This window comes from Pleurodeles waltl, chromosome 6, assembly GCF_031143425.1.
Source record: "Pleurodeles waltl isolate 20211129_DDA chromosome 6, aPleWal1.hap1.20221129, whole genome shotgun sequence".
Taxonomy (NCBI): Eukaryota; Metazoa; Chordata; class Amphibia; order Caudata; family Salamandridae; genus Pleurodeles; species Pleurodeles waltl.
Window position 1 is genome coordinate 1,394,568,691 of NC_090445.1, and position 72,089 is coordinate 1,394,640,779.

Here is a 72,089-nt window from a genome sequence, read left to right on the forward strand (position 1 = left end):
CCTGCTGGTGATGGCCCATTCAGGCAAACCTACACTTCCTGTTTTGTGTGGTTATCAGGGAGGAATACACAAAGTCCAACTGTCAGGTACACCCAGTCATGTGACAAGAGACAGACTACATGCACTAAATGGGTAAGGCAGGAAAATGCCAACTTTCTATAAGTGGCATTTTCAAAATTGGAATTTAAAATCCAACTTCACCATAAGTTAGGACATTAAATTAGGATTCCGGAGACACCAAACAGAAACTGGTTACCTATACCTGAAAATTACACTTATAAAATGTAGCACGTTTATTGCAATGTTATACTATGGGAGAGGTAGGCTGTGCAGTAGTGAACAACGAATTTAGAGTTTAGCACTACCACGACATGTAAAACTTAAAAGCAAATGTCCTACTTTTTAACTATTTTGCACTCTGCCCTCTTGGTTCTCCAGGGCCTTCCATAGGAGTGACATATATTTGTTAGAAATAGGGCCTCTAGTTGGCAGTCAGTTTAAACCCTGTCCAAGTAGGGACTCTCACTCTAGTCAGAGGAAGGGAGTCACACACTAAGATAAACCCTGCTCACCCCCATGGTAGCTTGGCACAGATTTGAGGTAGGTTGAAGGACAAAAATAAGCAAAAGTGATTGGATATGGAGCTGTTTCTCCTAAAGTCAATATTTATCTAAATCAAACAAGACCAAAATGACAACAAAATACAACATACACTAAAAGAGATATCAATTTTTAAAGTAAAAAGAGTCTTTGTGCATAGAAATCTATTGATGCGTTGTTTTTATGTGTCGAAAATAGTGTAGCAGGGGCGAGGGTGCATCAGAAAAGCAAGCAAAGCGTTGATTCCTTACTTTCAAATGAGGCTGTGCATCCATTATTTCCCCGCCCGGCAAGTGATGCATCAATTCTTTCTTTGCAGGGAAGAGATGTGTTGATTTGCAGACAGGCAGCCTCAGGTCCATGCAATGATGTTGAAGTTTTGGTGCCCAGGGACGATTCATAGCAAATCCGGACGCATTATAACGATGAATTCACACTAAACTGGCAATGTGCTGATTTCTGCGACCGCGAGGAAGGTGCTGCATTGATTATATAGCCATGAGGCAGGTGTTGCATTGATTTTTCTACCGCTTGGCTCTAGTGTGTGGATGTTCACTCAGGTTTTACCAGCTTCTCCTTTCAAGGGCCCAGGGCCTGGAGTGGCACCACTGTGTAAAATCAGGGAGGCCCCAGCAAGAGAGCCTAGGTGCTGAAATCTTTGATGTCCCTGAGACTTCTTAACAGGAGGCAAGCTCAGTCCAAGCCCTTGGGGAATCTTAACAAGCAGGATACACAGCAAAGTCCAGCCTTTGTCCTGTCTAAGGCAGGAGCAACAACTGCAGGTCAAACCAGCAAAGCACACACAGCAAAGGGGCAGTACTCCTCCTCGAGGTTCTTTGGCTCGTCTCCTTTACAGAGGTTCTTCTTCTTGTTCCAGAAGTGTTCTAAAGCTGTGGGGTCAGCAATCCAATACTTATACTAATTTCTGCCTTTGAAATAGGCAAACTTCAAAGTAAAGTATTTGTAGTACCCAATCCCCTGCCTCTTCCTTTCCCTGTCCCAGCCACACTCTAGGGGGTTGGAGACTGTATTGTGTGAAGTCTCTAGCCCAGGAAGACCCATCAGGATATTCAGGGCACACCTCAGCTCCCTCTGTGTTACTGTCTAGAGTGAATTCACAAACAGCCCAACTGCCAGTCTGACCCAGATGTGGATACTAGTATGTATTTTGAAATTGTGAGTTGAGAGACTCCAACCTCCTTATCTCTATTGCTCCTCCTGGGAAATTACACTTAAAAGGCATTTAAAGGAAACCCCCATGTTAACCAATGGGAGAGAGAGGCCTTACAATAGTGGAAAACAAATTTAGCAGTGTTTCTTAACCAGGACATGTAAAACACACCATTACATGTCCTACCTTTTCAATAAACTACACCCTGCCCATGGGGCTGCCTTGGGCTACCTTAGGGGTGACATCTGTAGTAAAAGGGAAAGTTTAGGCCTGGCAAGTGGGTGCACTTGCCAGGTCGAACTGGCTGTTCCAAACAGCCCACACAAACACTGCAGTGGCAGGTCTGAGGCATCTTTACAGGGCTACTCATGTGGGTGACCCAATCAGTGCTGCAGGCCCACTAGTAGCGTTTGATTTACAGGCCCTGGGTTCCTCTAGTGCACTTTACTAGGGACTTACTAGTAAATCAAAGAAAGTGGGAAAAGTGGGAGCGCGTTGCTGCACCACAATTGGCAGTGCTGCATCACTTTAGAAATGCAGGGATGCACCGTATTTAAGGGAATGCAGCGAACCCCTGCGTTTCTCCCTGTGCTGGTGCTAAATTTAGCTGCCCGCACCAACGCAGGCATCTTTGCACCATCGTGCAAGGATGTCTGTGTTGAGGGGTGTGATTATTTATTTGCGGGAAGGTGTCCCTTCCTGCACATAAACAATCACTAATAGCACTTTGGCACTTCTGTGTGTGCTGCACTATGCTTAGCGCCACAAGAGGGTCACAAAAAGTGACTCCCCAGTGGCTCTAGGGGGCCTATAAATACGGGCCCCAGAGTCTTGAAGCCAACAAAAACAGATCAGAAAAAATAGGAGAAACGCAAACAGTTTGCAGATGACCCTGCCAAAAGGGCAAGGTCCAACAATATTAAAAAGGCAGGTTTGGACATGGAAAAGGGTTTATTCTGTCAGGTCGCTATGGCAGTTTAAACTGCACACACAGGCTGCAAGGGCAGGCCTGAGCATGTGTCAAGGGTTACTTAAGTGGCTGACTCAGTCAGTGCTGCAGACTACGTAGCAGCATTTAATTTACATCTCTTTGGTACATGTAATACCTCTTTACTTGGGACTATAAATAAATTAAGTATGACAATCGGGTTGCCATTTATAAGAGAGAGCACAAGCACTTTAGCTTTAATTAGCCGTGGCAACATGCACAGAGACCTAAGGCCATCAGAAATGAGATAAGCAAAAATGGAGGAGGAAGGCAAAAAGCTGGGGGGAAGACCACACTAAGGCTGTCAGGTCTAACAACTGGGCTTTACAGAGTGGCTCTGAACTTGTGGTAAAATGTTATCACTATTTGGATGAAGCTGTAATTTGTACCATACTAGTTGTGGCTACTATAAACAAACAAGCAACACCTGACATTTAGAATATCTAATGAGTCAGCTTTGTTGGGTGATGCCTGGTTGTTCTCATGCTGCACATCAATATTCTAACCAATTTGCTTTTATGTTAACTTTATGATCAGTTTCTTTTATCCTACAAAAGCCATTAAATTTTGAAGGTTAGAATCCTTATTCAGATTTGAGTGATGGATTGTAACTTTTGTGTAGCTTCTCAGCCACATAGCCTCAAACCCACAAAATGGTCTACTTTTCTCACTAATCTCATGTAATCAAAAGTACTTAGAAAATAATAAAATTATATATATATATATATATATATATATAGCTCCTTGCCGAGCTGTAAAATGACAAAAGCTGTAATACTGTGCCTGGAGTGGTAAATGGCTTTTGTCATTTTACAGCTCGGCAAGGATGACACTATGTCAATCCTATGCTTAAAGATTTTGCTGTACAAATGGCAAAAGACTTTGTCACTATCTAGCTCGGCGAGGATAGCACTGTGCTAATCCTATGCTTAAAGACTTTGCTAGATAAGCAGACATTTGAGGTGAGCAAATCTAGAGTGTCGCTGGTGTTGCAGGGTGCTCCTTACTAGAGCAGCTCTCCACCTAAAATTGGGAACTTCCCAGAGTTCTCCTTTGTTTTTTTGCATAATTTATGCGTCACTCTATCCCTGAAAGGGTTTTGGTTTGATATATATATATATATATATATATATATATATATACATATATATATATATATATATATATACACACACACACACACAAAACACAAAGGTTACAAGGATGTTATAGTTAGGCTGACCCATGCAAAACCATAGAAATTCAGCAGTTATAGTTATACTTATAGTTATATTTATGTTAAGAAACTATAACCCATTGCCCAAAGTTACTTTCATGCACAAGTTATAGTTCCTTAAGTGTAACTATAAGTATCACTATAACTGCTGAATTTCTATGGTTTTGAATGGGTGACATGTCAACCTTTGGTTTCTTCAGTGAATTTCCATGTTTTTTTTTGGGTCAGGTTGCGGCAAACCAATCAAGGCCTTGCTTTTCCCCTGGATCAGAGGGGTATCTGAGGAGAGGCCTCAAATCTGTGCATCGGGCAAAAAAAAAGGGCAATTTTTCTGCCCATGAGGCGTTTTTTCCCACCCCCTAGGCAGTGCGAGAAAAAAAATGATGGCCACAACTTTTATGTCAGGTTGCGGCCAGCCAATCAGGGCTTTGCTTTTCAACCAACTCCTTGGAGGATCTGAGGAGGATCTGCATTGTGTCACTCAATCTATATATATATATATATATATATAAATATATATATATATATATATATATACTATGTCTACACATATCTATATATATCCACACTCTCTTCCTTCTTAACAGAAGAAAGGCACTCAAGCGAAAGAACCTGTTTGATGCAATATTTTGTTTTCTTTTCATACCATCACATGGTCACTTTAGCAAAATGGCACACATGGAAAAAAAACTCCTATTTTCAAATGCAAAATGCAACATTGTATTGTATACCATATCCTACATAATTTGAATAAATATCTAATATTATTTGCAATCTTTACTTCATTTGTGGAAAATTATTGTTTGAGAAAATACCCAAAAACATAATAATGTCGATAGTTACATAATTAACCCTATTGTTTCAGATTTCTACTGCATTCCAATAATTCTCAATCATGAACCACATTCATGGACATAATGGAATCGAATTTTTTATTTAAAAATGTCATATATTCTCCAACTAATCAGTTGAATTTGATTATTTAGCTAAACACAAATACAGAGCAGACATTGACTAAATCTATACTTAGCCCAAATGGGCTTAGTCCATGAAAATATCCAAAAACATAATGATACTGATAGTTACACAAATGTCCCAGTTTTGTATTCATACATACGCTAACTAATCTGTAAAATTTATATTTGTGCTTCATTACCCAAATACAAAAGACAATCACCATCAGAACAATGTATGCTCAATAATAAATCAGATTTTCGCTTCATTTCAAGAATTCTCTATCATGGGGCCCATCCGCAGACGTAATAACATACATTTTCATATACTCTGCAACTCATTAGTTATGTTAAATTATTCTACTACTCGAAAGCATTGAGCAGACATTAGCTAAGTCTATACTAAGCCTATGAGTTTCAACCATTACGGCCTTGTTCACGGTGTCAAGTCTGTTAACAATTGCACTGTTGATTGCTCTTCCTTTTAACCCCGATGGGAATGCTGGTACTTGCAGTATCATGGTATTTCAACTGAAAATAAAAGACGCAGACGTAATAACATACATTTTCATATACTCTGCAACTCATTAGTTATGTTAAATTATTCTACTACTCGAAAGCATTGAGCAGACATTAGCTAAGTCTATACTAAGCCTATGAGTTTCAACCATGACGGCCTTGTTCACTGTGTCAAGTCTGTTAACAATTGCACTGTTGATTGCTCTTCCTTTTATCCCCGATGGGAATGCTGGTACTTTGAGTATCATGGTGTTTCAAACTGAAAATAAAAATGAGTTCTATTATTATTTTAAAGGCACAGTTCACACCTGATTTACAGTCTTTTATGCACGTCACTTTTATTACAATGAGAATTTTTCTTACGATGCCAGTGTCACTAATTAGGCTGACCACAATTGCTACTTTGTCAGATATGATTGCTCCTCGGTCCACGAACACTTCAAATTTCCAGGGTTGCATCGGCATTAAGGAAATCTTTACCAGGGACATATACCCACCATCATCTGTGAGACTGTCCCCAGAATTAATTCTACTGCAGGGAAACACTAGGCGAAATTAAAGTCAATACCAATCCAGGCTATAATCATCTTCAAGTTTAATAACAACGCAGGAGACTTGTGGCCCTTGTTCCACCACTACATAGTTTTCGGATTTCACCATTCATATATATATATATCTATATATATATATATATATATATATATATATAGATATATAGATATATATGCACAAATTTGTTTTTTATTTATAAGTAGAAAACTACTGGACAGATGTAAACCACATGACAAAAAGGCCTCTTTCTGGACCAAGAGCTACCCTTCTGCTAAATATGGTGTAATTCTGTCCTGTGGTTTCAGCGCTATCGCTGTTCAAAATCCTTATAGAAAAAGTGACTGCCACTAGTCTTATTAAAAAAAAAAATATATATATATATATATATATATATATATATATATATATATATACAGTAAAGTATTGAAGAACTCAGGCCCATTGTTATACTTTTTTGTGCCGCATTTATGTCATTTTTTGACGCAAAACCGGCACAAACTTACAAATTAGCATTGTATTTTGTAAGTTTGCGCTGCTTTTGTGTCAAAAAATGACATAAATGACACGCAAAAAAGTATAAATACATGCCTCAGTGCCTTGATTTGTAGGCCAGTACTTTGAAATGTCCATGCTTTTTTATTTTCATAATTTATCCTCTTTCATGTTTGTTCAGTCATCCTTGTGTGGTTAAACTAGGTCCTCAGGTCCCATAATTCAAAGCCAATATTACCCTATTCTTTTTATCAATATGAATATGTTTTTCCTATGTGTAAAAAAAAATAGAAAGGGTTGCTATATCTGTTCTGAGTTCACATGCTTGCTGGGAAGCACCCATACTGCTCTACTAAACTGAAGTGTGATTAGTAAATAAAAAATTATATATTGCAAGTAAGTAGCCACTGTATTTGGACAATAGCATGTTTTCCTTTGTTCTTCTTTTCTATTTTTGTGGCATATGCTTGAAATAAGTAAATGGTTCTGTGGTGTGTTTAATTTTAACTGCTCAGTTTTGCCTATCTGTCAATAAAGATTCATTCTCAAATGGAAGGGTCATTAGAGTTCCTGTAATTCATTTCCCTAGCTTTAATTTTAGTTGTTAGTTAGTCTAGGATTTAAATTATTGTTTTGGTTTTAAGAGCCATACGGCTTATAAAAGGTCTTCTGAAGAGGCATTTCAGAGAATCCCAAAGTGCTATTGGGGATGACACTGAGCCCTTATTTATTTGGATGAATTGGGATATTTCTTTTTGAATTTCCTCAGTTGTGCTTGGGTCCTCTAGAATTTCTTAGTTCATGCACCAAGATTTTGATGTCACAGGAGTTGGTGAGATTTGATGGGTAATGGAAATTGCCGCATGATCTGATTTTGATGGGTTCTATGGAGATGGAGCAGGTGTGCTGGAGGAGAGATGGTTCAGGTAGAATATAGTCCCTCATTACAACCCTGGCGGTAGGTGATAAAGTGGCAGTAATACCACCAACAGGATGACAGTAAGTATTGCCAAATTATGACCATGGCAGTGATATCTCAGATAGATAGCCAATGTTACCACACCAACCGCCAGGGCGGAAAAAACAGCCACCACGGGGGTATCCACCAACAGTCAGGCGGAAGTCAAAGTTCCGCCAACATATTAAGATCTTGCAAACCGCCACCTTTTCCGGGGCAGTACCAACGCCAACAAAAACTGGCAGAAACAGAGTACAAAAGTGAAAGGACTCACCTTTGGAGACACAGGGCCATTCCGCCATTGAACCCGAACTGCAAGTTTTCCAGATGATCTTCTACGTTATGCTTCACCTGGAACACCAATGCCGACAAAGAGGATGACGGTGTGTTCTGCCACCTAGCACAAAAGGGAGGGTGGGAGGAAAACGAAAGTGACACACACACGTACCACACAACTGCCTGCACACGAAAAACAATTTGACCCCGAAAATTGGCAGAATAATGCAAGGACAACAGGAATTGACAAAAGTGATTGTAATCAGTTTAAAATCAAAATTAATAATAAGATTTGGCTATGAAACAGATATTTACACTGCCCAGTCCAAAAGTCAAAGGGCCCAGATGGCCTAGGGCACAGTCGAAGGCCCAACTCGAATCCTGAGCACATCCAGATAGAACCCTGCAGGGCAGGGGCATCAGTTTGCAAATAAGCAGGCACCCCACAGGGAGGGGGGTCCTCAGCCGGATGCAGGAACAAGCTCACTGGTTCTCGAGGGGGCAACATGCCCATTGCTCTTTGTCCAGGGGAGTGCAAGGCCACAGTCACTCAAGCTGGTGTTTTGCCCAGTGGTTCTGGAGGGGGCAACATGCCCATTGCTTTGTCCTGTGGAGTGCAAGGCAACAGTCTCTCAAGTGGGTGCCTTGCCCACTGGTTCTGAAGGGGGCAACTTGCCCATTACCCTTTGTCCTGGGAGTGCAAGGTCACAGTCTCTCAAGTGGGTGAATACCAGACTGGTTCTGGAGGGGGAAACATGCCCATTGCTCTTTGTCCTGGGGAGTGCAAGGCCACAACCTCTCAAGTGGGTGACTTGCCCACTGGTTCTGGAGGGGGCAGCCCACCCAGTAGCCCCTAGAAGGTGGACTACATGGAGTCCGCCGGCAGTGATGGCTGCATGCTGGTGGTGGTTGGGGAGGCTCCTGGGCAGCCCCTGCAATTACTGATGGCTGCATGTTGGTGGTGGTTGGGCGAGGCTCCTGGGCAGCCCCTGCACTCACTGATGGCTGCATGCTGGTGGTGGTTAGAGGAGGCTCCTGGGCAGCCTCTGCACTTTCTAATGGCAACACATTCATGGCTGGCGATGAGGGCCTCGTGACAGCTGCTGGTGGTGGCGGTGTTTGCCTGACAGCTTCCGCTGGCGTAGAGTGCCTTTTGTCCTCCTGGTCATGGCTTGGGGATCCCCTACACTTTCTGGCAGGGATAGACGGGCTCTTCCCCTCTTTGCCTGGTGGTGCAGACTCCTTCCCCTTCCTCACAGCTTGTGCAGGTTCCTTCCCCTTCTTCACAGCTGGGGCAGGCTCCTTCCCGTTCCTCACAGCTGGTGCCGGACTCTTCCCTTTCATCCCAGGTGGTGCAGGCTCCTTCCCCTTCCTCACAGCTGGTGCCGGACTCTTCCCTTTCATCCCAGGTTGTGCTGCCTCTTTCCCCTTCAGTGTTGTTGGTCTTGTATCCCTACCACCATGAATAGGTGGTGCTACCACTGTCCCCGTGGACTGTTTGGCTGAGGTGCTGGGCTCTGACCTTGTTACCCTGCCCATACGTGCAGTACGGGGGAGGAGGGGTAGGGAAGAGGTCAATCTAGGAAAGGAAAAGATTTTTAGGGATGTTGGGACGGGAGGAGTAATGGGAGTGGAGGGTGAGGGAGTGGCTGTCGGAGGTGTTGTCTGCTGGATTTGGGTGCAGGTACATTGGCTGTATGCTGTTGTAAGGTGGATGGCTGTTGGGTGTCTGAGTGCTTGCTTTTGTGTCCTTTAGTAGGGGGGACAGACACGCTGGGAGAGGACACAGGGGGCGCATGCATGGATGTTGTGGAGGTGTCTACCAATGAGGTGTGTGTCCTGCTTGGATGATGCTGCTAGTGGATATTGATGTAGTGCATGCAGGTGCGAGTGCGGACGTAACTGTGTGGGAGGTGGAGGAGAAGGGGGAGACAGTGGAGACAGTGGATGTTGTCGTGTCTGCAACTTATTGGTGTCAGTGTGAGTGCCTGTGGCATGAAGTGTGGTGCTTGTGTTTGCCTGTGCCACTCTTGTGTATTGTCTTGTGTGCATGCTCATCTGCCTGTGTGCTTGGGATGGGTTGGGGTTGAGGAGAATGGGACTGGGAAGTGGAAGTTGAAGGGGAGACAGTTGAAACAGGGACAACGGCTGCCATCAGAGAGAAGGCCAGAGCCTGAATCGATCTCTGTTGAGTCACCAATCCACTGTGTATGTCCTCCAGGAATGCATTGCATTACTGCATCTGGGATGCCAGCCCCTGGATGGCATTCACAATGGTTGATTTCCCTACAGAGATGGATCTTAGGAGGTCAATAGCCTCCTCACTCAGGACAGCAGGGCTCATTGGGGCAGGGCCTGAGGTGCCTGGGGTGAAGGAGATGCCTACCCTCCTGGGTGAGCGGGCACGGGCAACTCCCTGAGGAGCTACTGGGAGGGTGGTGCTGGTACGGCGAATGGCAGCTGTACCTGTAGCTGGGATGGTCACAGAGGTGTCCGGCACCACCAGGGACCTCCCATTGGAAGAGGTATCAGACTCTGCGTTGTCCCCTGCAGTCTCCGCTGAGGTGCTCTCCTCGCCCTCTGTCTCACTGGTTCCCTTGGCGTCATAGGACTCTGCCTCCACGGTCCTGTGGGATGCAGCTCCCTCCGCCATATGATGTTAATGCACATAAGTACAGGATGACAAAACAAGAAAGGGAAGAGAGAGACAAAGGATACACTTGGTCAATGACTGCACCAACACCACCATTGGCATACACAGCACCCTTACACACAGGGAGCAGGCCAACACACTATGCTTTGCACTACCAGTGAAATGGCTAGTCACCAAGACATGAGGAGGGGCACACACCGCTTACTGCAGCACACCTGGGACCCACGCAGCCCTGCCTAGAAGTGAATACTAACAAGCTAGGTTACCAGTATTTTCCATTCAACCATTGGCCTCCAGAGGACCTATGCTGCTATGTCTGGCCTAGCCTAGGGGCACCCACTAACACACAACCACCACCCGGATACCACCCCACCAGCCATAAGTTGTAATGATAACCACTGTACTCACCCCTTTGTGGCTGCTGTGATGCCCTCATACGCCCATCCAGCTCAGGGTAGGCCACAGCCAGTATGCGGGCCATCAGGGGGGGTCAGGGTCCCATGGGTACCCCTTCCCCGTTGTGAGCTCACCCCCAGCTGGGCCTCCGCGGTCTTCCATGACCAGCTTCTCAGGTGCTCCCACAGTTTCCGACAGTGGGTGCTCCACCTGCCTAGACCCCCAGGGTCCACACGTCCTTGGCGATGGCACTCCATATTCCCTTCATTTGATGGGCGCTAACTTGCAGAGGCAATACAGACAGAGAACACCATTAGACAAACAGCCCAGCCTGTCACACAAATGGCCCACCATACCCATTTGCATCACCATTGGCACACACATAGCCCATTGCACAACATGTGCACTGCCAAGTGGACATCCACCCCCTTACACGATGCCTTCACACACAACTCCATGCATTCATGTCACATGCATCGTGCCCACAGTGTACTCACCTGTTGGTCTGGAGGCCCTTACAGCAGTCTGTACTGGGGTAGGACCCCATCCACCAGTCGCTCCAACTCCTGCAAAGTGAAGCCTGGGGCCCTTTCCCCGGTTACACGGGCCATGGTAGGTTCCAGACACATGTCTCAGCAGCACATGCACTGTAGGTCCTCTCGTATGGAAGGTCAGGAAACAAGTGAGGAATGTGAAATAAAATGGCGGTCACATCCGCGGCAGTGCATACCTTCACCGTCAGGTAGATCCCCATTGGCCACTGTACCCAATAGGTCCCAATTTAAACCAATGAGGAATTGGAGTATATTTCACGACTGCCCACCGTCACTGCGAACAACGTCGGCGGCATTACCACACTTCCACCTGTCCCTCCACAATGGACAGGCTGTCGCCATTTCCCGAGGTGAACATTCCTATTGATAATTCATGCGTCACAGGATATATAGGCACATACTTTTAAATGACACTGTCCCAAAACATGATTGCACGATGTGGACTGCTGTTGTGGTATATCAGGAATCGTAAGAGTTTCCACTCCAAGAATGTGCAGATGGTGTGCCTGGCGGATCAGTAGATCTCCCATGTCAATGCTAAGTATCCTGGGTCAGTGCATGATGCCTTTCTCCTAAGGTATAGCAGCATCCCAACTGTGATGTCCCAACTACAGCGGCACACCCAGTCCCCACCCAGTATATGTTGGTGTATGCCTATGCTGTTGGCCATATAGGAAAGTGTGTGGCTAATTGTTGTCCCTCAATATTTGCAGGTGACTCTGGTTACCCAAACCTATTATGGCTGCTGACCCATGTGAGGAATGCCAGGACAAGGGCAGAAGAACATTATAATGAGGCACATGGGCGAACAAGAAGGATAATTGAGAGGACCTTCGGCCTCCTGAAGGCCAGGTTCAGGTGCCTCCACCTGACAGGTGGATCCCTGTGCTACTCACCCAAGAAGGTCTGCCAGATAGTAGTGGCATGCTACATGTTGCACAACCTGGCCCTCAAAGGCCATGTACCTTTTCTGCAGGAGGAGGAGACTGGAGATGACCCTGTGGCAGCAGTGGACCCTGAGGACAGTGAGGATGAGGAGGCAGAGGATGAGGATGTGGACACCAGAACATTGGTGATATGTCAGTACTTGCAATGACACACAGGTGAGACAGTGCAACTTCACATTTCTATGACTATTGGAGTATTCTGTGTGGCACTGGCATGCTGGCATTACCCACTTATTTCCCCTTCTTACTGTTATCTATGGATATTCATTTTACAGATGTTGGTGATATGACAAAAATGTCCTGATGTGATCACAACAACAAGCAACAGGTCATTCATTCTATGCTCATAGTATGTACAGTTCATTTGCAATGGTTGCAGCTGTTTTAATCAATACAAATTTGCACTACATGAAATACTAGTAGTCGAGTTTTATCCAAGGGTGTTTATTTTTGTGCTAAAATAGAAAGGGGAAAGTGCAATGGAAGCGGGTGATGATGGAGGAAAGTCCAGGGTATTGTTCCAGTCTGTTTGTAGCACAGATGCAGTGTCCAGGGGGACATAGGAATGGGAGCAATGGCAGTTCAAGGTGGACAAGGTGACTGACTGGGACACAAGGGGAACAATTAGGAGAGTCTCATTACCTGGTGGTGGTCTTGGCAAGTGTATCTGGCTTCTGTCTGGTTCGCAGGGAATGTTTGCGGGTGGTTCACCTTCTGCAGGGGGAGGGATGCTGGTGGCCTGTGGATCCTGTTGCAGGGCCTACTGGCCACTAGCGGCAGCAGATGTGGAGTGCTGTTCAGATGACTCTGGCTAGTGGTAGGGGCACGCTGGTGTGTTCTTGCCTCCCTCAGATGTTGGCCATGTCTGCCAGCACCCCTGCCATGGAGAGCAGGGTGGTGTTGATCGTCTCATTTCCTGGTGGTGGTCTTGGCAAGTGTATCTGGCTTCTGTCTGGTTCGCAGGGAATGTTTGTGGGGTGGTTCACCTTCTGCAGGGGGAGGGATGCTGGTGGCCTGTGGATTCTGTGGAAGAGCCTCCTGGCCACTAGTGGCAGCAGAATTAGATGGATGTTCAGATGACTGGCTAGTGGTAGGGGCCCGCTGGTGTGTTCTTGCCTCCCTCATGATGTTGGCCATGTCTGCCAGCACCCCTGCTATGGAGATCAGGGTGGTGTTGATGGTCTCATTTCCTGGTGGTGGTCTTGGCAAGTGTATCTGGCTTCTCTCTGGTTCACAGGGAATGTTTGCAGGGTGGTTCACCTTCTGCCGGCGGAGGGATGCTGGTTGCCTGTGGATCCTGTGGCAGGGCCTCCTGGCCACTAGTGGCATTGGAATTGGAGGGCTGTTCAGATGACTGGCTAGTGGTAGGGGCCCGCTGGTGTGCTCTTGCCTCCCTCATGATGTTGGCCATGTCTGCCAGCACCCCTGCTATGGAGATCAGGGTGGTGTTGATGGTCTCATTTCCTGGTGGTGATCTTGGCAAGTGTTTCTGGCTTCTGTCTGGTTCACAGGGAATGTTTGCAGGGTGGTTCACCTTCTGCCGGGGGAGGGATACTGGTGGCCTGTGGATCCTGTGGCAGGGCCTCCTGGCCACTAGTGGCAGCGGAAGTGGAGGGCTGTTCAGATGACTGGCTAGTGGTAGGGGCCCGCTGGTGTGCTCTTGCCTCCCTCATGATGTTGGCGATGTCTGCCAGCACCCCTGCAATGGAGAGCAGCGTGGTGTTGATGGCCTGCAAGTCCTCCCTGATCCCCTGATACTGTCCCTCCTGCAGCCGCCTGTTCTCCTGTACGTTGTCTTGGATCTGGCCATCATGTCCTGGGCATGTTGATAGGCTCCCAGGATCTCGGAGAGTGCCTCCTGGAGAGTCGGTTCCCTGGGCCTGTCCTCCCCCCTGGTGCACAGTAGTCCTCCCAGTGTCCCTGTTGGACTGTGCCTCTGTCCCCTGAACGGTATGCCCACAGCAAACGGACCCCTGGTCCCTGATTGTCTTGTGGGTGAGGTGTGGCCTGGGGTCCCTGTACAGGTGGGCACACTGCTGATTAACGTGTCCTGGTGACAGTGGCGTGGGTACGCTGGGTGGGTGCTGCGGTGTTGGTTCCTGATGGGGAGGCTCTCTGGTGGTCTGTGAGTGGGCTTGAATAACCGGCTGTCCAGTGGTTCCTGATGGGCCAGGTAAGTCGTCCAGATCCAGACATCCACAGTTACTGACATCACTGGGGGCCTCTTCTGTTGGGGGACTGGATTATGGTGGCACCTCCTCTCCACTGACATTGGCTGGGGTGCCTGTGGGGATGTAAATGATGTATTATGCTTCAAGTGTGTGACATTTGTACTTCCGTAGCTTCCCCTCTATGGTTAGTGTTACCCTGCCAGCTTTTGCTTGGGTATGTTGGTGTATTGTGGGATTGTTAGTTTCCCTATGCTGTTCATGCTTTAGTGATGAGTGCCTGCTAGACTTTTCATCCTTGGTGTGGTCTCCCTTAACTTTGTGCCTCTGTTTCCCAGGATGTTGTTGTGTGCTGGACTCTGATTTTGCAGTTTTTGTTACTCTGGGCACTTTACCACTGCTAACCAGTGCTAGAGTGCAAGTGCTCCTTAACAAAATGTGTGTGTAATTGGTTTATCCATGATTGGCATATTTGATTCATTAGTAAGTCCCTAGTACAGTGCACTAGAGGTGCCCAGGGCCTGTAAATCAAATGCTACTGGTGGGCCTGCAGCACTGGTTATGCCACCCACATAAGTAGCTCTGTAATCGTGTCTCAGACCTGCCATTGCAGTGTCTGTGTGTGCAGTTTTATCTGTACATTTGACTTGGCAAGTGTACCCACTTGCCAGGCCTAAACCCTCCCTTTTCTTACATTTCAGACACCCCTTAAGTAGGCCCTAGGTAGCCCCAACGGCAGGGTGCAGTGTATGGTTAAGGTAGGACATATGGTAAGGTGTTTTATATGTCCTAGCAGTGAAATATTGCTAAATTTGTTTTTCACTGTTGCAAGGCCTGTCCCTCTCATAGGTTAACATAGGGCTACATTTAAACCTGATTAAAGTGTAGATTCCCTTTGGGAGCAGATGGACATGTGGAGTTTGTGGTCTCTGAGCTCACAATTTAAAAATACATCTTTTAGTAAGGTTGATTTTGAAATTGTATGTTTGAAAATGCCACTTTTAGAAAGTGAGCAGTTTCTTGTTTATACCATTTCTGTGACTCTGCAGATTCCCTGTCTGAGTCAGTTTGACAGTTGGGCTGGTTGTGTCTGGGGCCTGTCCTGGGCAAGGCAGGATTTCACATTCAAGAGAGACTTTGCTTTGAAGTAGGCCTACTTCAAAGGAGACATTGGGTAGAAGAAAGGGAACCCAAAACCACAGACTTTAGAACACTTCTGGAAACCAAGAGGAGCCTCAGCCTGGAGGAGAGGTGAAGAGCTAAGGAAGAAGCGCTTCCCAGCCTGTGACTGTGCTTTGTGGAGCTATCATGCAGTTGCTGCTTCTGCCAGAGTAAGAGGGCAATAGACTGGACTTTGTGTTCCTTCCATCTTGTGAAGATCTCCAAGGGCTTGATTTAGAGCTTGCCTCCTGTTGTTTGAAGTCTCAGGGACAGCAAAGACTTATCTCTGCCAGCACCTGGAGTCTCTGGAGAGACTCCTACTCTGCCAAGTGGTGCCCATCCAGTTCCTGGGACTCTGAAAGTAGAAGCTGGCAGCCTAAGAGGAAAAAATCCACGCACAGAAGTATGTGCTGGGGACATATTGACGCAAGTTCGATCTGCGATTGGAAAATCGATGCGCTGCTGGCTTCGCAGCTGAAAATTGATGCTCTCCTGTGACACGACTGAAGAATCAATGCACAGAGCTGGAGAAACGACGCGCATTGTTGCTGGAGGAGGTTGGTGAGACCGCAACCCGCGCTGCGTGGTATTCAGATCATCTTGCGGCTGGATTTCCGACGCAAGCACCGTTGGGGATGTAAAAACAAAGCAAAGCCTGCCCGGACCGAGAGTGCTGACTGGATCGATACATCGCACTCCTGCGGAGAGAAAAAATGACGCGCCACATCCCAACGAAAGGAGAAACAACGCAATGTCTCGCTTGTGAGTGAAATCGACGCATCACAAGCCCTTTTTGACGCACACTCACCCGTGCGGGGTTATTTTTGACACACCCAAGGTACATTTTCACACTAACAGTGTTAGTGTGTGTTTAAAACTACATAAAGACTCTTTCCGTTGATGTGTTCTGGACTCTGATTTTGCTGTTTTTGTTACTCTGGGCACTTTACCACTGCTAACCAGTGCTAAAGTGCAAGTACTCCTTTACCAAATGTGTATGTAATTGGTTTACCCATGATTGGCATATTTGATTTATTAGTAAGTCCCTAGTACAGTGCACTAGAGGTGCCCAGGGCCTGTAAATCAAATGCTACTAGTGGGCCTGCAGCACTGGTTGTGCCACCCAAATAAGTAGCTCTGTAATCATGTCTCAAACCTGCCATTGCAGTGTCTGTGTGTGCAGTTTTAACTGTAAATTCGACTTGGCAAGTGTACCCACTTGTCAGGCCTAAACCTTCCCTTTTCTTACATGTCAGACACCCCTAAGGTAGGCCCTAGGTAGCCCCAAGGGCAGGGAGCTGTGTATGGTTAAGGTAGGACATATAGGGGGTCATTCTGACCCCGGCGGGAGCCGCCCGCCTGGAGGGAACCGCAGAATGACCGCACCGCGGTCAAAAGACCGCAGCGGCCATCCTGGCTTTCCCGCTGGGCCGGCGGGCGACCGCCAGAAGGCCACCCGCCGGCCCAGCGGGAAACCCCCCTCAACAATGAAGCCGGCTCCGAATGGAGCCGGCGGAGTTGTAGGGGTGCGACGGGTGCAGTGGCACCCGTCGCGATTTTCAGTGTCTGCAAAGCAGACACTGAAAATCATTATGGGGCCCTGTTAGGGGGCCCCTGCACTGCCCATGCCAGTGGCATGGGCAGTGCAGGGGCCCCCAGGGGCCCCACGACACCCGTTCCCGCCATCCTGTTCCTGGCGGAAAAAACCACCAGGAACTGGATGGCGGGAAGGGGGTCGGAATCCCCATGGCGGCGCTGCAAGCAGCGCCGCCATGGAGGATTCCCTGGGCCAGGGGTAAACCGGCGGGAAACCGCCGGTTGCCCTTTTCTGACCGCGGCTTTACCGCCGCGGTCAGAATGGCCCAGGAAGCATCGTCAGCCTGTTGGCGGTGCTTCCGCGGTCCCCGGCCCTGGCGATCATGGACCGCCAGGGTCGGAATGACCCCCATAGTAATGTGTTTTATATGTCCTAACAGTGAAATATTGCTAAATTTGTTTTTCACCGTTGCAAGACCTGTCCCTTTCATAGGTTAACATGGGGCTACCTTTAAACCTGATTAAAGTGTAGATTCCCTTTGGGAGCGGATGTACATATGGAGTTTGGGGTCTCTGAGCTCCCAATTTAAAAATATATCTTTTAGTAAGGTTGATTTTGAGATTGTGTGTTTGTGAATGACACTTTTAGAAAGTGAGCATGTTCTTGCTTCTACCATTTCTGTGACTCTGCGTGTTTGTGGATTCCATGTCTGGGTCAGTTTGACAGTTGGGCTGGTTGCACCTCACACTAGACAGTGACACAAAGGGACCTGGGGTGTAGTCTGCATTCCCTGGTGAGCCATCTGTGCTAGGACGAGGGAAGGAGTGGTCACTCACACCTGAAAGGTGCCCTTACACAATCCAGTCTCCAACCCCCTGGAGTGTCTGGGGCCGGGCCTGGGCAAGGTAGGATTTCACATTCAAGAGAGACTTTGCTTTGAAGTAGGCCTACTTCAAAGGAGAAATTGAGTAGAAGAAGGGCACGCAAAACCCCAAACTTTAGAACACTTCTTGAAACCAAGAAGAACCTCTGCCTGGAAATGAGCAGAGGACGAAGAGCTGCCCTGCCTGTGTCTGTGCTTTATGGAGCTATACTGCAGTTGCTGCTTCTGCCAGAATAAGAGGGCAAAGACTGGACTTTGTGTGCCTTTCATCTTGTGAAGATCTCCAAGGGCTTGATTTAGAGCGTGCCTCCTGTTGTTTGAAGTCTCAGGGACAGCAAAACCTTCTCTTTTTCAGCACCTGGAGTCTCTGGAGAGACTTCTACTCTGCCAAGTGGTGCCCATCCAGTTCCTGGGGTCCTGAAAGGAGAAGTTGGCAGCCTATGAGGAAGAAATACACGCACAGAACACAGTGCAGGGAAAAGATCGGTGCGGCTGTGATCTGCAGCTGGAAAATTGACGCACCGCCGTTTTCGTGGCAGAAAATCGACACTCGCCTCTAACGCGACTGAAGAATCGACCAACAGAGCTGGAGAAACACTGCGCATCATCGCCGACGGAGACTGGTGAGATCGCAACCCATGCTGTGTGGTTTTTGGATCATCATGTAGCTGGATTTCCGACGCAAGCACTGCTGGGTGTGTAAAAACAATGCAAGGCCTACCCTTTTCCGCGCACACTGACCCTTGTGGGGTTATTTTTGACGCACCCAAGGTACACTTTTACACTAACAGTTTTAGTGTGTGTTTAAAACTACATAAATCCTCTTTTTGTTTTTTAATTGATAACTTGACTTGTGTATTGTGGATTTTTGTCGTTTTGGTCTAGTTTTGTTTGGATAAATATTTCCTATTTTTCTAAACCAGTGTTGTGTCATTTTGTAGTGATTTCATTAAGTTACTGTGGCCCTCATTACGACCTTGGCGGGCGGCTGAAGCCGCCTGCCAATATCGGACCGCCAGACGGCCGCCAATGTGGCCGCACACCCGCCCCGGCCATTTGCCGATCTCCGCTGGGCCGGCGGGCGGAAACCTAGTTTCCGCCCGCCGGCCCAGCGTGGATCGCGGCCGCAACACAGGAGCCAGCGGTGTTGCGGCCGTGCGACGGGTGCAGTTGCACCCGTCGCGCTTTTCTCTGTCTGCTATGCAGACAGTGAAAAGATGCGCAGCGCCCTGTCAGGGGGCCCCTGCACTGCCCATGCCAGTGGCCCCAGGGGCCCCGTGCCTCCCCGTACTGCCAGCCTTTTCCTGGCAGTTCAAACCGCCAGGAAAAGGCTGGTGGTAGGGGGACTCGTAATCCCCTGGGCAGCTGGCGGATTACTATGACGGGGCCATTGTGGCAGGAAACCGCCGGCCCCGGTGGTGCGACCGCGGTGCCTGGGAAGCACCGCCAGCCTGTTGGCAGTGCTTCCGTCATTAAAGCGCCCCCTTTGACTGTTGGTACAAATACTTTACACCTAGCACTCTGAAGTTAAGCCTACTGCTCGTGCCAAGGGGATAAACAGGGGTTAGCTGAGGGTGATTCTCTTTTACCCGGACTAGAGTGAGGGTCCTTGCTTGGACAGGGGGTAACCAGACTGCCAACCAAAGACCCCATTTCTAACAGTGCCCATGCAGGGCTGGGAGGGGTGTCCATGCATTGGTACAGCTTGCAGACCTGGCATTGGGATTAGTGAGATGTGTTGGTGGAGTGTGTGGGATGTGGTGGAGTGATGGGAGTGAGGGTGTGTGATGGCATGCAGGTATGGGGGGTGATAATTGTTGAATGTTGACTCACCAGTGTCCAGTCCTCTGCCAACTCCAGCGAGTCCCTCATGATGCAGCATTGCCAGTACCTGCTCCTCCCATGCTGTGAACTGTGTGGGAGGAGGTGGGGGTCCACCACCAGTCCTCTGTATGGCGAGCTGGTGCGCTGTTGCAAAGAAACGTACCTTCCCCCGTAGGTCGTTCCACCTCTTCCTGATGTCATCCCTTGTTCTCGGGTGCTGTCCCACAGCGTTGACCCTGTCCACGATTCTCCGCCATTGCTCCACCCTCCTTGCTATACCTATTTGCTGTACCTGTGCTCCAAAGAGCTGTGGCTCTACCCTGATGATTTCCTCCACCATGACCCTTAACCACTCATCAGCAGTGAAATGGGGGTGCCTTTGTGGTGCCATTGATGTTGTGTGATATGTGTTTGTGAGGTCGTGAGGTGGGGTGTGTGATGTGGAGTATGGGTGTATGTGGTGTGTGTCTAGTTGTCTCTGTGCTCTTCTTCTCAGCCTCCTGGTGGCAATTGTTATACATAAGGGATTGTGGGTAATATGGGTGTGTGTTTTATAGTGGTGTGGGTGTGCGGGCGTGGTATGTGTATGTGTGTCAGGTGTGTGTATTTGGTATTGTCCAATGTAGTGTTGTTTTGTGTGTGGGTGTCCTTCTCAGCGTGGCAGTGTGTACTGCCAATGGTTTACCGCCGTTGAATGTCTGCTGTGGTGATTCGTGGGTCATAATGTGCTTGCCGTTGTTCTGTTGGCGTAAGGGTACGGGGTTTGGGACAGCCACTTTATCACTGACCTTTGGGCTAGCGGATTTGTGTACGTGGCTATAGTCTGTCGGATTGGTCTGTGTGTGTCATAATATTGTGAACGGATATTCGCCAGCGCGGAGGTAAGTTGGCAGCCGTCAGCGTGGCAGTAAGTGGGATTTACCGCTAATGTCATAATGAGGCCATACTCTATCCTGGAGAAGGAGTTGTGTGGGGAGGAGAAGAATGTAAAGTCGTTGCCAGTGGGGTTATGAAGTCTCCAGGCATCTGATAATTTGTGGGCTGTACACAGGATGTGCCTTGCTTTATGTTCTTTAAGTGTTCTGTATTTAAAGGCATATTGTTTATCAATAGGGCAATCCATTGGGAGGTTAAAGTCACTGCCTAGTATGATCCGGGCATTGGGGGGAAGGTTAGCGATTTTAGCTGATATGTTGTTCCAGGATTTAGGATCATCAATTGTGAGGGCATATATGTTCAACCCGTAGAGTTCAGATTCATTGTTTTGTAGCCGAGTTATTAGCCATCTCCCATTGTCATCTGGTTATAATGATAATCGAGAGGACAGAATTTCTGGAAATCATAGGGTTCACTCCATTTTTTTCTTGAATGCAGCAGAACAGGTAATGTCCGAACCCCATCCTGTGCGGAAGGAGAGGGCCTCTTTTCAACTAATTTTTGTTTCCTGGAGGAAGATTAAATCACTCTTGAGTGAGTGGCAGAAATTTGAAGAATTTCCTACACTTGGCCATGTGGTTGAGACCTTTTGCATTAAGGGAAACCACTTTAAGTGTTTTAGTGTTTTGGTCAGTCATTTATAAGTTGTTTATGTCTGGTGAAGGTAGTGTTGTGGGTAGTTGTTCTGTACCACATTATCACTGGGAGTTTTTGGTGGTTGCATGATCCTATGTGGGGGTGGAGCAATATCTCAGGGACGGGGCATAATTCAAGGACAGAAAGTCAGGGAGAGACAAAGGGGCATATTTATACTTTCCTGGCACTGAATTAGCGTAATTTTTTATGCTAATGCAGCGCAAACTTAACTCCATAGTTATATTTTGACGTTAGACCTGTCTAGTGTCAAAATATTGGAGTTAAAGTCATTTTTTGAATGTGTGAAACCACCTTGGGTCAGCGAGATGCAAGGTAGTCCTTCCCTTCCAAAAAATGACTCAAAGCCCCTAGTGTCATATTTATCCTCCCTTGCAAAAAAGGTGCAAAGGGGGAAGGTGGGACTAAATAATGCACTAAGCTTGCTTAGCACCATTATTTAGCACCTGGGTCAGACCAAGTGTTAGGGGAACTGTGGACCTATTTCCATGGGTAAACACCATAGAAAGAGCCCAAGGTGCCCACCCCAAGCCCCAGGTACACACCCACCCACACCACACCAGAGGATGGGTGGAGATCCCATCCCAGGTAAGTAGGGTAACTAGAGATAAGTATTTAAAATAAAAAATGTAAAGTGCCATTGGGGGCCCTGATTTGCCCCCCCTTACATGGCACTGGGTGCAATGGCCATACCCAGAGGACCTTTATCCCCTGTGCAGGTCATTGGGGTGGGGGGCATGACTCCTGTCTTTTATAAGACAGGAGACAGGAGGACGCAAAACCATCCATACCACATGCCTCCTGTTTTTTATAAATGATGCTAGGCTGGTTAAAAGCATTTTTTTGCCTCTAAAATCTAACCACTCAGTTCCCCCATACTGCCACCCCCACCCCCACCTGGCTAATGTCATTTTCCCAGATGCTAGCCCACACTTTGCGCGGGCTTGCGGGATTCCATAAATTTGGAGCCTGGCTGGCGCTCTGGAAGGACGCAAGCCAGCGATATACTTTTTGACGCAAAACTGTGTTTTGCATCAAAAAGTATAAATATGGATCAAAGACTCAAAAAGGATGTGGTATGGCGTTTAGGGCAGTGGATGTTGCTGACAAGCGACAACAAATGGGGCAGTAAAAGAGGCATGGGGGCATTACAACATTAACTATTAAGTTAATATTAGTATGAGGCCCTAAGGGCTTATGTGAAGGTGATGTGGAGCCTTGGGAGTCTCTGTGAGGACCTTAAGGTCTAGAGGTGTTATTTATGATCTGAATCTCCCAGACTCTGAGTAATGGGCCAAGTTCTGTGTAATCATATATGAGGAATGAGCTGTAGGAGGCTTATAACGTTTTGGAGTAAGTGATCAAACTATGTCACATGCTGTGTCCCGCCACCTCTCTGTAACAGATGGCAGGGTCATTGTAAAAGTCCAACCATGCTAACCATGGCGGACCCATTGGGTGGGTAACAAACCAGCAGGATATAGCAAGCACGGCCCAGCTTAAGAGCAAGATTGGGTCTTGTTGATGTGAGAGTGGTCACTAAGCATATAATTTGCACATCGGTCAATCATAATTTGCAGAGTACCTTACTGGGACTACAAAATCTTTGCAACAAACTAGAGAAACATGTTGAACATTTCAAACATATCAAAACATTGAAACAAATAACTAGCCAAGGCTACCCCCTTTCACCCCTAATATTTGTATTACCCATTGACCCTCTACTGACGATGATCAATAACTAAATTGCCATTCCTGGCATCACTTTCGGGGGTATTCCATTTACAAAACATATGCAGATGATATCTTGATATTCACAACTGATCCAACCAAAGCCATGTTGGAAATCTTAAACATCATTGACCATTTCTGCCATTTCTCAGGCTACTCCTTGAACAGACAGAAAACTGAAATACTTCCCTTAAACGTTCACTGCAGCCCTTCTATAGCGGGCTCCTCCAGCTTCAAATGGAAATCCTCTATTAAATATCTTAGAATATGGTTCTGTAACAACATGTCTGAATCTATCACCAGTAATGAAAACAAACCATTGGCAAACTGAAAGATCTATTAGCAACATGGTCACCCAAAATATGTCATGTGGGTCAGGCTTGAAACATGAAAATGATGGTGTCCCCTCTGATTAACTTTATATCAAGTATACTCTTCATGTGTCTGTCCCACGACTACTTCTTTAAATTTGATAAACTCATCTCACAATTCCTCTGGAAAAATAAAAAAAAACAGAATTAGCCTAAAAAAATTGAGAACACCTACTAAATTGGGGGCTGTAACTTCCCAAACTGGTCCATTTACCAAACCTCATGCCTAGCAGCCCAGGATGCACGATGGTTTGAACCTGATACACAAATAAACCTATCTGGCATGTAATCGAGTCCTCAATTTGACACCCTTTCTCACTCCTATTGTCTCTAACAATGTAATCTCATCCTTATAATCATTCCCAGAAGATTTTTAAAGACACTAGCGCGGCCTTGATGAAAATAGACTCAATTTTGTCTACCAATATCCACAATCCACCTCTGCATCTCTATGGTACAATAAAAAACTACAAATACCTAACTCCACGACCATTGCTGCCACATGGTCCTCAATAGGGATCTGAAACATAGAGGACTTTTCTGCAAACTCAAAACCACTCTCATTTACGCAGCTGATATACACAACCATCCTCTCAAATACTGACTTCTATGAATTCCTTCAAATCAAAGCTAAAATCTCCAAGCTATGGTCCTTAAAAGACTTGTCACTAACTAAATACTTACAAATGTTTATCGTAACAAGGCATGCGACCTATAGAGTATACAAACTCCTTTATTCCACTATGACCCCATGTCGCCCTCCCGTACCTCACAAATGGTTCTCTTTTTTGTCCTCTAACTAATGAACCCCCCTAGTGAGGAGGCATGGTCAAAAACATGCTTATACCTAACTCAGAACAAATGAATTCTCTCATTAACCCAAACCAGATTTTTTCGCTGCTCACTAACTATACTAGACCCCTGCTAAACTGCTTAGATTAAAACTTAACTAATCAGATGCCTGCTGGTCCTGGAACCTATCCCCTGGAAATGAGGAGCACACATTTTTCTCCTGCCCAAATCTTTACGATTATTGGTGTGATATCTCCAACACACTACACAAAATCTTTAAGACACCTATCCCATTAAAGTATCTGATTATCACCCTGGGGCCACATATTACAAATCCTCCTCTCTAACTTAGACCTCTCACTACTCAACCTCCTTCTCACCATTGCAATCAAATTGTTCCTGATTGACTGGAAAGCGAACAATAACATCGCGTTCCATACCTGGTGGGCCTGGGTAACCTACCTGAGAAGCACACATTTAAATTAATCCCACAAAGAAGGCCATCCCATAGTCTCACTGTGGATATAGAACATGCTAGACCTCTACATCCACAATCATCCCAAGTAATAGGAAACTCCCTGTTCCTTAACACTCTTAACACCAAAAAATCCCTACACTGCAATGACTCCTCACACAACATGTACAATCTACAGTTCCCCAGTCAGAAGCACATGATCAGTAATAGTTAATCATTCTAAATCTACCCCCAGGACAGTTGTCACAACACCCGCTGTAACACAATTGAGCACTACAGTTCTCAGATAATGTCACTTGAATACATTGTTTTGCTTGTAGATAATGTTGTCTCTACCGCATGCTTACCCTCATTGAAATCAAGTATGTCTGACTACAACTAAAAAGGATATCAGTACCGACAGACTATTACTGATGATGCAAATCTTCACTGTGTACTGATTTCCCTTGCGGATCATGTTCCTTCCTGTGTGATTTACCTGTTCAACTGCCGTTTTGTATCAAGCTACCATATGACACCCGTTCTACCTGTTTTATTTTTTGTTTATTTAACTGTATCTAAAACACTCAATAAAACTTTTAGAACCAAAAAAAGATTCATTCTTAAAGTCACAGCTTTGACAGAACATTGTGTTGAGCGTGATTACCGTTTTTAAATGGACTTGAGCTACAAACCCACTATGGCCGGCGAAGAAACTGTTGACTTCTTCTCCCAGCTACCCTTACAAAGTCAAGTGCTCCAAGAGTAACCTTGAACCAAATAGAGCTTAGCGGAACCCCAGTGTTTATTAAAAAAGTTCAAAATAACTTTTCTGCATGATTTCTTAACCATGCCCGCAGCCAGCAAATAGTGCCCAACAAACATGAGTGAACCCGGAACCAGGGAAAACCCCCTTTCTTTCAGTAGAACCTTCCTTTTCCACCTAATGTTCTATTGTATTTACCAGCAACTTGGGGCTTTATTAAACTGAAAACGTTTGTGAAAGCAAATTGGACATGACCCAGCTGGTTGCTCAATGACACAGCTATCACCAATACTAATTCCTTAATAATGTTCACTATTATTATTGATGAACTTTTGAATTATCAATATAATCTTAGTGTTTTTTTCCACACACCATGTGGATGTACATGAACAAACATGCACACACACCTACACACATGTGCACATACACACACACACAAGTGAATGCTTGGATTCATGTTGTGTGTATGTTGAAAATAGGCAAAATAACATAGGGGGTCATTCTGACCTTGGCGGTCCATGACCGCCATGGCGGAGTGCGGCGGAAGCACCGCCAACAGGCTGGCGGTGCTTCCTGGGCCATTCTGACCGCGGCGGTAAAGCCGCGGTCGGAAAAGGGGAGCCGGCGGTTTCCCGCCGGTTTCCCGCTGGCCCAGGGAACCCGCCATAGCGGCGCTGCTTGCAGTGCAGGGGCCCCCTAACAGGGCCCCACAAAGATTTTCACTGTCTGCTTAGCAGACAGTGAAAATCGCGACGGGTGCCACTGCACCCGTCGCACCCCTTCAACTCCGCCGGCTCCATTCCGAGCCGGCTTCATTGTTGAAGGGGCTGTCCCGCTTGGCCGGCCGGCGGTCTTCTGGCGGTCGCCCGCCGGCCCAGCGGGAAAGCCGGAATGACCGCCGCGGTCTTTTGACCGCGGTGCGGTCTTTCGGCGGGAACCGCTTGGCGGGCGGCGACCGCCGACCGCCGCAGTCAGAATGACCGCCATAGAGTCAAGAATCCGAGTCCACCTACAAATACAAATGTCTGTCTATTTCAATGAGTATTGTGCCACAGGCCATTGTTACACTATGTGCTAATGATCTTAGGTCTATTCTGGATTTAGACGCAAGACTGCGTTAGCGCAGTCTTGCATAAAAATCCATTGCGCCTGCTAGCGCCATTCCAAAAGTGCCAGCCGGGCACCATATTAATGGAATGGCCCACGGTGGCACAAAGGACAGGCTAGCGTCTACAGAAAAGACGCTAGCCGGCGGAGGGATGGGGGAATGGCAGGAGGGGAAAGGCGTTAGTGGGCCAGAAATTACGCTAGGCTGGTTAGCAGCAATAAATATGCTGCTAACCAGCCTAGCATCATTTTCTGATGCACTACCATCCAACAATGACTCCTGTCTAAGTAAAGACAGGAGACATGCCCACAACCTCAGTGGCCAGCACAGGGGATCAATGTCCCCTGGGCATTGCAATAATACCCAGTGGCAGGCAGGGGGCCCCATGTAAGGGGCCCCTAATGGCACTGAAAAAAATACTCACCTCTACTTACCCAGGATGGGGTCCCCCATACTATGGCATCCCTTTGGTGTGTGTGGGGGTGTTGCTGGGCCATGGGGTGGGCATCCGTGGGCCCATTCCATGGTGGTTAGCCATGGAAATGGGTCTAGAGGTCCCCTAACACCTGGTCAGACCCAGGCATTAAATAATGGTGCTAACCAGACTTAACACTATTATTTGTGTTTGCCTACTCCGTGCGCGTTGTTTCCGCACTGGAGTATAAATAAGGCGGTAGGGGTTAGCATGATGTCTAATTAGTGCAAGGTACTATGCCGCATCCACAATATGGCGGTAATCCCTACATTTTGACGCTAGATGGATCTAGTGTCAAAATATAACTATGGAGCTAAGTTTTCACTGTTTAGCGACAAATTAAATGATGCTAAAATTGCGCAAACCAAGTATAATTATGCCCCTTAGTATCTTTAATGGACCCTTATTATAGTGTGCTCAGCTGATTTGATAAGGGATTGAATATCTACCAATATACAACCTATAATTTTTCTCATCACTCCATACGTTCGGGAGGCTGGTTTTGAGTGTGGTTACAGGTCTTTCACTACAAAGATGGCAAAGCGGTTTTAGATGATAGTATGCCAAAAAATTGAGAACAAAAATATTGTCTTACACCAATAATGTGACATACATATTGTTTACAAAAACATATATGGATATAAGTTTTTTTTCATTAACTCTGGACGTTGCCATGACCACCTATGAAGATGACACCAACATTTTAAAAGAAGGCCTTGAGATCAACTGCCAGTTCAGCAGATACAAGTGAGGCATGAATTGCAAATGCAGTCTTGTAGTTGGGCTTTCCTACAGGCACCTGATCTGAGACAATCTGAAAGCTGTGTTTAGGATGGAAAATCCCACTTTGTTATTACACAGCTTAAAATACCCACAACATTAAGTAATACAAGCGTATGTTTTCAGCTAGATATAGCTTTTTTAGCACCAGTACAGAACGCACAGAATGATTCCAGATAGGTGGATTTGTCCACCACAAGTGTGGAGAAACCTGTAGTACATAACCGCATGCAAAAAATGGGCTGCATAAAATATGGTGTACCTTGAACCTTCGTGGAAGCCCACAAACGTGTGCAACGCTATACAACCCGTTTTTAGCTTGAAAATGGTCTACGTTTTACTTAAGAGGAATCCTAAAGTAACTCCGCTTCTAGAGAAGGAACTTAGCAAAGTTTTCGGGAAGGTGTTTCTCCGGAGTGAAAAATGTTTCCTAAACAAGAAAAAAACGTCAACCTCATATTGAACTTCCTTTCCCGAGGCAAAATTGAACACAGTGTACAATTCCACTTTGAGGATATGGGAGTTCGGAGGACTCGCGTTCACAGTTGGAAGACTCACAACCTTCTGTGTCCTGGCGATTGGACACACCGATTGCAAACCTTTTAACTGTGATTGTTACCACATACACTAATGGAACTCATGGACACTATTTATACTGCTGGATACTCTGCATTCTAAATCAACTTCCCTTGTAGTTTTTGAACTTTGTAGGGAATAGATTTACTATTCCCCTTCCAATGTATTTTGGGTGGCAAACAGCCACAGAGGTGTGGCAATTGCAATCCATAGCTAATTGTAAATGGCACCTCAAATTCCCTGAAACACCACTGGTGTATTGGCCATGTATTTTTGACAAAGGTTCAGGAATGGTTGTGATAACTTCTCAGAACTCTTCAGCAACACAATCTAAACAATCTACAACAACTTTGACCTTCAACTGAACCCCTGTGTCCTCACCTCAACCCTACCCACAAAAAAACACAACAATTCTCTGGCTACCTGGGAAATAATCACCACTGAAGAAACAAGCCAAAATATTGAGGACCATCCACTTTGGGGCACTGATAGACCCCTGCCCACACCACATCTACAGTATGGGCACCTCCCCTGTCAGCGATGTCCTCATCAGAACATCTCCATTACCACTGCTACATTCCCGGTTGCCTGGAAACTTGCTCCAGTGAATGCACTGCCAAAGAAACCTTTGTCAGAACCCACTCAGCTAATAAACTATCACCACATCTCCCTTGTACCCTATCCAGATAAGGTCATATAGAAAGCCACAATAAGCAACTTGCTCTCTACCTCAATACACACCAGCTTCTAGACACTACACAACTGGGTTTCTGGCCCAATCACAGCACAGAGACCACCTCGATCACAGCAACAGTATGAAATCAGATTTATCCATGACTGTGGAGAAACAGCAGTCCTCATACTGCTCAACCTCTCAGAGGCTTTCAACATGGTCTCCCATTCCACCCTGATCAAAAGACTACTTGAATTAGGCACTTAAGGACCAATACAATTATTACTAGTCACACCATTTTGATTTTTATTATTGAGAGTGGAGGAAAATGTATTAATAACACGTTTTCCACTATTCCAAAGTCCTCCCGATTAAACCTTTTGAAGATTGTGTGTGCAAAAATCAGGGATACAGCAATTACTGCTACACTCAGAATTTTGATTCGGGTGAAAGGTTCTGTTTATGCCTGAAGTGGGATTTATGTCCACAAGTAATGAAGGCCAGCATCTCAATTTACCCCTTTATTCTTTTAGAGAGGAAAGAAACATCAGAGACTCCAAGTCATATTGTAGTAATAAAAGTAGTAATGGCTTTTTTTCACATGGCCTCATACAAATGCAAGCTGACATTTTGCTGTCCTAATCTGTTTTTTTATGGTGGAGTAAGTCTGGCAGACATCCAAAAAACCAAGGCATTTGCATAAAAAAGCCGCACATTGCCAAACAAGCCACAAGGACCCAAGATGAACAATTCAGGTCAGGAGAGTCCCCCAATCAGCCCAGTACAAGCCAGGATGTACCAGCAAAATCACAGAAGAAGGAGAAAAGGAAGCAGAGGTGTCACTTTTGTGAGGAGGAGAATAACATCTTGATCAGAGAGGTGACGGAGCATCAACACCAGCTCTTTGTCACCTCTAAATTGCCAATAGGTAGGAAGGAGGCAATATGGCAATCAATTGTCAATAAACTCAGCAGTGTGGCAGAGGGGAAGAGGACTGTAATTGATTGTAAGAAATGTTGGCATGATTGCAAGGGAAGAACTAATGAGAAATTGGCCAGGAACTGAAAGGCAGCACTGCAGACTGGAGGTGGATGTCCATCACCCTAGGAGGACTTGGATGACCTGGAGAAGATGGTGGCAGCGGTCATCCCAGAGGAGCTGTTTAACGGAGTCTCAGGACAGCGCAGACTTCAGAGACCTACCACAAATGCAGGGTAAGTTGCAGTGGTGGGCAATCATGAAACAAACAAATGGCAGAAGGGGGAGGTACATGGGACACACTGAAGGCATGCAAACGGGTTGCATCGGGACACAATAATGACCAATCACTTCTAATGTGCTCACACCTTCCCCATATGCACAGACCATTACCCAACCCTCACCTCAATCCCTTCACTGTTGCAACTTCACCACCTGCCCATGTGTAACACTCATTGGGCAACATGTACTACACTTGTTGCACAGGGTGGGCCAACAAGAACTGCGAGACGCCTCCATGCCCGCTGGGAATGGCCACAAAAGTGATCAGACACAACATATGGGGCATGTCTGTGATCATCATCTGTGCTGCTGTACAAGTGGCTTCCATGTCACCAAGTAGCAAGGTTGCCTATGCAGTGGGAATGGTTGGTGTTGTGCACAAAGGGACACCATCATGTATAACATCAGCTAGAAGTGGTCTCGCTGTCTCACTAGGGGCCCATATTTACTGGCACTTACTGCAACATAAGCATCATATTGATTGACTCAAGCAGCCCATTCCCCTTGTGCTACATTAACAATGTCACACAATGCATGCAGTGATCCACTTCATACATCCTTGCACCACAATATGCCTGTGCCAGATATGATGTATGCAAGGAAATATTTCTTACACAGGCAGGAAAGAACAAATGGGGAAGACATTCTATAAAGATTGCACTGTGCTACGTGTTATCCTTATTTGTGAGGCCTGCCAAAGGCAGATGTGAATGTGACGCAAGCATTCTAAGCAATGGACCTCCTTCTGTTTTGAGGCACTAGTGCCATGATTTATGGTGCCAATGAAATAAAGCACCACAATAGTGATAAAACTCATAAGGCTACTGAGGAAATGTCTACCATGGTGACCAGTAATGTACATAGGGTGCATCCATGGTGTTGTTGGTGGGGGCAAGGAGGCTGCTATGAAAATGTTGGTTTAGGATCAATGTACCAAATACACAGAAAGTTTGCTCTATGTGTGGTGCACAATGCAGCACACAATAAACAACTACAATCTTTGGAAATACAAAATAGTCACACACCCACTTGTAACTCGCACTCCACCCTTGAGTTCCTGGGCTACACTGAACCAAATACAGATGTGCAATATTTGTAAAGTCATCAAAAGCTGGGTGGGCCACACATGTTGTATGGGAAGATCCCAAATATACACCTGGAATGCCTACTACATGCAGTGTCAGGTATGAGGGGGGCATGATATTTAGGACGAGTTAAGGTATGCAAGGTACCTTACCTTGGCATGGTAATTATGACTGGAGTGTAAGGTACATTTTTGTTTTACATTGGAAGAGCACTATGATGTCTGTGTCTGGATATTGTTGCCCATGTTTACCCATTTATGAAGAAAGACCCAGTCCAACTGCCCAGCTTGCTGTGCAGCATCATTTCAAATGTGCCAGGATGTGTAGTTGTCACAGATAGTCAATGTATCCCTTTATTAACCTTGGTTATGCAAAACATGTGACGAACAATACCAACTTTGGCATACAAACTGCATGGTGTTGGGATGTCCATCTTGCCAGTCCTAATGCACATGTGCAGGAAGGAACACATCCTGCAAATTCAACTAACAGGAATGCTGTCTGCCACTTACATTGATTGATGATGATTGCAACACACATTGAAAGTAGTCCACAATAGGATTACAATAATGTTAGTCTTCAGTACTACAACTGCAATGCCATCCCTGATGTGGTGTCCCGACATCATGCATCCACACAACAAACCTCAAAATGTGTATGGTCCTCATGCCACCCCACACATGTTGACGGTGTGATCAAAGTGGGCGGGCTATCCACATGCATCCCCCAAGCCACCTTGAGTCATGTGTTCAGCATCCTGCACCACACAACGTAACGATGAACCACATTGTGTGTTTATGTGCAAATAGGAAGGAATAACTTCCAGCAAAACAACACTCATTTCAGAAATGCAGGCATCCTTGCCACTTTGCAACAAGGAAACCTCTGATGCATGGATGAGTGTTGTTCTGCTGGAAGGGAGAAAATCCTATTTGCACACATATGCACAAGGTGGTTGAATCTCACAATTAGCGGTGCAGGATGTTGGACACATGACTCAAAGGGGCTAGGAGGATGCATGTGGACTGCTCACAACCTTCAATCACTCTAACAATACATGTAGGGTGGCAGAGGAGTCAGTTACCTGCTCAAATATCAGTGAAACCAAATGCAAATTATTCTGTACATCTCCATTTGTGGTGTGTGCATAAATCCCTAACAGTGTCTATATAACAGTGTCAAATCATTGAAAGGGGTACATATGCAGAAGACCATGATTAGACAATCAAGGTGGGAGTACCACACTGGGAAATGTGGACTGGCAGATTGTATCAATGGTGACTCAATAGAAATGATGCCCTGGTGGCACAGTGTGCCACTAGGGGTCCAAAAATATGTGCCTTGATGTGTGGGTCAGTACCATGTCACTAAGCCATCAGTAGCAAGTAAATGATGACTCATTTCAACAGCCACTACAGTCCAATATTGACCTTTCACTATCCCATTGCAGAGGATGAAGCTTTACCTCCTAAGGAGCTTCCTCTGCAGGATCAGACACAACATCTGATGATCTGGATGACCAGCTGCCAACCATCAATGCTGATACTTTCCAGGATGTCCTGGGTTCCTTCTAGACGCCATCTCCAGTCACATGGAGGACACACAGCATTGCTGGGTCCCCACATGAACCACCCAACAACCAACACAGTGCACCGACCAGTCCATCAACAGCCCTGAGCTCTGAGGACCCAGACATTACCTTTCAGAGGATAGCGGCAGGAGTCCAGCGGAAGCTGACAGAACAGGTGCGGGTAGGGATGTAGACCATGGTGGCCAGCCAATAGAGAGTGCAGAGGTTCCTCAGACAACTCTGCTGCCATCAGGGACACCCACTCTCCACTCGTGGATGCCAGCAGTCCCTGGCCGACATAGCTGCTGTCCTGAGGCAGAGGGTGGAACAATTGCCCTCCCAAAGTGGCAGCAGCATGATTGACAACAGGCTGAGTGCTCTCCAAAATGTCCTGGAGTCCATGCAGTGGGATCTGGCCTCCCTCATTGAAAACTTGGCTGTCTACCATCATGATAAAGCTGCTGGGTAGAAAAACCAGCAGTTCCTTCTTGTCGACAGTGATGCCTTTCACTTTCTCACAAATGGCAGCTGCCAGGACCTTTGATTCCACATTTCTAACCCCTGATGGGTGTGTCCCCCCCTCAACGTCAACAACAACACTACCCATTGCACAGGAGGCACCACACACATCAGAGGATGGAGATGTGTAAGGAACAACATTCACTGGAAACACCATTACCCTGTAGCTACAGTCTGTGCCACATCACATGGACAGCATCTCTTTAGTTCTGTGCTTAAGATCATGCAGGTGAAGTGACAGTTACCAGCATTCCCTCTTCACTCTACCACAGTTGACTCATCATGCCTTGATTGCCATAGTCTCAATTCCTATCTATTGTCAATATGGACACCTCCTCATTAATGCTCACCTCTCCTCATGTCTCATGAAATGTCCCCCACCCTTGGACTCTGACTGGACATTCAATGGCTTAGTACCTCTCATGGGGTCAGTGAACTGTACTTTGTACATCATCTGATACAAAACTTGCGCATGTAAATAAATTATTATAATCATATATTTACTGTTTTTTTCAATGAGCCATCAGCTGTTTCAAATGTTTGCATTGTGTGAAGCTAGGACAACGACTACAGAACAGAAAGACATGTGTGGCTTTCTGTCAGACACAAAACCACACACATAGACCCAAAAATTATTAAGGTGACTGATAGCATTTTGGACTACAATAAACATTCTGAGTCTTCCAAGCATGTAATAAACAGGTACCATGCAAGTTTACATATGGAATGTGAGGTTCAGAGCGTAAGTGTCTGGAAGTATCTCTGATGATTGTACCAGTAGAACATTGATGTGACCAACAATACTGGCATATTTAAGGCTGTGAGGGGCAGCTGTTTGTGTGTCAGTATCCATTCCCCAAATGAGGTGGAGTGCAATATTCAAAACTTCCCAACAATGAATGTTACATAACTTACCACAAACAATAGATGTTGCCTGGTTACATGTCTTAGAAATTGTATTCATGCACAATCAGAGTATCAGGAACTGCACTGAATATTGTATTGAGTAGCTGATGTCATACTGCTGCCAATCAGACAGGTCCTTGGTCATAGGGGATACCCAGTCACATGTATAAATCAATCCTAAATGCACACCCAAAAGCTTGTGTGTAATGAGACCAGGGCAGACATGATACCACTCAGAGAGCCAATCATCATCAACACCATGTTGTAAGAAACTAACAAGATTGATTAATACAAAAAATCACTACCTAATAAAAATCCTAATTACACATTACCCTACCTATACTAACTAAACTTAACTTGTCCCTAAAGCTAGCTATCCTTATCTAAACTTATATATTGTAATGCCACACAATAAACATCGGCCCCTCCACCCCACTTAAGAGACAATAGATGAGAAGGACAACATGAACTAAATATATACATAGACTACCTAAACCTATTGCCTAAACACATATATGTATTTTTGTAGTTTTTTATTTGTAGTTGTTTTTTTTTTTTTTACATATACCCCTATACATAATGCCCCCAACACTTCCCCAAAAACAACAAATATTCCTAAATCCCACTCCCCTAACTATACCAACTATGTCCTAAAACTAACCTACTCTATGCTACCTTACCTATGCCTACCCATCTAAAACCCACTAAAACTATTTACAGTAAAAACTAGGGGAAGGAAGGATACTGGGCAGAGGGAAGGGTTCAGAGTCAGTGCTTCTTCAGCTTCTTTTTTATGTACTTTAAAATTTTGTAGTTGCGCTCCAGCCTCCTCCAGTTTGCCCAACCTCAGTTTGATATCTGCCACATTTTTATGCATTTCTTGCTCAAATGTGGAGACACTGGAAGTTGGTGGTGTCTGGCGTTGAGATGCTGTTGTGGTAGTGGCTGTAGATGTTGAGGGGGCGGAACCTTCAGATCCACCCTTGACCATCTGTGTTAAGGTTCCACTTGTTTTTTTGCTTGTAGCAGGCAGTTTGGCTGAGAGAATGTCTGCCACGAGCCCGATGACTTCTCACGCCTTTAACGTTTGGCCATCCTGCGGTATTCCCTCTGTACCTCAAAGATGTGCCTGAATCTCTCAGCCTTCCTTTCAAAGGCAAGCTTCAGTGCAGGAGTCATTGAGGCAGCCACAACTGAGGGGAACAATGCATCAGAAACTGTGATGGGTAGAGGAAGAACAAGCATGCAGTGTAAACAGCATCTTCAGATGACCCATGTATTCCACAAGACCTCATAAAACAACTTCAAGCCCAAAGTCTATGCCAATCTGCCACCCAAGCATCTACAATATAATTTTCATTGCAGGGATAATGGCTATTCAAGGTTGTGCACAACCTTGGAACATCTCCTGCGTACCAAGTAAACCCTCACCATGCACATCTCATACACATGTTATGTGACCATGCTCGCTCGCACTCATCTTGATGGGTAGATCATGTAGGTTCATCTGCACACATCTTATTTACTGCAATCCACAGACATGGACCATAGTCACCCAGAGAAGAGCTGAAATGTCAATGTGTACTTAGCTAACTGCTGACCTTGTCAAACAGCTCCTTGCGTGACCGGTCCATCAATTAATTTTGGAAGAGTAATGGAGCACCGATGGTGCAAGTGTCTCATTGATAAGCCCCTTGAAACGCCGACACATGGACATAACTTGTAGCATGTCCTCAGTAACTTTGTGCAACGTGTGGCACACAGTGCAGCAACATGTGCTGTGACAAATATGTTGCCAACATCCATGCATTTCTGAGACCCAGCACCTCTGACACATATCTTGACTGACATAACTGTGTTTGTGTGCATATTAACCTTTTCCAAAGACTCACACATCCATTGCATCACACATTGGCACCTGTGCATAATTGTTTCGCATTCCACGTCCTCAATATTACATCAGACATGCTGTTGATACCTAAAATTTGAGAATGGTGTCTTAATTGACACATATGGCATTTTAACATGGCATTGCATGCATTGAACTCTCTCACACAACCCTTGAGCTACACAATTGACATACAAGGTAACACTTACTGGCTGCATCTGGGGTTCAAATTATGAAAACTCACCAATGGTGTAGGGTGGAGGAACACATGCAAGAAATGACAGGAAAACATAGCTTTGTGATTGTTGTACAAAGAAAAGCATGGACAACTGTTACGCATTCCACCTGATTAGCTGATTGGCCTAGTTAACTTATGTATAGGAATGAGCAACTGGTATATATAACATTTAATCTACACAGACATTGTTAGCCCAGATATGGGATTTCCCATACCTTCATGTCGCAAATACATACTTAACAATGTCTTGTGGAGAGGACCCTGTCAATTGTCAGAAGCGTAGTACTTTGTAGTAAATCCATGTGAAAAAGGAGCAGCAACTCAGATTCTCCACTTTTTCTGCCGCCCCCTACCATCTCAGAACTCCACCATGTGTGTGCCGTATTTAACATATGATACACCATGGTGTACGTTAGGACACTAATGTTGTAAACTATGACATTATACTGACACTTTGAATGCTTTGCACCATACATGCAGGTGCCAAACCTGCTAAGTGAAATTAGACACATTGAAAACAATGAGGGTGTCATTTAACCAACCTGCCTTTGGCACACATTCAAGTTAACTCCAAAAATGGCAAAGTGGAATCTAGTAGATTTAACTGCTCAGTTTTTGTATGCCTCCTACCGCCAGATCATACCCCTTGCATTCACCATGCCTGGCGCAGGCATTATGTGGCACAAGGGTTTAAAAGTGCCACACTGCTTGCATTGCACAACTTTTGACATATGGTGTGGCAATACTTGCCTTCATCAGTCACATTACCTTAAAAAACTATGACGCTAATGTTGGCGTAGGAGCCGCTAAGTCCTTCTTACATTTGTGTCCATGTTGTGACACTTTGCACATACATGACTCAAGAGACACACATATTCATGACTACCTATACTCCAGCATCATGATTGCCATCACTTAAACATTATTTTGCAAATTTCCACAGTTGTCAACCCAATGATGGACATGGACACTGGTGCCTGGGACACATGAATACTTGTAGCATTACACATGTGTGTTTTTTTTTTGGCACTTCAATATGTATTTGCAAAACACAAGGTACAAAGAGAGGAATGTGCAAATTGTCAGCATCCAGTGCTTTGCTGACCTTTCAGGAATGCAGGTTGGGTGAGAACAGATCTTGCTGTCTTTTTCTTTGTCATGCCATGCTGAATTAATTCTTATGTCCTACAGTCAGGCAAATGCAAGTAAGGATGTTCTTACCACAGTTCAACCAACCCAGATAACAAGGTGATCCAGGAGATCCCTTTCACGGGTGATGAAGTCTGCCCACTGGTGCTTCAACCGATGGTCAGTGCGCTCTACTGAGAAGATGTGTAAGAGCTGGTACAGCACTTTGCCCCAGCACAGCTTTCATTCCTCTGTTGGGCTGGGTAGCCCATCATCACATGCCCACCCATAGCCATGATGTTTGGGAGGAAGTAGCACCCTCTCTGTCCTTTCCTTCTCTGACATGCTGCAGTTTCCTTGACTGCAACCTAAATTCCCTACAAAGTAAGATCAGTACTAATCCCCAGCTAACGCCAACTAGCCCAACACACTTAACTACCCCAAGACAGACACCAGATAATACTGTCACAATAACCGGACAAACATTTACAATACAATAACAACAAATACTAGATGAAAAAGACACAAACAGCACACAGCACAAAAGACTCAAAATCAAAACTCCTCACACCAGCACAAGCTCCACACAACCTCGCTCAAGCACATACCACAAGACTGTAAAGTAGAAGTGAAAGTAAGTTCACTTTTCCATATGTGCAGCAAGGAAGTCCTATTACATCACTTCCTGGGCATATGCTTCACATTTTTTGATATGCATCGTGTTTTTTGTGACGCATGATGGCCATGCAGGATTTTTTGTATGATGGTTGACAGGCATAACCATTTGTTTAGACGTGGAGTAAGGAGGTACCGTTTTCTGTATTTGCGATGTTTGAAGGACTAACACATGCATCATTTTTTTTACCCGTGTCAGCCATGCATGGATTTTTGTATGAAGGCTTACAAGGTATAACCATTTAGTTTAGATGCTCAGGTGCAAGGTGTCATTTTTGGTGTTTGCGATGTATGTAGAACTACTGTATACGTAATTTTTTTGACTCATGATAGGCATGTGTGGATGTCAGAGGGAAGGCCGTCGGGGCACCCAGATTTATATTCTTAGTTACAGGTGCTACGCATCTTTGTTGTTTGTATGGTAGGGCAATATGTGCATGCATGGGCAGTTCACTGTGTACCAGTAACATAGGAATGTGTTTCCATATGTTTGTAGGTGTGTGTGATGCATAGGAGGAGTGATACTGTTTGAAAATCTGCTTGTGTATCAAGACTTTGCCACATACATGTTTACACATGTATACAATGTGTATACTGTGAGTGTACATATGTGACAGAACTCAAATTGTACATCTACCACATTGTTTTGTCAGATTTCAAACTGTTTGTTTCACAACACAGCATAGGATAGGATGGGCCATCTGCAAAACATGTTCATGCATATTATACCCTTGACAAATGTTTAGCAAAGTATGCTGTTGACTAAGGCTGGGGTATGATCTGGTAACCCATGGCAATGCCAGTGCAAGTGTGTCACACTCTGGTGTGTTATAAGGGCCAAACTTCATGATGCAATGTAACACATGTAATGTACAGTTTCCCATGCATGCAAATTGTTGGAGATGGTGTGCTGACATGTGTCATTATTGGTATGTATGTGAAATGTTTGTGTATGAAACGATATGTTTCATGTGTGATATGTAATGCATACTTAAGCGGTGTGTTTAGGGATGTGACAACTACCAATTCTCTATTCCAGCATGGATATATTTAGCCCATCATCTCAAGGCTCCTTACTCATAACTGTTTTTACTCTGTTTCCCTATGTGGAAATATATGTACTGATTCCAATACATTTGTAAGTAAATATGTGACACATACACATTTTCATATGTAAATTGTTCTCTTTGTCCATACGCAAATTGGCAGCACCAAGCCTGGCCCACCTATGTGGGATATGTGCACGAAGATATGGGAATTTTGTGAGTAGCACATACATTTGGAAAGTACAATGACTCACCCTTTTTTATAGCCAGATTACCCTATTAACATACCATCAGTAATAATAATAATCTTTATTGTTTAGTTAATAAAAACCATAACAATCATCTCATAATACAACATGTTTAAAGATAAAACATCTCTAAAATTCCGTAAATTCCTTGGCCATGAAACCATGCGAGGATCTAAAATCAGTTTCTTAATTCTAAGATGCAAAAAAGTGCGTGATTAGGTATGAACCCCGGATGGCAGGTTTACGTCTTTGGTGTGTGCAGTCAAGTATTTGATGAATTTGCATATTGATTGTGCATCATTAGGATCAAACATTGACATCACCGCTGACCGACAGGAACGAGTCCCATTTCTCAGAAAAAGCGGTTTTAATAGTTGTCTGCGGGCTTCTTTTAAGGCTGGACAAATACAAATCAGGTGAACCATATCTTCTTTTGGGCCTTTGCATAGCCTGCTGGAAGTCTCTCCTCTATTCTTCCACGATGGTTGATCCGCTCTAGCAGGAGATGCTCCCAAACGCAGAGTCAAGAAGTGGTGCTTAATGTGAAGTACGAAGGTTTCGGCCAGGTATTGTGATGGGGCCATGGTGGTATAAGTGTGCCTTACCAGCCAGGCGTGTGAGCGTTGCGCAAGTTTAGCTTTATCATCTAGAAAAGATTGGGTACTTATTTCCTTTTTTATCGCTCGACACAAAAGGGAATACGACATGTTGGAATCCCATAGGTACTTTGTTTTCGTCTCTTGCAAGGAGTTGTTCAGGTATCTGTTGTATACTGAATTAGGATTGCCATTTACTGAACTCCATAGTGCTGCTACTAGCGGGCTGACAGTGTTTTTACTTATTTTGTACCAGATCTTTATTGTGTGGGCCTTCCTGTCAAGCTGCTGTTGTGTTACACCAAATTCCAGCTTTATCTGTGCAGGGGAAGCAGAGCGAGGAAGATTGAAGACTTGTTATAGATTTTTATTTGCTGCCTTTCCATAAGGCTTGCATCTTTCCCGTATTGGGCTGCGCTTCCGTATGTAATTGCTGGAAGGAATTTAGCCGACATAACCGACATTAGTGGTTTATATGATGGGCCCTTTAATCTTTTAGCAAGAGTGCAGAAAGCGAACGCCAAGGCTTTGGACTTCTGTAGAATATACTGATTTTGCGGCACAAAATTGATCTTATTGTCTACTGTAAGACCAAGATATTTGTAGCTGCAGATCGTATCGAGAGTGAAACCGTTCAATTTTATTTTGTTTGCAGGATTCAAGGAGCAGCCTATTGACATTGTTTTTGTCTTTGAAGTGTTAACCTCTAGTTTGTTTGTCTTTGCAAATTCGCCCAAGGCAGTAACCAGTCGTTGCAACCCTATTTTTGTGTGGCTTAACAGAACAATGTCATCAGCATACGATAGATGTGTTATAGCCAGACTTCCCATCCTTGGAGAATGTGAGTTGGTTGCATCTAGTTTTGCAGAGAGATCTGCCATGAAGAGGTGCGGGGCCAACACGCAGCCTTGCTTTAATCCTATATTTGTTGGTATTCTCCTGGAAACTTTTGAGCCGTCTGCTACCTTGATTCGTACACAAGTTTTGTCATACAGCGATTCTATACACCTCAAAATGCGTTCTTGCAAACCCCAACTCCGTAGTTTGTTCCAGAGAATTGCTCTGTCCACACAATCAAAAGCACTTTTGAAATCCACAAAACATATGTGTAAATTTTCCTTTAAGCACTTTGCTCGATTGGCTATATCTCCTAGCGCAAGAATGTTAGTCACTGTGCCGTAGCCCTTCCGGAAACCAGTTTGATTCATAGGGACCAAGTTATTTAAATTAGACCAGGTGAGCAGGTCTGCTAGGATTAACGAGGCAAAGTATTTGGCCTCACTGTCAATTAGAGCTATCAGCCTATAGCTAGCTGAGTTTGCCCTGCTGCCTCCTTTGTATATAGGATTAATGATGGATCCTTTCCAACTATCAGGAATGGTACTGTTACGTTCGACTTCAGCATATAATATTGACAGAGTGGCTGACCAGTAATTGAGATCAGCCTTAAATATGGCTTGGGGGAGACCATTAGGGCCGGGTGCCCCATCCCTTCGGCTCCTTCTGATCACCTGGGCTACTTTATTGGCACTGAATCTCATATCACTCTGAGGAAGGTCTGTAGGTTTTAGCGAAGACTTCAGTTGCTGATTTTCTACAGGAGGAGGTGGCTTAAAAAAGATGTCTAACAGGTAATCCACCCATTTATCTTCTGAAATTGAAGTACAGTTTATTACTCTTGCTTTTCGGTCTATTTCATACACTGACATCCAGAATTCTCTAGTATTAGCCTTTCTTAAGTTGAAAAGTAATTTGATCCAGAAATCCTCCTCCTTTTGGGTTCGTATTTGCCATAGCTGTTTCTTATAATTTTTCCGAAGGGTTTTTATTTGGGCACATAAAGATTCTGTAGGAGGTTTATCTTTTGTGGATCTGAGTTTACGTCTCAGATCCTTTCTTAATTCTAAGATATTTGGTGGCATAGTTAGTGGCCTCCGGTTATGATTTGGTGCTTGATGCCTGGCCGAGCCAAGTGATGGTACTAACTGTAGAAAGCTGGCCCACACTTCCCCAGCTGAGAGATCTTGGCATGCTGTTGATTGAAGCAGGGTTTTTATATTTTTGCACAGCTGTGGTAAAGAGGACTCCGTCCAGAACAAGCGGTTTAGATTGACAGAGGTTACTGTACCTAATTCATTTATGGCTGGAAGAAAACACGGAGCGTTCCAACCCAATTCTATGTGCTGAAGCGAATGGTCACTGTGAAGAGTAGGTATGATTTTGAATTTTTTAACATGTGCCAGAAGGGGAAGAGAGACGGCAGTATAGTCAATTGTAGTTGCAGATTTTGCACTATGATGAGTAAAACTGGGTGGGACATCACCTTTCACCCTGCCGTTTAGCACCCTCATACTCAGATGCTTTAAGGCCTCGACCAATTGTTTGCCCCTTGTATCCAGTTTCATCTGTGTTGATGGTAACTGTGGTAGCACTGACCAAATTGCGTTTTCTGCTGCCAATTGCTCGTCCGGTTGTGGTGTATATATCAGGTTGCTATTAATTATCATACCATCAGTATTGCAGGGCTGCTCTCAGACAGTGATGGAACCCTAGTAATCAGTGCTCCAGTGGCACTTTATATGGCCACACAGGCCCATTGTTGCATGTGTTGACACAGGTTGATTGTGGTTACCTCAGCTCAGTTCACTGTACACAGGCAGGATGCCCATGACTGTGTCTAGAGTAGATGTAGCCTCTTCTGACGATTGGAGGGGGTGGGATCTGCCACCCTGAAGATCAGTCATCAGCAGAGGAATGCACAGTCACCGGCAGACATACGCCAGCACATTTGTGGTCCCAACGCCCAGTATGTTGAGTTACCTTTGAGGCTTGCTCTAGTATTTACTAGGGACTTACAACTTGTTTGTGTTTGACATGTCTCATCATTTGCATGGTTTGACATGACTAGCATACATAGGTGAGATTATTCCTATGATGCTTGGTTGATATATTGTGGAACTGGGTCAAATCACCAGACCCAGACTGCACATACTGTCATTTGTCACTTGCTTCTGTCACACTTGTTTGTGCTGGTCAAGCACATAGTTGTTGCCAATGTGACTGGAATATGTACAGACCTACTCAATCTCTGTGAATATGTGTCTGGTGTTACTTGGAAACATTGTTGTATTGTACAGTGAGTATTAGTCTATGTGTGTTCCTTCACACACATTGATGGCATATTTTGCAGGTATGCTTCTAGTTCAACATTGCTAGCATAATTTCTGCAGATTACGCTTAGTACCCATCTTCATCATAAACATTGTCCCAGCATGCTAATATTTGTGAACTTATTAGATGGACATAGCTTCTTCTACAGGCTAAGCAATATTAGCCCTCACATTTCCAGGCTTTGTTAGATCACAAGACTGCTCCCACACATTACAGAACACCAGCCACAGCACTTGTGTAGTGTCTGAGTGAGCACCACATATTGGATCTCATAGTGATGTAAGAGAGTCTCTCAGCTGTCATTCCACATCATTTATTAGACACACACTCACATCTGCGTTCTACAACCCTTGTCACATTCACTATGTGTGTATTTAGATTGTGTGACAGCTATGAGTAGAGAAGATGCAACATTCTACCTATCTGTGTCCTTCAACACACATACAGTCTGGCAAGGGTCTGTGACTTCTTTAGACATTGCTTGACTCACATGCACACTCCAAACTGGATTGAGTGTGAAAGACCTGGGTGTTTTGGTCCCTGTCTGTCACTCTTTCTTGGTCAAACATGTGAGTGCGACTGAGGAGTATGTTTTCAGTTATCACCTGTGTTAGAAATGGGGTCTTTGGTTGGCAGTCAGGTTACCCCCAGTCCAAGCAAGGACCCTCACTCTAGTCAAGGTAAAGGAAAATCACCGATAGTTAACCCCCGCTCACTCCCGTGGTGGCTTGGCACGAGCAGGCAGGCCTAACTTCAGAAGCAAGGTGTAAAGTATTTGTACCAACACATACAGTAACTCAGTAAAAACACTACAAAATGACACAACACAGGTTTAGAAGAATAGATAATATTTATCTAAGCAAATCAAGACCAAAATGACAAAACTCCAACATACACAAGTCAAGTTATGAACTTAATAAGCAAAAGAGTCTTAAATCCATAAGGAAACAGTGAGAATGTTGTTAGCATACAAAAGAACCTGGGTACCGTCAACATAAAGCTGCACGGGAGAGTGTGCATCGGAAAAGGCCAGCGATGCATTGATTTCTCACTAGCAAGTGACAGCATGCGTTGTTCCTCTTCCGGTCGGGTCGGCGGGTGCGTTGTTTCTTCTCTCCCGCAAGGGAGTGATGCGTCAATCCGGACGGGCACCTCGGGTCCGGGCAGGCTTTGCGATGATTTTCTGCACCCAGCAGTGCTGCGTCAAAATCCTGTTGCACGGTGTCCAGAAACCACGCTGCGTGGGGACTTGGTAGTTGACAGCAGCAGCTGCAGGTGTTGCATGTCATTTCCCCAGCCATGTTGAGTCGATCTGCCAGCCGCAATGCACGTGGAGTGTCGATTTTAGATGCGAGGCTGGTGGCGTGTCGTTTTTCAGCCGTGAAGTGTGTGGTGTGTCGAAAGTTTCCCTGCATGGCGGTCTTTGTGTGGATTTCTGTCCTTTTCCACCAGCTACACCTTTCAAGGGCCCAGAGACAGGTTAGGGCACCACTTGGAAGGCAGGACTCTCAGCAGAAAGACCAAGTGCTTGCAGAGAGAAGTCTTTGTTGTCCCTGAGACATCAACAACAGGAGGCAAGCTCAGTTTCAAGCCCTTGGAGATTCTTCACCAGTTGGAAGTCTCACAAAAGTCAGTCTTTGTCCTCTCTCAGGTAGAAGCAGCTAATGCAGGCCAACCCAGCAAAGCACAGTCACAGGCAGTACTCCTTTTCCAGCTTCTCCAGCTCTTCTCCTTAGCAGAGGTTCCTCTTGGTTCCAGAAGTGTTCTGATTTTCAGAAGTTTTGGTTGCTCTTCTTATACCCCTTTCGCCTTTGACATAGGCCTACTTCAAAGGAAGTTCTCTGTTGTTTTCAAGATCCTGCCTTTCCCGGGCCAGGCACACACCAGGGGGGTTGGAGACTGCATTGTGTGAGGGCAGGCACAGCCCTTTCAGGTGTAAGTGACCACTCCTTCCCTCCCCTCATCCCAGATGGCCTTTCAGGATATGCAGGCTACACCCCAGCTCCCTTTGTGTCACTGTCTAGAGGAGAGATGCAAACAGTCCAACTGTCAAACTGACCCAGACAAGGAATCCACAAACAAGCTGAGCCACAGAATGGTTTAAGCAAGAAAATGCCTACTTTCTAAAAGTGGCATTTTCAAACGCACAACCTAAAAACCAACTTCACTAAAAGATGTATTTTTAAATTGTGAGTTTAGAGACCCCAAACTCCATGTGTCTATCTCCTGCCAAAGGGAATCTGTGTTTTAATCATATTTAAAGGCAGCCCTCATGTTAACCTATGAGAGCGATGGGTCTTGCAACAGTGAAAAACGAATTTGGCAGTATTACACTGTCAGGACATGTAAAACACATAAGTACATGTCTCACCTTTAACATACACTGCACCCTGCCCATGGGTCTACTTAGGGCCTACCTTAGGGGTGCCTTACATGTATAGAAAGGGAAGGTTTAAGCCTGACAAGTGGGTACACTTTCCATGTCGAATTGGCAGTTTAAAGCTGCACTCACAGACACTGCAGTGGCAGGCCTCAGCCATGTTTACAGGGCTACTGATGTGGGTGGCACCACCAGTGCTGCAGGCCCACTGGTAGCATGTGATTTAAAGGCCCTGGGCACCTCTAGTGCACTTTGCTAGGGACTTACTGGTAAATCAAATACGCCAATCGTGGATAGCCAATGTACACATACAACCTATACAGGGAACACTTACACTTTAGCACCGGTTAGCAGTGGTAAAAGTGTCCAGAGCAAACAAAAAAAGCAAAAACAGAGTCCAGCACACAGAAATAACCTGGGAAGTAGATGCAAAAAGTTATGTGAGACTATGCCAATGATGCCAAGTCTAACAACCTGTGATAGTGACATTCAGACATTGCTTGGTTACATAGCAGACCCCAACCTGCCATTATAGGTAGTTGCTACTCTTTTCCTACCTAGGCCACACATCTATACAGCAGTTTTCACACGCATTTCTAGGATTGCTGCAGACATATGTCAAGCCAACACATGTGTGATATGTGTAGAAAAATGTAAAATGTCAGTGCTACAGACATTTCACCTACATATTCATGTGGTAGTGCATTGTTTTAATATGGTTTTAGTTCCTGACTATGTTCCTAAGTTATTTATATCTGTTGTGGTTTAATCATGCTCTCTGAGATGTGGGTGAGTTAAATAGGTATGCAATGGTAATGTGAAGTGAAGTATGCCATGAGAAATCTGAGTTCAAGTGATTTATTTACACATTTTACATAGTGATGCTGATAGTACATTCGTTAACTGGAAAAGTTATGCAAAATTTGGTCTCTTCTGCGTGCTCCAGCAGCAGATTTTTGTTATTCCCCATCCTCTTGTTGTGCATCATTGTCCTCATCCTCCTCACTGGGGACATCTACCTGCTCGTCCCAGCGTACACAGATGTTGTGCAAAATTGCACAGACAAGTATTATTTTGCACATAAGTGGTGGTCCATATAACAAGTTCCTCCTGTTAGATTTAGGCACCTGAACCCAGATTTGAACAAGCCAAATGTCTTTTCCACCACGTTCCTTGTCCTTTTGTGTGCTTCATTGTAACCTCACTCAGCACCAGTTTGAGGATTTCCATATGGAGCCATGACCCATGGCTTGAAGCAGGAACCTTGGTCCGCTGCAATGGAATATGAGGAAATGTGTCAGATATGCATATCTGTTAACTGCTATGTGCATGGCACATATTTGTTTTCAGTAGAGTGGTGATTGATACTTGCATCTAGTATTGTGTGTATTCCTGTTTGAATGCATTGTTGTATTGATGTGCGGTGGTTCATTTTCCAGTGATGGGTTATTTCTCAGGGACCTGGTGATTGATGATTATTTCCTGGTCTGGCAGTTCACCCATGCAGAATATGTGTGGTGCTGTCTATATTTGTCCCTTCATCTCTTGACTTTAGACCTGCAGAAGAGTGATGTTAGTGTAATTTGTATCTATTTTGTGTGCTGTGTGCCATGAGACAGATGTTGCACCTTGTGTGTTGCATGTGAATCCCACCCCCTTGTCCGTGAACTACCTCCCTTGCACAAAGGAGATGTGGGATTAATGGGTATGATTATTGGTCTGCTGTGAGGTGTCCTTTCCTACACATGATCTATCAATGATGGTGATGTTCTATTTCAATATGTGCTGCACTACACAAGGAAAAGGTGAACACAATGAGTATACGAGGTATATTTTGATGATAAGTAGATGAAGATGCCTCCAATAGGGTGGCATCAATTGATGGTGCTGCCTCGGGTTTCTACAGCGTGGTAAATGTGGTGCTGTGCCAATATGTGAGTTGTTTGACGGTGGCATGGCCAATGCAATGCACATAGCTGAGCTATTCCATGCCAAGTGTTACGTGTGAAGATTCTGTATTTTGTAATAAACATGTGGACACCTGTAGTGGTTTGATCTTAGCTTTTGAATGGAAAGGGGACATTGCTCTACCAGTCTGTCATGTAAAGTGTCAGTCAGGTGGTGCTATCGACTTGTGCATGTGAGCGTATGTGAAAGTGATGTGCATTGAGTACGGGGTAGTGAGGTATGTGGCATATGTGTTGTTGTCTTCATATCTGTGTTACTTTGTTCAGGTGTGTGTGGTGTGGTGTATATATTGTTTCTCCTACATGTGTAGTGTGTTGTCTGTGTTATGAAGTATAAGCTGGCTTACCTACAAGTAGGCTATTGCCATATTGTCCATCCTGGAAGTGTTAATTAAATGTTGAGTGTCTGAAGATGTAGGCATCATGGACTCTGCCCGGATATTTAGCTAAGATGTTGTTAAATAGTCCACGATGGCCTTCACATTGATTGAGTGTGTGTGTTTTCTGTTCCTGAAGAGGTGTTCCGTTGCAGCAGGAGGGACAAGTTGTACATGTGTGCAGTCCATTGTACCCAGCACATGCAGGAACCCAGCAATTTGGTAAAAAGCTTGTTTATTCGCCTGCTGTTATTGCTTGGTGTTGGGGAACCGGATGTGGTGGGGTGTGGGCGCCTGATAGCGTCCAGTACCGTAGGGAGGAAGGCAGAAAGGGATGATTGCGACATACCAACCACTTGTGCTGCAGTGTTCTGGAATGATCCAGAGGCCAGGAGTCTGGTCAGGGGTGGTATGGTTGTGGGACTTTCCACTCTTGCTGTGATGTCAAGTGCAATTCGATGGAGCAGCCGTATAATGGATTCTGTGGCTGCAGTAGTGGTGGTTAAGGTTTCTGCTGTGGTGCTTGTGGCACTCGGCATTGTCGCTGTCGTCTTCTCCAGGAGCCCAGCTGTAGGGGTAACAGGTCCATGTTGTCCAGTTGCTTGCCATGGTTTCTTCTGTGTGCTTTCCTAATATACTTGTGGCTGAGCCTCTTTTTAACGCCTGGTCTCACAAGGCATTACATTTTTGGCGCTAATCAGAATTAGGGTAATTTTTTCCTAGGCATCAATTGTTTTTCCGTCAGCTTGTAGATATGGCGCTAGTGGGCTAGTGCCATTTTTCAGGAGTGAACAAATACCTTGTAGATCATTGTTAAGTGATGCAAGGTGAGGAGGCGTTCCTAAAAAATGACGTAAAGTCAGTAAATTTGTCATTAGACTGCACTAGCGACAATATCTAAATATAGCGCACATTAAGTGCCACTTTTGCGTAAACAAAATGGCACAAAGGCAGAGCTAACTTTTCTTTCATTTGGGCCTAAATCGGCAATGAAGGGATTTCATTGGCACCTTCATACCATCAAAATAAATCAATAACCATGACATGTGCTAACTACGAATAGGGATTTATAGGTAGTACACATTAGGATTATTATTGTTTTGTTTTTTCAAAAACAACACCCTGTTTTGGGAGCTTTGTCTGTGGTTGTGTTGCTTTACCGTCTATTATTTATGCTTTTTTATTTTTGCAGAGTGTGACTTTCTACTGTAAGACAGTTTAGTGTAATGTGGGACAAATAATGCATAATTTGCAATTTAATAGAGTGAATTCCCAAATGTAATTTAAAAAGAGATACATTGCATTTTTGTTTGGCTAGGCAAAATGCTCACAGACAATTACTGTATTGCTGACTGTGGAAATAAAAAGAGCTGTGTTCTGAAAATAGAATAACTCAATCAAAGATGGTGATAGTCACCTTTGATTGTCTTCCTCTTCCATGTTGTATTCCTTGGGGGCCCTTTCTTTCTCTTAGCCCCCCTTGCAGTGCCTTACAGCCTCATTACTCTCATGGATTCATGTACATGTGCAGCTCATCACAAAAACTCCATTCTATTCAGTGTCTCCATCCTCTTGTTTACAAAGTAACCAGTAAGACCTAGAAGATTCTAACCCTTGTTTCTCCCTCACTCACCACATCAAGACAGAGTTTTACAGCTGTAGCTGTTTTATTAGATGAACAAATATCTGCCTTTAATTTTCTTTTCCGAGATACCAATACCAAAGACCTGTGGACCTTATTAAGGGCTGACTGTCCACATGTACTCCCCTTAGTGAGGTTCAAATAAATGTTCTTTAGAAATAGTTCAAGTCCTGGATTTAGAGAGCTGGTACCTATCCTGGTTGATAGAAGCTTTTGTGGCAGAGAATTCACTGTCCTCAAGCTACTTAACATGTCAGTATAAATAAGGGCGACCATTGCATTAAAGAAGCTGAAGATTCAGTGCAAAGGTCTTCTGACAGAGACATTATACATATTAGAGCCTCTCGGAATGGAATGGAACTATTTCAATATTTCAAACATTTCTCTTTCCAGGCAGCTGGGTGCCATGATACAACTAAAGCAGAAAAACGTTGTTTATATTGTAGTAAGGTGTATCACAGCATGTATGTTATAAAGAAGATACTATGCTGATTATATGTTATTCTACTTTGAAAAGATCCAAGCACATCAACCCAAGAACAGACATATCTACATTTTTTGACACACTCCACATGGCTTGTGCTGCACAACCCCATAGAGGATGCATGGCTGTATAAATAATACCATATCACATTCAACTCTTTGGTAATGTTTACTCTTGTAAGCAAATGAATAGAAGAGAAGGGGACATTTTGGACTAACCCTGACCAAAGAGCAAAGAACTCAAAAACGTTTATTTCATGCATTGTTTATTCAATTCCACAGATGGCTTTCCCCTCAAGTTTTCATTAGAATTATATGAACATGTCAATTCCTTCCTAATGCCCATATGGCAAGGAGTTATTATGATTATTAAACAGATCATGAAAATTCTAAAGTAGTTGGTTTAACAGTCGGTTATTGAGCTATTCGACCCTTTTGTTTACCCTTCAGCTATCGAGTCATTTGTTTACCAGTCACCTATCGGGTTACTTCAGTCATAATAATAAAGATTTCATTTTCTGATGAATAAAAATCATTACAATGTAGACACGTGATAAAAACGCATTATAACAACTATATCTCAATCAAAATCTAGATCAAATCGTGGTAAAACTAAAGAGCCTAGCTTCAGGCATATAACAACTAGAATGTTAAAATGTTTATTTGGGGCCTCATCAGAAGCTGAAATGGCTTTCCAAAGTGATTTCAGAACCTGAAAAAATTCGCTTTAAAAACGTTTTTCGGATCAATAATTGGAAAAAATAACCACTCACTGTAAAACAAGTCCTAGTCAGAAGGGAATTTAAATTGAAATATTTTTAAATAGAAATGCTCACTTTTTAATACTTAATTTTTTTAGTTGTTGTCCTTTAACCAGAGTAATCGTGAGATGTTTCATAGAGCTTAGAGGACATCATTCATGTTAAAAGAACACCTTATTCAAACAAGTAATGAGTTTGTAAAGTTAGCAAACAAATACTCACTTGACTTGTAAAAATTAACTTTATTGTGCAATAATGATCTTGACCTTTAGCCCTAGGTATCGTAGAGCAATCTTCCCTATTTAGACATGTCTAAGCCACTAATTAACTCACACTGCCTTGAAGCCCTTATCGTTTTCCAAGGGGATGCTATGTTTCATTTCTTAACAGAAGCAATCTGAAAATAGAGGAATTTGGTTCAAATACTATTCAGCAAAGTTATCACATTCTGTTATCTCCCACAGTGCATCTTCGTACTTCATAATGATGGTTAGATGGAAATAACAAATTACTGGGATAACTTAATTTACAATTTGTATCACACTGGTTCTGTATTTAAGGTAAAGCCTAATTCCACAAGAAATCCAGTTTCACTGTCCTCAATGGTTTTTGTCCGCCTTGACAGTCTACACGAAACCTGGAGAACAAACTCTGTGGGAGATTTTACAACCTGACAAATTTGGCATGAATTAGATATGGTGATACAAAAATTACTTTCATTCGCCCTTAAAGTTGGATTTCCCGTTAGAGTTTGTTTTATTCTCCTGTATCTCCGAAACGTCTGAATGGAAAGTCACCACATTTGATGGTAAGACGGCCTCTCAGTCCCTTGGTGCCTTTTGTTGGCATGGTGAAAATCCATTTAGTAATTTTTAGAGACGTAGGGCACACTGGGTGTGCCAGTGTGCATTTCGAAGTTTGTATATTTTTCAGAGTTCTTGGATGCCTAAATGGGAATGTGTTGATCCAGTGTGAATGCACACTTTGCACAAACACACTGGACACTCACATGGGTCCTCCCAATATTCACAAACTCTGAGAGAAGAAAAGAGAAAAGCCAACATGCAAAAGCAGTACGTGTCTGTGTTGGTACCAAATGTAGGGATACACTGTGCAGATAGTATAGGTGCCTCTTATTGATTTACATGGGTAAAGCAATAGTCCTAAAAGCTCTGTTTTGTGGTAGTGAGAGCAAGCAGTTAGGCTTATCAGACAATAATGCTAAGCATTTGTTGTACACACAGAGTCAATAAATGAGACACATACTCAAGAAGGAACTCAAGGCCAATGTGTAGAAATATTGTTGCTTTGTTTATATGATGTTGCAACACCAGAAAACGCCAAATCAGAAACATACAATTGCAGTTGTATCTATTTAGCAAGTAAGTAACACTTTTACTCAAATGCACTTTTACAGGTGGTACTTTTACTGCAAGGGGGTTCTTTCAGTCAGTTCTCAGGGGTCCCCTGTAGGTTGGCGAGTGCTTGGGGGCAAGGTCACTAGGAACAGAAGAAGTACAGTTTTACCTGCCCTGGGATGTCCGAGTGCAGTGGTGCTGGTCGAGATGGCTGCCTTACGCACTGCACAGTTGCCGATGTGGGGGCCACCTAGAAAAAGACTGCAAAGGGGACTTGGGGACTAGTCTGGGAGTTCCCAACAAGTGGCTCAGTCAGTGGGAGTCCTGGGAGCAAGGGAACACCGTTGGTTGTTGTGGTTTTGGACATTGGTGCTCCTGAGTCAAGTTGCCCATAGTCCTTTACGAAACCTGCAAGTAAAGGGGCAAAACAAGGTAGTGGGGTCACTCTCAGGGATGGCCTCTGTGATGCTGACGTCCCCCAACAGCAGGTCTTTGGTTAGGACATTGGAGTCCAGTCCCGACTCAAATAAGCATTGGTAGCTGCAAGCAGTCTGGTTCCCTGGGCAGTGGTGCAGGTTGATCTTGGGGTATCGTAACTTGATGGGGAGATGAGATGGTCCTTCTGGAGCTTGCAGGCGTCTTTCTGGGCAACTGCTATGTTGGTGGACCAGGTGGTGAGCAGAACAGTGAACCGGGCTATGTAGTTGGTGTCTGCAGAATGCAGAAAAGGGGCTCCTTCACTCCAAGGGTATGCTGATGGGATGGTGAAGTGCTGGACAACTCCCAAATCTTTTGGAGTCCCCACAGCTGCAGGACAAGTCAGGATGTCATGATTGTTGGGACAGAAGCAGGTAGGCAAGCAGGATTTTGCACCGAAGGTCCACCAGTGATCCACAGTTCTCGCTCCTTCGGCTCGTCTTTGTCCTCTTCTTCTTGGGTCAGATGAATCTAAGGTGTCAAGCAGCCACATAAATGCTCAACTTAAGGACATTTTAAGGGAGTATGGGGAAACAGCCAGTTGGCTACTTACCCCTTGGGTGGTTGCACCCCCTATATGACTGTGGGAAGTGGGCATAACCCTGTCCCAGAATTCCTATTTCCACCAAAAATAAGATGGTGGAATCCTTCCACAAGTGTCCACTTTGGGTAGCTCTCCTTAGGGGTGTGACTAGCCCAAAGAGCTGCACACCTACTGCATAACTAATTTTTCCACCTATCCTGGTGCCAAGTGGGCCTCAGGGCATGGCATGGCAACTCCAGGCCTGGGGGAAGCCAGGATTGTGTACCAAAGGTGGCAGGGTCTTTAAAGTCCCTGGCTTTAGCATACAGATTCACTAGCTATCATGCTGGAGTAGGTGATAAAACCTTCCTCCAAAACAGGCATTCTTTTTGGCCTCTGAGAGTGTGGACTCTCATCTCCAGGGAATCTGAAAGATGTCTGTGGTGGCAGGCTGGTTGAGGCGAGTCAGCCAGCACACTAAGGAGCATACTTCTTGTGACGCTCCACTGGCACTATGCACTGCACCGTATTTACAAGGTGACATAAGCCACTTTTTGTGGCTTAACACCATTTTGTAAATACACCCCCTCACACACAGCACTTTGCGTGGAAGGGGCATGGAATGGGTGTTGCTGTGGCGTGCCACAGCAACACCCTTTACATTTTGACGCTACCCTAGATTTACGAGTTTTTGTAAACCTGAGGCAGCACAAACCCCACCCCAGGGGTGGGGTTTGTGTGGCACGATGCGGAGAAATGCTTTCGTTTGTCCTCGTTTTTTGCACTTTGCAGCACACATAGAAGGAGCAAATCTCTATTGAAGGTTGCTTTTGTGGAAGAAGGTGTCCCTTCCTGCACAAAAACAATCTTCCCCTCAATGCAGCCATCCTTATACTATGGTGCAAGAGTGGTTGTGTTGGAACACAGCACAAATTTTGCATCAGCGCACGGGGAAACCACAGGGGTGTGCCATATTGTTGTAAATATGGCAAATCCCTGCATTTAGAAAATGACAGTGTGCAAGGTTGCCAAATTTGGCGCAGTGACGCACACCATAATTTTCACTTAAATCTGGCCCTAAGAGACCAGTAGGTTTCAGGGGGCACCTCTAAGGTGCCCTCTGGGTGCATGTGATAATAAATCCAAGACTGGCATCAGTCTGGACTTATTAAGATGAGGTGTTTGATACCAAAACCATAGGTTTCAGTGAAGCCATTTTGTAACTGGGGAACTCGTGATGACGGGTGTCCAGCGCATACCTTACGATGGTTACCCTGTTCACTTGTAATATCTAGTAATCAAACTGGTCATCATGCAGATATGTCCTCACATCAAATATAGTGTACCATGCCTTAGGGCTCGAAGTCCTGCTGTAGGTGCACCTTACACATATTTAGGTGCAGTGAGTGAGTGCATTTTGCTTGGCATGCACCAAAAAATTTGCATTTGTGTGCAGCTTTTTAGGGCATCCCTGGGGGTGGCATAATACATACTGCAGTCCATAGACGCCCATTCCAGCACCCAGGCCATAGGTACCATGGGTACCATTTACTAGGGACTTACAGAGGTACAGGAGTGTGTGCCAATTGTACACATTTCACCTTGTTTTATGGAGCCCCGTGCAATTCAATCGAAAAACCTCAGTACTAGTGAGCAAAATGTGGGTGTGGCCATGTCCAAAAGGGGCACTTTCCTACAGGCTGGACTAACAATGTTGCATCATTCATCTCAGCATATTTTTCAAACCTCTCCAACCTGTTTGATGGGAATGAGAGAGAGATGAAAAAAGGGTCAATTGAGGTTGAGATAAAAACTACTAAGCGATTTATCTGAAAAGATTAATGGTTCTTCACATGATCTTCAGTGACAGATCACTAACTTTCTTGATGTAACTTGTTTCCATGAGTAGCATACCTGGGCAGTTTGCCAGTGGGTTTGTAAGAACGAACCTCTTCAATTCCAGCATGAGCCCTCCTAAATTTGGAACACAATATTTCACACTTCAGGTTCCAAGTACCTGAGCAAGTATTGTACTGAACTCCAGGGGTGCAACAGACATTACTACAAAATGCATTGGGATTTCTGTAAATTTGAAAGCCCAAAAAATGTTTAAAGTTTATGAAATTTTACAAATTAGCAAGAGATTGAATAAATGAAGATTGGATGAACTGTGATTTCATATTTGTGTGTACAGTGACCAACAATATTAATTACACTCTGAGGGGTTATTTGTAGTGTCTGCCCTTACCACCCATGTATTAAGTGATACACATTGTGTGGGAAATTGTCAATCACTCCATGACACTACCTTAGTGTAGGGGGGTGTTCTCATTTACACTCCCCTTATCTTGCCCAATGGTGATAGAGGAAACTGCCAATCAACAGCCCACCACTGCTTACTATAGTGGGAATCACCTTTATACCCCTCAGTTTTTCCATTGGTGTAGGGAAAAAAACAAAGAATTCAAAAAATCAAACAATATGAGTTGTAAGCTTGAAACCCACTCCTTTCAAGTTAAGAAAAGGTTTGGACATTATAGGCCTCTCCAGGCTGGGCAACATGTTATCAGGTTTGCGAATGAGGTGCTTTGAGAACATCTGGAAGGAGTGTGAACTGCATAATTCACTGTTCTATAGATTCCTGCAACTGAAGATTATATTGGACACTTTATAGAGATACCCCTGGCCCCTTCTGAAATTCAGCTCACTCAAGGCCTAAATGATAATGAGCCCAATGAAACACATGGAATTTCAGGCCTGCCCCATCCCTTTAGGAGGTAATGCCCCTGACTTAATGACAAGTTTAAGGGCAAAGTGACAGGAAGATGTGGGATCCTAGAGGAAGATGAGTGGAAAAAGGCATTGATAGCACCCAAGGTGCTTGCCATCTTGCACGCCTCCTACCCATCCAATTAAATGATTTAAGTAGGACCTACTGCTCCACAAAACATATGTGGGAAATGGGCAGCATGTCAGGTCTAGGCTGTCCTGGGTGCACTCAGGAGTCAGTGACTTTCATACACTTGACCTGGTACTGCCCAAGGGTTGTGCTGCACTGGGAGCAGATTGAACAGGATATGAGGAAGGTTCTGGCTAGAGCTATGCAACTCAGGCTTCCACTGGAACTTTTGGAAGAGGAGGTTGGGCCCTAGGTGATTGGATTCTGTTGGGAATATGTTGCATGGTTGCTAAGAGAGACAGAGCCAGCAGGTGAGGCATGAACCACTCTGCAGTTATAGACAGGGACTTGTTCTTGGAGAGAGGCAAAAACATCACTGGTTGTGGGAAGCATGGAGTTGTTCCAACAGAGTGAGCACAATTGAGGGAGCACAATGGCGATGGAGTTGAGGACATCAAGGGCAGTGCTCTACTATCTATGTCGCAGCCCCTTTTCTGACATACCACACATTGATTGAATTTTACTGAGGGGTTAGGGTGGGTGAGGAGAGCTTTGGGCAAGAATCCTTACCTACAAGATGGTGTATACATGCTTATTTTGCCATTTATTTGTAGTTGCTGCATTGGATATGTGTTAGAAGTTTGGCCTTTAGTTGGCAGAGGATTGCACTCTGTCCAAGTAGGGATCACAGTGCTAGTCAGGGCAAGAAAGATACACACTAAAAGTTTACCTGTTAGAGAGTGTAACAGAGAGTGCGTTTTAAAACGTGAAATGAAAGGGTGGTTGTTTTTCTGCTTAACGAAAGGAATGTTTCTTTTAACATGTTGTACAGTAAAATATACAAGCCAAGTGCACAGACAAATGCAATATTTTATGTATGCCATAAGTTATCATCATTTGAAAGAATGTTTATGTTACAGTGTTTTTTTTAATTCTTTATAATAATTATATATTTGATATAAGAAACATATGGAATTTATTTAACCTGAAAGTGTACTCATGTTTAATTAGTTGGCCGGAGTGAAGACTCATATATTTTTCTGTGCTTTAACTTCCAATTTGCAGAATACTTTTTGAATGTTTTTCTAAAGTTGCAGGCATCCGGATCCAAGACCGAGGTAATAGGCAAACATTGCATGAGATGATGAGAAAAGCCTGATGGAATGATTATTGAGGATGTAAGGAGTATCCCGAGCTGGCATCTGTAATTCTAGTGAAATTCTAGAGCGCGAGGGTGTACCAAGGTCGACATCAAAAAGCCAGAAGGCCAAAGTGTCAATTAGCAAATTATAATTTGTGGCTATGTTTTTGAACTGGGAAAGGTGTTTGCCAATGAGATCATCCTTGGAAGAAACAAGATTTAAATGTGGTTTTGTTTGCGGTAAGCTTTAAATTCAACCTACCCTTAGCTGAGAGTGGACCTTACTAAGATACGTCTCTTGAACTTTAATTTGTATGTGGCTTCATGCTGCCATAGCTCTCTTGATGGAATCTTCTCCAGATGTTCTGTCGTGCTGACTCTTTTCCTAAATCTATTTAATAGTAGCATAGTTAGGATTTTAGATTAAATAGTTGGGCAGGAAACCTTGAATTCAAAATCCATGCATCAATTGTTTTTCCTTATTTTTTGCATTATCACTTTTAAATTATTGGCTTTTTATATGCTAGTTAAGTTTCATATTGTACAATGTTTTGATTCACCTTTGGTTGTTCTATACATTTATATTATGATTTTAAAACTCATAATGCAAGTTTCACTTGGAGTCTAAATAAAGCCCTTTCAACTATAATTTGTTTTTTGAGATTGAATGTGTGACTATCAAGTTACACTGTAATTAACTTGAATAATTAGATGCATTGCCTCCTCATCCTTCAGAACAGAGAAGAAAAATTCATCGTACCCCAGAATTTAGGAATTAGACCCATAGCTGAAGCACCTGTTCTCATCCCCTGGTAGCTTGGCACAGATCAGTCTGGTTGCACTGGAATGGGCAAATCCAAAAATGCAGTCCAACCGCAATGGAGTGCAGACTGGGTACTGGAGTCATGCATACCCGCTGACAGTACCTTTGCTGTGTCGATACTCTGTGATGATATGTTGATCCAGAGGAGGGGATGTGTCATGCTAACAAGCAATGCAACGCTTCCTGTTTGGACAACGTCATTGATGCAGCGATGTCCAGAAGCGGTGAGTACTAGTTCCCATGCATTAATGCTGCATTTGCCAAGCCAGGGCCATAGCGTCACACAGTCGGTAAGTGGTATCTGCAGCTTTGTTGCAGGCAGCGGCAAAAGTGGAGTTTCTGCAGTGAGATGCATCAGTTCCAAGTGACGAACCGGGGTTGTTGTGTCTGTTCTTTTGTAGCAGCACCACACTCACCTCCACAGGAACAGGGCTGGATTTGGCACCACTTGGCAGAGCAAGACTCACAGTAGAGGAGCCCTGGTGCTGGTAGCAAGATGCAGGTGAAGCCTTTGATATCCCTGAGACTTCAGAAACAGAAGGCAAGCTCAGTCAGGCCCTCGGAGAAACTTTAGATTGCAGGATGTAGAGCGTTAGATACAGTCCTCTTACTCCCAGGCAAGAAGTAGCAGGCAGCAGCCCAACACAGCAATGCAAACAGCAAAGTGACAGTACCACCAGGCAGTCCAGCAGTCCTTTCTGGTAGAATGTCCTCAGTCCAGTAGTGTTCTGAGTATATGATGTCAGAGGCCCAGTACTTATACCCAGAATGGCCTTTGATGTAGGGGTAGCTTCAAAAGAATTCTCTGAAGTGCAAAAAGTTCCCTTTCAGACCAGCCCTGGCTCTAAACTACCAGTAGGGGGTAATCAGCTATTTGTGTGAGGGTTGGATACAGCCTATTCAGATGTGAGTGTGAACTGCCTCTCCCTCTCCCTGCCCAGAATGACTATCTATATGCAGATAAATGCAGATGTAGCTCCTGTCAGACCCAACCGTATCCTGTTTATGTGACTGTCTGGAGAGAATGCAGACATGTAGCTGTCATCTAAACCCAGGCATGTTTTAAGAGACAGGCTAAGGCACAAAATGGTTAAAGTAAGAAAATGCCATCTTTCTAAAAGTGGCATTTTCAGACCTGCCATTTCAAAACCAACTTTAACAAAAGATGTATTTTTACAGAGGCACCAAACTCCATTTCTCTTTTCATAACTGGAAATTACACCTCGATGATGTTCCAAGGTACCCCAATGTTAGCCTATGGAAGAGATAGTCCTTGCTATGGTGAAAAACAAACTTAAGAGTTTTTCACTACGTGGACATGTTAAACCTAAAAGTACATGTACATCTTTTGAATAACACTGCACCCAGCCCTTAGGGCTAAGTAAGGCCTACCATAAGGGTGACTTATATGTAATATAAAGGAAGGTTTGGTCCTGGCAAGTGGGTACACTTACCAGGTCGAAATGGCAGTTTAAAAACTGTGCACATAGGCTCTGCTTGGGAGGCCTGAGACATGTTTGAAAGGTTACAGTAGGGTGTTGCACAAGCAGTGCTGCAGGTCTACTAGTAACATTTGAATTATAGGCCCTCGGCACACATAGTGAACTTTACTAGGGACTTACCAGTAAATCAAATATGCCAATCATGGAGAAGCCAATGTTACCATGTTTTAAACACAGAGCACATACACTTTAGCACTGATCAGCAGTAAAAAAGTACACATAGCTGACTAACTCCTCCTTGGTGTACATCATTCTGTTGCACCCTGTTCTCAATTTCAACAGTCTGCAGGGATGAGTACCAGCTGACCCATTCACTGCATCAGTGAGAAGGTCATAGAGGAGAAGGTGGCATCTGACCTCAGATTTCTAAACTCCACAGTTTTGCAGCCATGGGTGGGTAGATCACTAGACACCAACACTGGCACTCTGTTATTGTAAGGAAATATATATTTTTGCATGATCAGACCCAAACTTTTGGACTGATGCTGCTCGTTTTTCTACTCTGAGAGTAGACTGAGACCTGGCAATCAGACCTCAGTGCTAGTGCTCTGACACTTAAAAGTGTAATGTTTGATTTTCTTATAGCCAATTGGTATTGCTTCACTTACTTATATGGCTCTAGTATATGGACCTGGGGTACTTAGGGCATGTAAGTTAAGTTGTCCCACTTGGCTGCATCACATTTTTCCCACCCTGTGTGTGACAAATGAAAACATGTCTTCCAGCCTGACATTGCATCAGGTTGGAGGGACCTGGTAGCGCACTGGCTAGTAACTTCCCACATCATCAAGGGATAAATATGGCACCTGTGGTACCTTACCTCACAACACGTTTGTATTGGAGAGACGACCGAAGAAGAACTACCCTGCCGTTTCCTACTAAGAAAGGCCTGCACCTGCCCCTCCTGTGCTAGTGAAAGGAGGACTGTGCCTGTGGTGCCCTGCTTGGGGAAAGTTGACCCCTGAGCCCAAGATAGAATAGGTGAACTCCAAAAGTCAGTTGCCTGACTTCCTGCTACAGCAACAGGGCCACAAAAGCTGAAGAAGCCCTTCTTAACAAGTCAATAGCCACAAAGGCTTGACCGCCACTGGCCACTGGCCTGGGAGACCATCCCAGTGCTTAAAATGTGCATCCTTAGTCTTCAGTACCCCAGATAGTTGTTAGAGTGCTATTTACACGAACACCATTGTGAAAAGTTTTACAAAGTTTCAAAAGTTTCCTCTAACGGTTGTAGTTACCAATGCTTCTTTATTGCTTGAATGAAAAACTGAAAAATCTATATGTCCTGAACTTTCAGCTCGATTTTGATGGCTTCAGTGTCTATAATTCATAAAAATAAGATCTGTTTTTATAAATTGGTGTTGGATTTTTTTTATGTGTTGTATGACTTCCTTATTTCGTTGTTTTGGTACTTGTGAATGCTTTACACTTGTTACTTTGCTGAAGCCTGACTGCTCAAAGCCACAGCTACCCATGACTACGTTTAAGCTTTTACAAACAAGCCTGACTGGACCCAAGACTGGACAGTGAAGTCACGCAACCACACCATATAATACACCGCTTTCCTCATAGTAATCAATTTGGAATAGGTCATAGGCGGGGTGTGGTTGACATGCTTCTCTGTAGCCTGCATCATTGTATGGGCAAGGGGGAACCAGGTGAATATACATCTGTCTCTTTGTACTGTTCCATACTGAGAACAGTGTGCAAGGCTTGCACACACAATATCCATGTTTTAGTCCCCCTCATAGTTGGATAAGGTATATTTAGGCACTAAACACACATTCCCTCTGGCTTTGGACGAAACAGTGGCGGCCGGTAATTTTAAGAGGGAGGGAGCGGGAAGCACACTCACACTCATTCATTCACACGTGCACGCACATCCATTCACAACACTTATCAACATTCAAACCTACATGCACGCACCAAACATACATTTAAAAAACACACACACACTTACCTTCAGCTCGGAGGTCCCAGGAGGGTTGGGACTGCTTCCTTTTCTCTCTGGCTGACCCTAGGTCAGCCAGAGAGAGAAAGGCAGCAGTCCCAACTTCCTCACAGAGTAGGATGTGACGAGGTCACTGATTGACACTCTGTGATGAGGTGTCACTGATTGACACTCGCCCTGGGCTCTTCAGGGCTCAAACCTGAAGCACCCAGGTCAGAGTCAATGGGTGACACTTCCCTTTGTCACCGTTGGGGAGGGCCTCGAGGCACCTTTGCTGAGCTGAGGAGGTCACGCCATAGGAGCTGTGACCTCTTCAGCTCAGCAAAGTTCTGTGAAGTCAGCCAGGAGCCTGTGCAAATCGCTCATGTCTCACTCCTGGCTGCCGGAGCAGATCACCCCCATGCCCATCAGCAAGGCAGGCTGATGGGGGGAAAAGGATAAGGCAAGGGGAATGGGTTACAAATCCCCCTTCAATAGGGTTTATAGTAAACACATCTGACCCCAGCACCACTTTTTATAAAGGTTTCCTGAAGTTTGAGAACTTCATGATACATTTTTAAAAATAAATAGAACCTGAGGATTGGGATGTGTAACAGAAACACCCCATTAGGCTTAACTTGTTTCCTTAAAAGCTCTCGTGAAGCATGTACATTTTGGGATAGTTTGAACAAAAATATTGGCATATTCCATCAGTCCAGTTTGCATTTTGAATTACAAACTAATTACATTGGCTCTGCCACTGTTACAGACATGGTGACACAGGTGCTGTAGGAGGATCACACAGAGAACCTACTGAGGGGAGGAATGAGGGAGACTGCAGGGACGCAGGGAACACACTGGAGAGTTGGAGTGAGATGGGGGCACACAGGAGCTGTAGAGAAGGAAGCCTGTCTTGGGGGGTCATGTGGGACCAGACAGTGCAGCATGGGTGGAACAAGAACAAAGAGAGGGGAGGCAGGGTGCACAGAGAATGGGTACAGGTGGGCTTTAGAGCGCGAACAGGGGAGGTATAGCCACAGAGAGAGTGGCTGCGGGGTGAGCCAAGTGGCATACACAGAGGCTGGAGTGGCAGGGCAAGGCAGCACACAGTGTCAAAGCGAGGCGAAGCGACACAGATAGGCTGCAGTGTGTTAGGATCAAATAAAAAGGCTGCAGGGTAAGCAGAAGGCACACGCAGTGACTGCTGGAGATGGTGAGACTGACCTGCAAGGTCATAGCAAGGCACAACAAAGGGGTTGCAGGGCAGGAAAAGGGCACACAAAGGGCACAAAGGGGCAAGAGGAACAATGTAGGGGCTGAAGGGTACCTGAGGCACACAAAGTTCAATCAGGGGTGGAGTAGGGTTGCTCACAGGTGTTGATAGGACTGTGAGGAGCTGTGAGGGGTTGTGTCAAAGGAGCACAAAAACTGTTGTAGGAATGGCAGAAGACACACAGGGATTGCAGTGCTGATCAGTAGCGAAATGGATATTGGATTTGGTGCAGGGCAGCATATAGGGGTTGTAGTGTGACAGGATGCCAAAAAGTAGCTGTAGGGGCGGGGCACATAGCCGAGATGTAGGGGAGGCTCAAGGAATGCAATCTTTGCTTTCAATTCTACTTTATTTTGGCTAGTGCCATAAAAGCAGAAATAAAACATTATAAAAAAAGCAATATATCCATCCAATAAAATCCATAAAACATAGCAAGTAAAAAGTTAAATAGCGCAGAAACATAAAAGAACCTGGCATCAAGTAAAAAAAAGCATCAGATAAATTAAAAGCTGGGCTCCAAGCCAGAATTTCATACCTTTGCATAAGCCAAAAGACTCCTCAAAGAGACAGCATAATATTTGTAAAATTGGTAAGCTGTTAAACAGCTTGATAAAACCTTGGCTCGCATAAGACCTGTGGATTTGGCATTAAAGTTAGGACAATTTACTTTAAAAGCCGATATGCTTACCATCATACACCAACACTCCCACCACAGTACTCCTACACACCTATTGTCATATGCCAACATCTCCATGGTCATACATCAAAACACTTGCTTTCATATGCAGACTCAACCACCACTATACGTCCACCCAACCAACTTTATACAGTGGCACATCTCAACCAAACATCCACGCAACTGACATTATACACGAGTACACCTATTGTTCTTTGTCAACACCCACACACCATCATACACCAATGTACCCGTCTTCATTGAGCCACAGAAACATCTCATATCAGCACACAGACCATCATACACCAAAACAACTAACATCATAGATTCTTTAAAACCATTAAACTCCAACACACTCACAATCATAGGACAACAAGCCCATTGTCAGACATCAACCCACGTGATACCATATACCAACATGCTCACATCTTACTAATTCACAACCACTGTTATAAGCCAACAACCAATTGTTATGTATCAGCACACATACTGTCACACACCAATACATGCACCATCATATGTTGACACAGCCAGCATACAGACACTCACCCATCTCATACATCCAAACAAGCAACATCACCTGCCAATACAACCACCACCTTACTTCTACACAAACATCATGCACCAGTACACCAACCATTTTACGTCCACACAATCAATATCACATGCCAACACATCTACAACCTACTCCGACACATCCACTGTCATATGCCAACAAAGACATTGTCATTTGCCAACAAATTTATTGTCGGATATCAATAGACCCACAATTGCACTCTAGCAACACCACTGCATTGTGTCAATAAACCATTATCAAATTGCAAAACATATAGGCGGTCATTCTGACCCTGGCGGTCAAAGACCGCCAGGGCGGAGGACCGCTGGAGCACCGCCGACAGGCCGGCGGTGCTCCAATGGGGATTCCGACCGCGGCGGTAAAGCCGCGGTCGGACCGGCAACACTGGCGGGCTCCCGCCAGTGTACCGCCGCCCCATTGAATCCTCCAAGGCGGCGCAGCTTGCTGCGCCGCCGAGGGGATTCCGACCCCCCCTACCGCCATCCAGATCCCGGCGGTCCGACCGCCGGGATCCGGATGGCGGTAGGGGGGGTCGCGGGGCCCCTGGGGGGCCCTGCAGTGCCCATGCCACTGGCATGGGCATTGCAGGGGCCCCCGTAAGAGGGCCCCTAAATGTATTTCACTGTCTGCTGCGCAGACAGTGAAATACGTGACGGGTGCAACTGCACCCGTCGCACAGCTTCCACTCCGCCGGCTCGATTCCGAGCCGGCTTCATCGTGGAAGCCTCTTTCCCGCTGGGCTGGCGGGCGGCCTGAAGGCGACCGCCCGCCAGCCCAGCGGGAAAGTCAGAATTACCGCCGCGGTCTTTCGACCGCGGAACGGTAACCTGACGGCGGGACTTTGGCGGGCGGCCTCCGCCGCCCGCCAAGGTCAGAATGAGGGCCATAGACTTATATTTACGAAGGCTTTGCGTAGTGGCAAAGTTATACAACATGATTCAAAGTGAAACATTGGTATTCACTTTCTAGTGCAAAATGTTTTTTTGTGCTGAAAAGAGGCATGCCCTTTTCTCTGTGCAAAAAATGCTTTGAGCTGGTTTGCATCACTTTGTGCCAAGAGGGTTTTACGTGGGCATTACTTGGGTGGATGAGCACAAACACTCATAGGTTTTGACGTGGAGCCAGATCTGGCAGAAAGAAAATAATAATTATAATGAGAAACTAAAGGAAATTAACTAAAGAAAAGGTACAAAAGAGTTAGGATTGACAAATATTTCTTGGTTTCGCCATAAAACTAGAAAATTAAGACATTCACAAGCTGTGGTGCTACCTTCAACTTATACTCAACCCAACCTATTAAGTCATCTTTAGCTTCTACCCCTGTCATTACTTGATAAAGTATGTGATTATAAGTGTGTGAAAGTTTCTATGAGGGCCTGGTAGACTGTCCTTGAACTTGTGTTTCTAGTTGTGTTGGTGTATGATTGTTGTTGTATTTGTGTATTATGGTGGCTGTGTCACCACCTCTGTTATTATTTGAGAAAGCTTGTAATGAGATGGGTTGGAACCAACCATATGTAAGATGATGTATCTTTGCATGACTAATTTCTTGCAGCCACACTATATATATATATATATACATATATATATACATATGTATTTAGGATACATAGATATGGAGCTAAGAATAGTAAATGTATACTTCCTATGTTATATGAACTTTCCTTTCCACATTTTGTCCCTCTATTTTTGTCTACGATATTCCTATGCTCCATATTCCATGGTACAATCCTCTAAGTTATATAATGCTCAGTTTGTTGAGATAGGATGATGTGGTTCTTCTAAAATATAGAAGTTGTGAGTGTGGTCAATTATCTATATTTGTGTGTATGAATATAGGTGGTTTGATATGTAATTGTATATGTAGGGTATGCATTTCATGGATAGCTGTGTGACTATAAGTTGTTTACTATATAACTGTATATTGCTGGGTGTGGACATTTGAATGTAGCTGTGTGGTTGTGTGAAGGGTGTGTGTGTTTATATACTGGTGCTTGTGTGCACATATAATGTTGTTTCTGCGATCACATATGATGTTTGGTTGACAGCTACATGATTGTTGTGATGTTGTCATTGGATAATGTGTCGATGCAGAGATGAGGAAGGGTGGCTTGGTTGTGTGAAGTCATGTCTGATGATGTCGATTTGACATATAAAGCAGTGTTGGTATGTTGTGCAGTGTATTATTGTTTGTATGAACAGATGTGTTCTGCATGCTGGAGGTGTAAGTTAAGGTTGGGTTAGTATAATGGCTATGGGACATGGTAAAGGAAGCACCCTGAATTTGGATATTCTTCACTTTTGTAGTTTCAATAGTGAAGCCACTATAAACAGATTGATGAAGCTTAACTTCCTTTTCAACTTCAGTTTTTGTATGGAAATTATGTATTTATCTGGAAGCTTCATGTAGCTCAGCCCATCACCTCATGGATACCTACAATTCAAAATGAAAATCCCAAATTATAGAACCGCAGGTGTCTATGGGGCATGTCATCTTTGGGTCATCTTTGGGTCAATACATGACTTTAATGTCATCACACTCATTTTTTCATCCCCACACTAAGCTAGCATTCTACAATGACTCTCGTAATTTTTTGAAATGCTGACTCCACACATCACAGTCTAAAATAAACCTATGTATCGTAACACATAAAGGGGGTTATTCCAACTTTGGAGGAAGTGGTAATCCGTCCCAAAAGTGACGGTAAAGTGACGGATATACCACCAGCCGTATTACAAGTCCATTATATCCTATGGAACTCGTAACACGGCTGGTGGTAAATCTGTCACATTTGGGACGGATTACCACCTCCTCCAAAGTTGGAATAACCCCCAAAATGTCCTGTAGACAGCCACTCCCAAGGAGGAGCAGCAAACTAAATCTACTATTGGGCTGTACATAAATGTTTCCCGCACATGCAGCACAATAAAGTGGGCACTGGCAGGGGTGTAGCCACCGTAGGTGAAGCACGTGCAGTGGCATCAGGGCTCAGAGTTCTGATGGTCTATTGACCCCTGACAATTGCTGTAGTTCACTAGTATAAAGCAGGAAAGGGGTAACTTCCCTTGCTCGCAACGGGGACCGTGACATTCTTGCTACGCTTCTGATTAATGGGCTGCTTTCCATTGGAAAGTTATCTAATTAATTTTTTTTTACCTAGCTCTGGCATGTTATTTAGTGCCAAAGCTCATAAAGTGTAAAGAAGCAAATATGCAGTATAATTGTTGCAACACTGCACATTGTGCAATGTGATTAACTCTAGACACTGCCTCATAGTAATCTATGGTTATAGTGTAATCTATATTGACAACTCCAGGCGTTGTGCACATAGTTACTGTAACATGGATATTTTGCAATAAGGTGAACTCTGACACTTCACCATAGTTACCTGTATGAATTAGTTTTCTTTATACACAGCACCGGGCATTGTGCGCTCTAATTACTATAACACTTGACACTGCAGATTTGTCTCTTTCTGTTATTCTTTCTGCTCAGGATGCGCTGCAGTCTGTTCTGAAACTGAACTGCACTCTAACTAGATGATGAAAACTGCAGTTCGCACTGGTCATCTTGCACTGCAGTCAATCTTGTATATGTGGGGAATATTAAGAGCACAGCTGGCATCATATTACAAATATGGCGCATGTTCCCTGTTTGCGCTGGGTGCAGCTTTCAAAAGATGTACCCTGCACAAATTAGGAGAGTGCGCCGTATTAACATTAATGTGCTGCCACCTGGGGGTAGCGCATTCTAGTGAATCACAGAGCGGCTTTAAAAGAGCCGCCTCGTGTTTCACTGTGCAAGAGATTGTCAGGGGCAGTCCATAGGACTCCCTTTCGCCCCTCCAGAGGGCTGCCATCAGGGTGGGCATTGACATTATTTCACCTTTTTGTGGCACACTGTCGGTACACCTCCTGAGAGCATCTCTGCCTTTGCACCCACATCTATGATATCTGCAGGTGAAGAGGCAAAGAGATTCCCTCATTTACAAGTGTCTGCGGCCCCTTGAGTAATACCAAAGTGACCCAAGACATGCAAAATGGGCACAAACACCCTTTGCACTCCGGGCACTTTTTTGTGTAATACAGGCTTAGGAGTGTAATATGGGAGATGGCATAGACGATCTCTGTGATATTTTGGATGTGACACGCAGGAAAAAGGACAGGAGAAAGAAGAGGAGCTACAAATACTGTGAGCTACCTAAAGATATTTGAAATGACTTGAAATTGAATAAAGTTCCTGTTCAGAGGGGACCTGGCCTGACAGGTCAGACTGGACTTTTTCTATCAAAGCGGGACTAAACAGGTTTTTTTTAATAGAATTTGATTGATTTTTCAAACACTTTAAACAAACACCACTCGTGTGCACCTCACCATTCCACGCTTACATTTTTTGTTTGTCAGTGTAATGCCTTAAGTATCACCACTACTGCCTGACATAGGTCTTGAGCTCAATATCCTTTTGACTCAAGCTACACCTTACTGACACTGCCCAAATAAACTGAAACTTGTCTGGGGTTGCCTGAGTTCCTGTTTAATGAGATCTGACCAGGCAGTTTGACATGTGCTGTTCCTATTAGTGCATGATCAGGAATTGCTTGCCTTTAACATGTTCCTGTCTGAGGTGGCCTGGTGCAAAAGAAAGATAGTTTGTAATGCATCCCATAATAATTACTAGCTGTTCAGATGAGTGCTTTAGCATCTCACCTTGGGGCAATAAGTGCTATGTAAATTTTGCAATACAATATATCAAGCAGGCAACAGGGGCAAATCTGGACAAAAGTTGTAAAAACCCAAATGACAACACATTTTAAGGAGAATGATAGTTCTCTTCAGTGCATTACAGAACAATGAATTGTTCTGTGAAGGGAGAATGAAGGTAAAGGGCAATCGTTACATCTGTCTGTGAGGCCTATAATGTAGCACTGCTGAGGTTCCAATACATTTACAAACTTACAGTCATTGTCAATAAGTGGTGGGTCTTGCCTTCATAGAGATGGGCTCCTTAGCTTAGTGGGCCATGGAGGGAGCGAAGAGGGAGGGGGGGACGAAAAACAGAGAGGGAGAGAGAGAGAGAGAGAGAGAGAAAGAGAGAAAGAATAGCATGAATGACAGAAATTCATTTAACTGTAGCACAAAGTAAACCTCTAGAGAGCCAATATTCTCCTATATGGCATAAACTTCAAGCAGGGTAATGTTAGCTGCTATAGAATAGGGAGACCATACCTTTACTCCCACGGCAAGGTTTATTTAGTAGATAGAGATTTGGGTTCCAAATTTGCACATTTGAACAGGTAGAAATGGGATATATAAAATGATATTACCACAGCAGTACTGGTAAAGTGCCCACTGTTATGTGGCTGGGCACTGGCTGTGCCCCTCTGCGTCTGCGCAATAACTGGAGTTATATTACTAGAGACATCCTACTTGTCTTGGCTTTGGGTTACTAAAGATCGTGTGTCATAGAAATGGATTGGAGACACATTTAGTGGATGGGGTGTCAAAACATGCCAGAACATAGAGAATATCTGGGAGGTGGGACCTCTCTTATAGTGGAAAACATCGCTTGACAAGTGATTCTTGATTAGCTTAAGTTTCTGTTTGGTCTGGGGCCTTATGGATTCTGGATCTCACTGTGCGATGCAACTGGTGTTAATACCTAACACGATCTATAAACAGGAATAAGACCTTCCAAACCTTAGAAGCTATGTTTTCTTGTTTAGAAAAATACTTAGACTATCAAGTACTGATGTCAACCTGCGTGAATCAAGTTAAATTTGGCTGGATGAACTCCAACAATTCCTCGTCATTGTTGCTGAAACTTTCATGATATGGTTCTGCTCACCTCCCAACAAAGGTGCTGTAGGTGATGCACTCTTCTTAACAAATGAATATCTGCTTTCAACCCCAAATATAAATGTGGACAACCTTCAAAAAGTATGTGTCTTAAAAGCAACTAAATAAAAAATAAGTGAGTATCCTTCACCCACCCAAGGATGAGAGCACTGCAGCCAACACCAATAGGTGTGATCTATGACGTGCAAAAACATGAAAGGGTTCACTGTGACTCCTCCCAGAATAAGGCACATTAACGTGCATGCCCCAAAGGAAAAATACACAATATTTGTTAAACTATTAAATTCTGTGCTTCAACATCGACTCTGCCTCATCTAAGAAACCTCCCCCACCTCTTTACATGAGCGCTGTTGGTGTTTGGACTGTTGACCGTTGCTATCTTGTATGAGCAAAGGAATTTCAATCTGGAATCACATCAGGGCAGACATTCTTATTTTTTTAATGAAATGATCGGAATATTCTTAGAAAAATGAAATAGCTGTCAGAATTGACAATATTTACCTACCACGTAGAATATGAACAACACCCTGACCAGTGACTGTAATTCCGAATGGACTGACAACCAAGTGCCTGATTTAGAGTTTAGCCGACAGGTTACTCCGCCACAAACATGCCAGATATCTTGTCCACTGTATTACGATCTCAATGGGCAATAAAGGAGGGTGTAATATGGCAGAGGGGATATCCGTCACCTTCGTGACGGAGTAACCCTCTCCACCAAACTCTAAATCAGGACCCAAGATTACATGCTGGTGGTATTCCCTGAAAAAATACCTCCTGAATAAGAGTTTTTCTTTCTCCTTGCTGCTCGAATCACGAAGCCATTTATGGCTGGAAACTTATCTTGCCAGTTGTAATAGGCTCCTTTTACACCTATCATCTATCAAGAACAGGATACCTGTCAGGCATAAATGTTTTTACTACTGTGTAATTCTCCATCATGAGTGCATTAACCCTACGCAAAGGGTAGAGAGTGGGAGGAACAAGGAGTGGTTTGGCTTGTCCGTTCATGAATGTCCACAAAAGTGTGATTTTGAGGCCATTCCGAGACTCCTGCCTGACCTTTTCCCATTGAGGATAACCTCGGAGCTACACTTCAGCAAACTGAAAGAGCAAAACTCTGATACTTCCACTCTTCCATTCCCACTTTTCCTAGCGATTCGAGGTAAATCTCCAAGTGTATGCATGTTATTGCCAGGTCCGATTTTACAAATCTTAGGCTTTGTGACCACAAAACCCATTAGTATATGACACACCAAATCTTTTCTGTCCATCTACTTTATTCAGAAATGAACCAAAACTGTTTGTCAAATTAGGAGAATTCCAGTAAGGACTCCATTATGAGTTGCCCAGAGTGATACCGCCAAAGGTGGGAGGAGGGGCTACTACGTTTGTCCCAGTGTGGCTTAGTATGCAATTATCAGGACTACACACTCCAGACTCCATATTTCTGGGCCTGGAGGCCTCGGGCACATACTTCTCTGTGGAGCTGCATGGACTGTAGGCAACTGATGCACCTAGTCTTTGTCTGCCCCCATATTTCAGCATGGTGGTGAGAAGAAATTCCCTCCAGCTGAAGTAAAAAGACAACTTTCTTCCCACCAGCCCTTGTTACTATCCCTCACCCATGGGCAAAAGAAAAAAAAAACTAAACATTATCACCTGCTCCAAGGAGGTTGTTGATAGGCTGCGGCTGTACACATGTTGTTTCCCCTCGAAAGGAGACAACATGCATAACAGTACTGGGTGTTCAAAGGTCTACACTTTATCCCCCATTGCAGGGCAAACATTGCAATACCACTTAACTCACTGGGAAATACCCGCCAGTGTTGCTCATTCCAACCCTCCTATCTCCCTGCAGAGATAATGGGAACTTGGAATGTTGGCCTATATCCCAGCAAAATGTATAAATGAGCGCCATCGAAAACCAGTCAATTCATCCCAACTCTC